Raw genomic sequence first — 71,747 nt, 5'->3', positions numbered from 1 at the left:
TCCTCAAGAATTGAAACATTGAAAGTATCTAGCTCAAGTATTAGTCCTGTTGAACTCCAACCTTTATGGCTTCACTATCTCAGGTTAGTGTTTGCCTTACAAAACTTAAGTCAAGTTTCTTAGGAACAAGAAAATCTTCTATTTAACAAAAAGCAATAAATAGTTTCCTAATACACAAACAATTTGACTTTCTAATACGCACGAGCAAAATATAAGCAAGGGTAAAACCTCATTAAAATAAGGTCCAAGGGTAATAAAGGCGAATTTCGCAATCTCATCAATCTCAAAACTTGGAGAGCCTAGGTCTACTTTTTAGTTAGATATAGCCACCTGGCACTTAAAGCTCATAGGTAGATTTGTTAGAAAGCAAACAAGGCTTTTGATGAAAGCAATACTTAAGAACTTAACCCTAGCCAAGAATCTTAGGCTCGACTGAAATGATCCCCAACTTCCATGATCTAATGCTACAGTCAGACTGCAAATATTGGCAGGATTAATAGACTACCTAACAGTAATGGATTGATCATTCCACTCTAGTCAAAAGCAAGCAGATAGTCCAATTGGTGTAAGCATCAAGATTTTGACAAAAAGGTGTCCTTGTGATTCATATCGTCTATCCTAGAAATTTGGTATGGTTCATTTCTCTTTAATCACAAATTAGATACTCCGTATAACTTACTATAGAAATCCTCAAATTAGTCAAATAACTATGCAACTCCAAGAACATCTTTTGCATATTAAGAACAAGAATTGACATTTAGCAACAAGAATTCCATCAATACAGTCCAAGAGATACTAAATAGTCAACCACGATACCAAAACATACAAATGAGCATTGTCCCTCAAAAAACACTATAAAGTCATTAGCGCCATGAAATTATATACTCTAATTACACATCAAAATCAATTAATACCAAAAACGTTTACCATTTACTAACCAAGTGATCATTCAAGTCAAAGTTAAGAATTGAACATAATGATACTTATATTAAAGAAGAATACCACAATAACAGCCGGCAACAATGGCAAGATTAGTAGCATAAGTAGCTGAAACATTCGCAACGCCGTGAACTTTGCTATACTTTGACATCGCCCCAACTGCTCCACCAACAATCCCTAAAAATGCAAGAGAATTTAAAGTCAGCCATTTTTCCTCTTCGTTAATCTTAAGAATCAAGTTTATCTGACAATAATGAAATAATGCTAGAACTAAGCATCTGTATTGTAGGAAAACAAAAATTCGGAAAAATTAGGGTTTTCATGATTTGAGTTTGGGGGAAGGGGAAGAAAAGAGAGAGAGAGAGATTGACCTCCGAGAAGGGTGGGATAGAAGATCCGTTCCATCCAGCCATCCGATGACGACGGAGTTGAAGGAGTTGCCGCCATATCTGGCATTTTATCGACTGCTGTAGTCGAGGTTGATGTTGGTGATGATGAAGAATTTGCCATTTTGTGTTTCAAAGTATTACTGGAATTTAATTTTGTAGGAGTACTTCGTAGTTGATTAAAATATCAAATCAATCAGACAGGGATAATTCCCGGCGAATGGGGAAAGAAGGTCACAAAACTCACAAATTCACAATGGAGGCACAACTGCACAACATGACACTACTACACTATACCACGAGTAAACGACTAGATCATGGGATCAATTCTCACCCCTATCCTTGGCTCTTTAAACACCAAAAAAAAAAAAAAAAAAAAAAAAAAAAAAAAAAAAAAAACAAACTATACGGCTTGGTTTGCGATATATACTGCAATTAATAAAATGGAAAATATGTCAAAAAAATCTTTTAAAGTAAATATTTTGTTCAAAAAAAACCTTTTAAAAATTTGTTGGTAAAAGAAAACCTAATTGTAAATTTTTTTGTTGAAGATGACTAAAGGCTACTTTCCGACGTTAACTACACTATTTTCGATCATTTTTACTAATCCTACCTCATTTTCTTATTATTTCCCTCTAAATTCCATCTTTAATATTTAACAACTTAGTTAATTTATTATAAATTATAAATCTACCACCAGCTTCCATCCCACCCGCCACCCATAACTCCCCGCCGCCGGTGAGCTACCCTCTACCGTCATCTGACCCACTTTCCACTGCTCACTCCGTACTTTATCTTCACTCTCACCCTTCTTTTTTCTCCCCAAATTTTCAAAACCCATTAATTTCAACACCACCTTAAAAATGAAATTAAATCAAAATCAAGTCATTGTAACCTATTGAGCTTGTCTTTCAATGGCAGCCAAGAAACAGGAAAGAGAATTTGAACCCACATGTGCCCAGTCGCTCGAACTCCCTCTCGCTTTTCACCGTCAGTGCCGTCAAGACTTTCACTGCGACCCTCAGTCGAATTAAGCTTCTTATTATGTCGGTTATTTCTTGTTTTATGTTTGAAAATCTGGGAATTTTGGCAAGGAATAGTACCCAACTTGAGAATTTTGGTTCAATATTTTGGATTTTTGTTTTATAATATAGATTATAATCATATTAAATATCACGGTGGACGTAGCTCGCCCGGGGTGGGGAGATCTAGGTGGAGGGTAAGATGGGGAGGTGGAGGAGGGGTTTGTGTAGTGGTGGTGGTGGTGGTTATGGTTTTTTTAATTATAAATTAATTTAAGTTTATTTTGCAAAAAACCACCATTTAAATCTTGTTTTTTGCAAATAACCACCTTTTAAAAAAAATGTTGCAAAAGACCACCAATTTCAAAAATTTTGCAGCAAATTACCACTTTTTTAGCCAAATTTATCAATTGTTTTACATTGAATTGGTGGTAAGTTGCAACAAATTTTTAAAATTGGTGGTTTTTTGCAACATTTTTTTAAAAGGTGGTTAAATGCAAAAAAATGATTTAAAAGGTGTCTTTTGCAAAATTTCCTTAATTTAATTATTTGATTAAGTGAGTTAGAGGGTAATTAGTAAAAATGGGGTAGGAATAGAAAAAAAAAATAATAATCTGCACATGGTGTAGTCAATGTCAAAAAGTAGCCTTTGGTTGTCTTCAAAAAAAAAAAAAAAAAAAAAAAAAAAAAAAAAAAAAAAGGGAAATTCTCAATGGCGACCCTCAACTTCTGTAACACTGAAATGGTAACCCTCTTATTTTTCAATTATACAAAATGACCTTCTTTAAGAAATTTATCCTAGTTATGACATTAATGAGTCTTATTTGGTTAAAAAACCTAAACCATGGTTAGATTTATTTTTCTTTTGAAAAAAAAAAAAAAAAAAAAACCAAATTAAAAAAATTAAACCACCTTCACCAGCCACCAGCCACCTTCACCATCACTCTCTCCTAGCTGCTGGCACAACCTCCACCTCAGCCGCTGCCGCCACTAGCCCCTCACCCCAACCCGACCCCCTTACCAGACCAAAGACCCTCCATATCTCTCTCCTTCGACCCACAACCCAGGTCACTCGCCGGCACGCCACTCCTCCCTCTCTTTCACCTCCGCCCAGACCGAACCTAAACCATCCGTAGCTTAGGGTTTCGATAAAGTGGTGGTGGTTCGAAACCCTAACCCGAGCCGCAACACCTCTATCGAAACCCTAACCACGGTGGTTTGGGTTCGATCTGGGCGGAGAAGGAAGAGAGGAAAGTTGCGGTGGGGGGAGAAGAGAGAGGGAGCATCGTGGGGCTGGAACAGCGTCGCCGTCGGACAAAGAGGAAGCTTCGGCGCCGGCAGGGAGTATGGGTCGGCGTCGGCAAAGAAGGGGGGAGAGGTGACGGTGGCTGCAGGTTTGGAGGTGGTGGTGTTGGTGCCTCAGCTCGGTGGTTTTGTTTTTTTTTTTTTATAAAAAAAAAACCTAACTATAGTTAATTAAAATTAACCATTTAGTGAAATAAGGTTATGAGTGAAAACAAATTCTTAATTGGGGTCATTTTATGAAATTAAAAAAAAAAAAGGAGGTGGGTCGCCGTTGAGAATTTCCCAAAAAAAAAAAAATATTACAATCAGGTTTCATTTTGCCAAGAATTTTTAAAAGGGTTTTTGAACAAAAAAGTTGCTTTAAGAGGTTTTTTTCTAGCAAGTTTTCCTAATAAAATAGGTAACACACTAACACGTTACTTTGTACGATGTTGGAACTTAATGTGTATCACTTGTGAGTGTCCCACATTGGAGAAAAAAGAGAGGTGGTTCCACTTTATAAGGTAGAGGAGTAACTCCTACTATTGCCAATTAGTTTTAGTATGAAAGCTCCAAAGCCTTGTTTGTGGACCAAACTCTCCTCCTCCTTGTTCGGGTTGCCCAGGCCCATTTCATATTGTTTCGAAATTTAACATGGTATCAGAGCCCAGGTTTGTTGGGCCGTTTATAAGTGGGTATTTGTCAAGCCACTGGTTAAGAGGTCTCTATTGGATGTTCATGAAGGAGTTATGTCTTCGAGGATTTATATTGTACCTTCTGGTGTGCTCTAATTCTAAGAACATTCACAAGTGAGGGGGAGTGTTGGAACTCAATGTGTATCAATTGTGAGTGTCCCACATTGGAGAAAAAGGAGAGGTGGTTCCACTTTATAAGGTAGAGGAGTAACTCCTACTATTGCCGATTGGTTTTAGTATGGAAACTCCAAAGCCTTGTTTGTGGACCAAACTCTCCTCCTCCTTGTTCGGGTTACCCAGGCCCATTTCATATTGTTTCGAAATTTAACATGCGGTGTGGAGTAGAGTGTTTGTGTGGAATTTTGTTATATATACCTGATGCACCATACATCCAACTAATCTAAGGTTAGTTTTTGATTAAATGAAAACGCAATCCTCAAAATGAGAACAAAATATTCATGGGTGTACGATGTACTTAGGTGTATATACAATCTCTCATGTTTGTGTGGCCGTTATATCTATTACACGTAGTAGATGAAATTTTTGTTAATAGGGAAAAAAAATTCAAAAGGGCATGAGATGACATGACACGACACGACACAATATCTACTAATATGGTGAAAGTACTATCATAGTATCTACCACTACACTAGAGGAAAACTGTGATAATCAGCTTTGGTTTGCAGTTTTGTCAGGGGCGATTTTCTATGAAGGTGAATGTGTACACAATGTGCTAAGATGCAACAAGCTTGAAAGAGACATGCCAGTTAGAGATCAAGCACGTGTATAGAGAAGGCAACCGAACAACGGATTGGCTTGCAAATCAAGGAGTAATCCAAAACAACAAAATTGAGTTGATTCAAATCCCCTTAACTCTCGGTTATATTTTGCATGGTAACCACGTTTAGTCCCTCCCTAGTTTTTGTTTTCCCTATTGTATTTTAAAAAAAATCAAGCAAAACTATCTCTTGACTGTTCGAATAAAAGTGAATGTATTTGATCATTCAATATCCCAATTTGCTAGTTAATGTCTTTATAAGTTATAAAAATGCAACGAGACTTTCCAAGTTGGATTATCAATCGATTAAAGTTAATTATTAACCAAGTAAGACCCTGTTTTCTTGAGCTATATCTGCAGTATTTTACACACACTGCTAAAAATTGGGATTATTTTACACACACCGTTAATAGTTACTATTATAAGTTTTTTTTTTTTTTTTTGACACATAGGATTATAAGTTTATAACCAATAAAATGCTATTTTTATAGGCATCGGTCCATTTTACTTGGTCAAATTCAAACCTCTTAAAAAGTTAAAATGCTTATAGCCAAGCGCAGCCCAAACCTATCCAGAGTTCCAGACGTTAGTCGTAACGTAAAGATAGAGGTGAGAAAAGCGCGAACCGAGTCTTAAGCCACCTCTCTCACTCTCTTTCTCTTTCCTCAAAGATTTATTCTCTCACTCGACATTCCAATACTACGCATTACTTAACACTTGCATACAAATTCCTTACTCCTGCAAATTTGTAGAATTAATGTGTTGAATTTCAACTTAAACATCAATTTCAACAGAAATTAGGGAAAAAAAATGAGGTTGATCAAAGTTGCAACATGCAATTTGAATCAATGGGCAATGGATTTCGATTGCAATTTGAAGAATATCAAGGAATCAATTTCTAGGGCTAAACATGCTGGCGCTACAATTCGCTTAGGTCCTGAGCTTGAAATTACTGGTTATGGCTGCGAAGATCACTTCTTAGAGCTTGATACTGTCTCTCATGCGTAAGATTCTTCCTCTTTTTCAATTTGTATTTTTACTGTATACATATTGTTCACTGTAATTTCAATTTTATTACTCTAGTTTTAGGATGACGATTGGGATATAATTTTAATTAGTTTTGGAATTATAAATTGTATATTTTTGTAACTCTTAATTTCAAATTTAACTTGGACAATTTGGCGGATAATTTGGACACTTTGGTAATAATTTTTGATTAATTGAGATGCTGTACCTATAAATGCTATAATGTTACGTGTTTATGCTATCATCCAAATGCATTGTCGCAAATGGAGTAACAAATTTAAGACGGATGTAATTGTAACATGTATACCGTAACATTTACTTGGGTATAAATAAAATTAGTTTGCATGATATAAGTATTGTATTGATTTCATTAACCTGCCTAGCTATATGTAATGATGTTTAGATAATATCTATATACACGGGTGCGAGTTGTGAGCAGAGAGTAGCAGTAACACTTGATGACAAACATGCAGATGGGAATGCCTGAAAGAAATTTTGCTCGAGGATTGGACCGATGATATACTATGTAGCTTTGGGATGCCAGTTATTAATGGATCAGCGCGTTACAATTGTCAAGTTCTTTGTATGAATAGAAAGATCATCATGATTAGGCCAAAGATGTGGCTTGCCAATGATGGTAATTATAGAGAGCTTCGTTGGTTCACTACTTGGAAGCATACAGACCAGATGGTGGACTTTCAACTACCTCCTGATATTGCAGATGCCATATCGCAAACAACGGTGCCCTTTGGTTATGGGTTCATTAAGTTCTTGGACACGTATGTTACATTGTTTTATGTTTTACATTTTTGTTATACTAAATGTTATCGAGCACTCCTTGATGCATATTTTCATATTCTTGAGATATTTTTGCCTTTACAAGCAAAATTTGTTCTTGTTGTATGTTATATCCTCGCCCAGATTGCATTTGACAGTTGCTCAAGCATTTATATCTTTGTCAGAACTGTTGCTGCTGAAATTTGCGAGGAGCTATTTTGTCCAGATCCACCTCATGCCCAGCTTGCATTAAATGGTGTTGAAATTTTTATGAATGCTAGTGGAAGTCACCATCAACTAAGAAAGCTTAAAGTTCGCATGGATGCTTTTATAGGTGCTACACAAGCTCGTGGAGGACTTTACATGTATAGTAATCAGCAGGGTTGTGATGGTGGACGCTTATATTACGGTATTTCTACAGTTGACTTTATACTTACATTCAGTCAACTTGATGAAGTGGATCATATATGTGTTTTAAGTAGTGTTCATATAGTTTACCTATCTAATTTTAACCCTCTTGATTGATGTGGCAGATGGATGCTGTTGTGTTGTTGTTAACGGAGATGTGGTTGCTCAAGGCTCCCAATTCTCTTTGAAGGATGTGGAAGTTGTCGTTGCTCATGTGGATCTTGATGCAGTAAGTTTGAATGTTTGATTATAATAAAATTTCAGTCTTTTTGTTTTGTTATCAGGCTGATTTGCCTCTTGGGTAATAGAAGTTGTATGACCTTCATGCTTGAATAGTTGAATGTTGGTCATGTGAGTATAATGATAGTATTGTCCTTTAATTTTTTTTCCAGCTATGTTACATATTGTGCTTGATTGCTCTTTATTTGATCATAGTATATATTCATCACAGATTGCTAGCCTACGACTCTCCTCAAGTAGCCTTCAGCAGCAGGCGAGCAAAAAAGTAACAGTCCCATTTATTGTAGCTCCTTACAAGCTTTGCCAATCATTCCACTTAAAAGAACCTATTTCATGTCCACTCAAGGTTAGCTCATCATCTATTCAAGTAAAATGTTGGTCAAAAGTAATCACTTTCAAGTACGATTTGGATTTTAAGTTTTAACCTGTGCTTATTGGAGGAAAAGTTTTCTTGATCCTTGAGCTTCAACAGTGGTTTCCCAGTTTTTTTCTTTTTCTTTTTTTTTTTCTTTTTCGGGACATAAATCATTTTATAAATCCAGTCAATCAAACAAAGTTCAATAGAATTGTAGGGCAGAACCTTCTTTGCTCTCTCTTGCTTGGGTACTGCCTACAGTCTTTTAACAGTATGTTGTCAATATTTAAGCTCACTCCTATTGGACCAGTCTTGATTCTAGATATTAAACATGTGTATAGTTATCCAGGCTCTCTCTATTCAACTATGCATAACTATTATGTTCCGTTTAGTAGGTGGCAATTAATGTAATTGCAATGCATTTTTATGTACAGTGCGTTTTTAAGGAAAGTCCTATGTCAATGTCCATGGTAAAACCAATTCACCCTATAGTATCTCTTTTCTTCATTCCATTACCATCCATTGTGAGTTTTGAACGGTGATATTGGTCTGTTTACTCCATTATAAAGCTGAAATCATGAAATAGCGGATAACTGTTTTTGACTTGATTTAGATCTTAAATTCACTTTTGGATATGAGTAGGATGCACCTAGGCTAACTTTGGACTTAGGAGCTAGGTTAACTCCCTGATGAGGAATCAAATAAATCAATCACCCACCACCTAGAATTTCTGGTGATCAAATTACCCCCTCTTGAGGCTGTTCTATTATTGCCATTCAGAATTGCGAGATTTGCGACTGTTCTATTCTTACTTCTGCTACTGCTGATTCTGCCTTCTAAAGTCCTTCCGTTAAACTTTAATTGTATGAAATAAGATGCTTAGTCCTTATATTCTTAAATAATGGTCAATTGTACAAGATCAATGGTTCCTAATAACCAGAACTATTGATTTTTACCAGCTGTTGCTGCTGCTGCTGAGTTCAACTTGTCTCTAGTTATTGACTTTGGCTGCAAAATTGAATGCACAAATTCTATAATCATTGGTTAATAATGTTTAGACCTCTAAATACCACTAGGTTAATCAAAGTATCAAACTGACTTAGCTTTGGAATATTTTATAATCTAATTCTAAGTACACCAAAACCTTGTTTCCAAAAGACAAAAATGACTGCATCAATTTGGTCTTTGGCCTAGCTTTGGAGTATTCCAAAATCTAGGCCTAGCACTATCGAAATGTTTGAAGTCTGAGTTTTCCATGGGAAGAAGCTTTGTTACGTTTAATCGCACAATTTTAAGCTTATCAAATATGGCCTATTTTGGCCGCACCCCAAATGGTCTGTCTTTTTTAAGGGATATGGCCTGTCATGGATAAGCTGTTTTGATGCATTTTCATTGGCCCAATGGATCATCCTTGTCTGATTTTATTGACTTCAGCCATGACATTTGGCATCAAGTCTTGGCCTAGATTGAGGCCTCTACACACTTTTTTAAGGTGCACCCCAACATTTTATCACCTATTCTATTGTTTGCAATTGGGTATTTTCAATAAACTTAACCCAGAAGGTGATTAAATAACTTACTGATTTATTAATTTACAAGTAAAGAACATTTTGTTGAGATATCTGGCAGTCTTCTGTAGCCCAAAAAAAGTGTTTGTTGGAGCCTCTTTCCACATTACTAAACAAATGTGAATTTTCCCTTCAACAACATATTTATCATTTTGTAGTCTCTACATATACATTTGCCTTGAGGAGATGCAGCGGTGACTTGTAGACTAAGTACCGTGAACACAAACCTGAGGAAGAGATAGCTTTGGGGCCTGCTTGCTGGCTATGGGACTATTTAAGAAGAAGTGGAGCTTCTGGTTTCTTGCTTCCACTTTCTGGAGGCGCTGATAGCTCTTCTGTTGCTGCAATTGTTGGCTGCATGTGTCAACTTGTTGTTAAAGGTGAGTTCATGATAAGCCTACCTATCTTTTGTCGCTATTAAGTCTTTCATTGGACCAAAATTTGCAGCTTTCTTACCACAGAGGAATATAGTCATAATTTTAAAGTTAAGGTTCTTTTTTATTTCATATTTCTGAATGATATAATACTAGTAGTTCACAATGACATGTACTTTGAATTCTTAGATGTCATTATGTTGTTATATTTGCTATTGCTCATTGAAACAAAAACTATGCTGTTTGGTATCCAGAAATTCATAATGGGGATGAACGAGTAAAATCTGACGCGATAAGAATTGGCCAGTATCCTGACGGCAAATTTCCAACTGATAGCAAAGACTTTGCAAAGCGCATATTTTACACTGTGTTCATGGGGACTGAAAATAGGTACAACTAAATGCTGCTTTGTAACTCCAAGCAATGTCTTTTCGTTTTGTGCATCATACAATTGCCAAAATGTGTGCTCACTGCTCAAAATGTGTGCTCACAAATATAAGACGATGAGTTCCATTGCTGAAGTGCTGTTTTACGCAAGAGCAAAACTGTTTCTAATTTATACTTCCTCCGTTTCTTTATAGTTGCAACACACACTTTATCACGGTATTTAAGAAAAGTGGACCTCACATGTTATAATACATTTAAAATTGGGTTAAAAGGTTTGTTAGGAGAATAATCAAGTGGGCCATGTGCTTTAATTAAAGGTGATAGTACAATTTTCACCATAAAACCTTCCTTTTATGGTATGTTGCAACTATTGTGACATTTCCATTTTAGGGAAGTGTTGCAACTATAAAGAAACGGAGGATGTAGTACATCTAAAATGTTCTCTGGTGTCAATATATGCAGTAATCATTGGCATTAACATTGTTTTTCTAAGTATGCAATGATAGGAGTCTGAAAATTAATTGAGCATGATGACTTTCCATCTTACATAGATTAGATGGTAATCATTATATGATTGGGCAAAGGTTTTTGTTAAAACCCTGCCCACAATTTTTTTGGGGGAGGTTGTTGCTGCTTAGATTTTGTAATCTGATAATGATTGTCAATATCATCCTTTTGCAGTTCTGAAACTACAAAATCACGTGCTAAAGAGCTTGCGGATGAGATTGGGTCATGGCATCTTGATGTCTGTATAGATGGTGTTATTTCAGCTCTACTAACTTTGTTTCAGAGATTAACAGGAAAACGCCCTCGTTATAAGGTGATCGATCCCTTCTCTGAATGTAAATGAAATAGACTATATTGAGAATAGAAGGGTTTATTTGGATTTCACCATTAATTCAATATTGTAATAATCTATTAATGATTCAGTGCATCACTGTATTTTGCTTTTGTTGATAGCTAATATTACATATTTACAATAATGATAGTGCTATGGTAGATATTTGAAATTATATGACTTGGTTGTTATGCAGGTTGATGGAGGATCCAATACTGAAAACTTAGGGCTACAGAATATTCAAGCTCGTATTAGAATGGTTTTGGCTTTCATGCTGGCATCACTTATGCCTTGGGTTCATAGCAATTCAGGGTTTTATCTTGTGCTTGGTAGCTCCAATGTTGATGAGGCATTGCGTGGTTACTTGACAAAGGTGATCTTTTCTGAACTCATGTCTTCAGTGTATAGTAGAACTACCTCGATTGTCTTCCATCCTCACAGAATTAACTAGATTGCTGGTTGATTCTTGTGGATTTTTAGCTATTGTTCATCCATTGATTGTGTTACTATTACCTCGCGTATGTTTCTTAGTATGATTGTAGCTCAGCCGACATAAATCCTATTGGAAGTATCAGTAAGACCGATCTTCGAGCATTCTTGCGGTGGGCTGCTGTCAATCTTGGCTACTCTTCCTTGGCAGAGGTTGAAGCTGCTCCACCAACTGCTGAACTAGAGCCAATACGCTCAGATTACACACAGGTGACTCTTTGGTAGATGCATCACTGAACATTCTTGTGTCAAATGCGGATACTTGTGGAGTTGTATCTCATTAATTTTTCCGCTTGAAGTAGAAAATTGATTCTTAACTTCTTCATGCAATGTTTTGCTCACAGCTGGATGAAGTGGACATGGGAATGACGTATGAGGACCTCTCAGTTTATGGCCGACTGCGTAAAATTTACCGTCGTGGTCCTGTATCTATGTTCACGGTATGTACTATATTGCTTCATATTGATGAATACATTATTCCGCTAAATCATCTACAAGCAGGCTGAGAAATCCTGTGAACATGAAAATGTGTAAATGCATTGAATAGTTTTGCAATTTGCATAGCTAAAACTAACTGGGTTTTTCTTTAATGATCAGATAATATAGAAATGACAATCATTTACAATGTTTAAAGCACAAACCGTCCAAAAGGATAAGTATGTTATTGTCCTTTTAAGTTGAGATTTTAGAAACTCTAATTGGTTAAAAATTGTTTTTTGAGAGTAAAATTAAAGGCGGCTATGCCAACTACGTGATTCATCAAGTAATAGGTTATTGTCAGAATGTCTGGTGCCAATTACTACTCAAAACAGATTCAAATAATGGGTAAATAGATGGTGCAAGAAGTGAATATTAGGTTGATGAACTAGGATTTTGTTTTTTCATCTTCCTTGGTCAGAACTCAGAAGTACCGATGGTGATGCTTCAACTGAGCTCTTTAAGCAGTGAACAATATATCTGACCTCATTCAAGGACATGAATTTCATATTACAAAATCTGAAATATATAACTTTCATTAGTTAATGTGCTTAGTCCTTACATAGCTTGGGCCTTCTAGAATATACACAGTAATCTACTGCATAAATATCAGCTAGATAGAAAAACCTGCTTTGACTTTAACAAGGAATCCTTGAAACTAATAGGAGCTAGCTTTTGCTATATATCACATTTTCAACTTCTTGCAGGATCTTTGCTTTAGATGGGGTTCAAATTTGACACCATCAGAAATTGCTGAAAAGGTAAAGTACTTCTTTAAGTACTACTCCATCAATCGGCACAAGATGACTGTCCTTACGCCTTCCTACCATGCAGAGGTATTTTTCCTGCCAAACACTGTTTTCCTGGAAATAGGTTATATTGTAAGCTGTAAATCACTAAATCCTTATGTGTTGTTGCTTTTTCTTTCTTGAAGAGCTATTCACCAGAGGACAATAGGTTCGATCTACGTCAGTTCTTGTACAACTCGAGATGGCCATTTCAATTCCGCAAAATTGATCAGCTTGTTAAGGAGATCAACGGTGACAAAGTTCTCCTGGGAAAATCAAATGACAAAGATAAACCAGAACTTGAATCAGGTCATACTGGTGGCATGGGAGTTGCAGCTGCTGGATCTGGAAACCCCAACGTGGGGTTTTAGTTAAAATTGCATCAGCTACGCAAGTTGCTATTGCATTATTAGCTTGGCGGTAATTTTAAGTTTTCACGCTTGACTTGTACATCTTAATATCTTATAGAGTTTCACTTTTAGAGTATCTGCTAATAATTACCTTGTTCCATTTGTTCACCATAATTCTGTTGTTTACGCCTGAAGGATGTCAGGAACTTTATCATAATTCATCCACGTTAGCTGATTTCTTTGTGCTCAAAGGCACTAGAGGTAGAAAATTAATAAGTTAGACCTTAAGTGTATAATGGAGAAAAATGGAAAGTTAAATGATCAATAGATCCATTAGATGTATGTCTTTGATTTAGATGGGAAGTTATCTCAGATGTCAGACACTGACACATTGTTGTTTGTTCAATACATGTACCTGTACAACGACTAACGTGATCTTCAGCTTTTCACAGAAATCTGAAGGTTGAGTGAGGTTAAATTCTTTGCTCTATTTGAAGTCATCTACTCGAAAAGTGCAATTGCTTTTCTTATTTTTTATTTTATTTTATTTTTTTGAATGGGGGATTTATGCACTGAAATCAAGGCAATCTATATCTATCAAACAATACAGTACTTTATAACTTTAACTTTTTGGCCTATATAGTTCATAGTTTAAGGACAGGCTTAACATTTAACCAACCATTGAATTGCTAAGAGCTACTTGCCAATTTGAATCCGAAATTATTCATATCAATAATGAGGAAGTCATTGCTATTGGGAGGGCTAGTAAATTGAGGTGTGACCAAAGATGAGAAAGTTGTTATTCATGAATCATGACTCCTTCGGACCTTTGAAGTATGGTCCGGAGTATGAAGACGAAAACGATGTTACATACTTACTGTAATTTCTTGCATTCTATTAGTTAGTTTATTTGGAGCAACCGAGCAAGTCCATCATCGTTAGAACACCAGAAAATTATTAAAGAAAAGTTGGTGGCAGCATGCTACAATTATAAAGTTAGTACTCCGTATGAATGTATGATATTAAACCACACAATTGTACAGAGTTTAATGGCAACTTTCCACCTTTTTTGGGGATTATTTTAACCAATATTATTTGTTTGGCGTAATTTCATAAACTTTATGCTGATAGCTTTTTCATTTTACTAAGCTGGCCCAAAATCCTATAGTACTTGAGCTTTCTAAGCAAGCCCAAACTCACATGCTTGATGCCCCAACTTCAAGAATACGTATGTATTTGTATTTCTAAATCCTAGATTGGATTTAAATAAAAAAACTACTCTAGTCCGAATAGGTCAATTTTCACCCTGATGAGACCAATTATTTTCGAACACGTACCTAATTTCATGGTTGTTATCTTCAGTTTCTGACTTGTCAGAATTTGATATTCCCTATCCCTCTAATTTTTTTTTATTGTTATTGTTATTATTAATTATTTAATAACAATAATCAACACACGCATAAGAATTAAGAACAAATGATGATTTTGAGAAGCTAAAAAAAAAGACTTGAAAATCAAACAAATCGGTATTAGGTGTGCCTAATTATGTTTTAAGTTCCTTAATCAATATAGAATTTAAAATTATACAGAATTTTTACTAAACACAAGTTAGGGCCTGTTCTGTTCCGTTGAAATTCAGTTCAGTTCAGTTCAGTTCAGTTCAGTTCAGTTCAGCTCAGCTCAGTTCAGCTCAGTTCAGTTCAGTTCAGTTCAGTTCAGTTCAGTTCAGTTCAGCTCAGTTCAGTTCAGTTCAGTTCAGTTCAGTTCAGTTCAGCTCAGTTCAGCTCAGCTCCTAATTTCCTTCTCTTATAAAATATTCATTTCAGTTCAGTTCAGTTCAGTTCAGTTCAGTTCAGTTCAGTTCAGCTGAGTTTAGTTCAGTTCAGTTCAGTTCAGTTCAGTTCAGTTCAGTTGAGTTCAGTTCAGTTCAGTTCAGTTCAGCTGAGTTCAGTCAATCGGAACAGGCCCTTAGTACGGAGTAATCTTCAAGAATTATTACCTCATGACTTTTAAAATGTGTATTCCTTCTATCATTTTCAAACTGTGTTAGTGGGTTTGAAACTTAAACCCCTAATTTGAAATGTGGAAGATACAATCTTTATCGACAAGCCTAAGAACCTGTTCACTTCAGCTTAATTTTAGTTCAGTTCAACTCCAATCAGTTCAGTTTAATTCAGTTCCTAATTTTCTTCTCTCATAAAATATTCATTTCAGCTCAGCTAGCAAATGTGAACAGATCCTAACTCATTCATATCTCGAGCTTCATCATCGAGAGGAAACTAGCCCGGATCACCAACTAAGACCCCTAAATGATTGCTCAGTGATAAAAGACATTTCATATGATATATTCACTTCATATATTTCTTTTCTATGTTGGTTTATTACTTTATTTATAAAAAATTCTTTACAATTTACTGTTGTGTTTCGTTTATTACATTAGCTCTCTTAAGGCCACATTATTTTCACATTTTTATTCACTCTTATTATTATATCCACAATTTAACATTTTTTTGCGAAGAGTAATCACTACTCCCTCCGTCCCTAATTTACATTCCTCTTTCTAGCATTAATTCCTCACATAATAGAGAGAAAGAGGAATGTAATTTAGGGACGGAGGGAGTAATCAGTAAGTGTTAAAAATCTTACTCCATAAGATTAGATTATATGAGAACGGAGGGAATATATTAAAACCGATTTTTAAAAACTTTTATTGAAAGAAAAAAAAAAAAAACAAAAAGAAATTCCCAATACAATTCAGTCCAAAACCCCAAAACCAACAAAAATCCAACGACCAAAAAATAACTTCCCATAATTTCATTCCTTTCCTTTCTTTCTCCTCTCTCTCCTTCATCTTCTCCTGTAACCTTCCTTTGCTTCCATTTCCATCCTTTCTCACCTCACTCACCTTTCACCACCAACAAACACACACAATCATTCCTTCACTTTCTCCTTAATCTCTTCTTCTTCTTCTTCAATCTTCATCTTCTTCCTTCAACTACCCCCCTTTCAATTTCATCCTCACTTTCTCTCTCCTCCATTTCTACTCCCAAAATGCCAGGCTTAGTCTCTGCTAAAACTCCCCCTCCAACACTTTCTCTCTCCTCCACTGAACCCAACTCCCAGATCCGCCCCTCAACTGGGTCCCGCCTCAACTCCCCTTCTCCTGCTCCTAAACGAACTCCCTCTCCTTCACCTTCAACTTCCCGGGCTAAACCCTCCCCTGATCGGAGCTCCGGGAAGAAAAAACCCGACCCGCAAAAAACCCCTCTTAATCTAGACGAATCTTCCCTTGATAACCCGGATCTAGGCCCGTTTCTTTTGAAGCTTGCTAGAGATACTATTGCTTCTGGGGATGGCCCGGTTAAGGCCCTAGATTATGCGATTCGAGCGTCGAAATCGTTTGAGAGATGTGCGGTTGAAGGGGAACCCAGTTTGGATTTGGCGATGAGTCTTCATGTTGTTGCAGCGATTTACTGCAGTTTAGGGAGGTTTGATGAAGCGATTCCAGTTCTAGAAAGAGCGATTCAAGTTCCAGATGTTTCTAAAGGAGCTGATCATGCTTTAGCTGCGTTTTCTGGGTTTATGCAGTTGGGTGATACTCATTCTATGTTGGGTCAGCTTGATAAATCGATTGAGTGTTATAAAGATGGGTTGAAGATCCAGATTCAAACTCTTGGGGATTCTGATCCCAGAGTTGCCGAAACTTGTAGGTCCGTTCTTTTTTAGCTACTTTATTTTATCTGCTTGTTATATTTTATTTCGGGGTCGGGTTATAATCCCGATATTTAAGACTTGTGATCAAATCCCGTCTACTTCTCAGTGATTTACTTGAAAAGGGAAGAGAGATTGTTTAATTTTATATTTTTTGGGGTGGTGATGATCTTTAATGTTGCAGGCGGATTGTGTATGTTTATTAGTCCAATTTAGAATTATTCCAGGTTTATGTTTGTGAAAATTGTTTTTTTTTTTAGTTTTGAACTTTTGATTATGAGGATGTACTAATTTAGCTCTTAGTTTTATAAAAAAAAAAAAAAAATTAAAAGATTTCAGTTTTTGCTCTGATGAATTTACTAATCTAGGAAGTAATATGACTGATTACAGCTTTAGTTTGGTGGATTAATTGCGGTTTGATGCTGAATTAAATGATGCTTAAAACAATGATCAAAAGTGTGAGAAATTTGTCACTTTTGATAAACAAGTTTGAGTTTTAGTGTCAGATATTAGCTAGCATGTCATATTCTAACAATTTACAATCATGCTGTTAGGTAGGGATTTTTTCTTTCTTTGTTTATTCTTTATTTGAATTGTTGGTGGTTGTATCATTATTAGGTACTTGGCTGAAGCTCATGTCCAGACTATGCAATTTGAGGAAGCTGAAAGATTGTGTAAGCAAACCCTAGAAATTCACCGCGTTCATAGTGCTCCTGCGTCTCTTGAGGAGGCAGCTGATCGCCGTTTGATGGCTCTCATATTAGAGGCAAAGGCGGACTATGAGTCAGCCCTTGAGCACCTTGTTCTAGCTAGCATGGCAATGATTGCCAATGGACAAGAAACTGAGGTTGCTGCTATTGATGTTAGCATTGGCAACATATACCAGTGCCTCTGCCGTTTTGATGAGGCTGTTTTTTCCTATCAGAAGGCTTTGACTGTCTTTAAATCATCCAAGGGTGAGAACCACCCTTCTGTTGCATCTGTGTTTGTTCGCCTTGCTGATCTGTACTACAAGACCGGAAAACTTAGGGAGTCGAAATCTTACTGTGAGAACGCATTGAGGATATACAACAAACCTGTTCCTGGAACGTCACAAGAGGAGATTGCCAGTGGATTGAGTGACATTGCAGCTGTTTATGAATCAGTTAATGAGCCTGAGGAGGCATTAAGGCTCTTGGAGAGGGCTATGAAATTGTTGGATGATAAGGCTGGTCAGCAGAACACTATTGCAGGGCTAGAAGCACGCATGGGTGTGATGTATTACTTGATTGGTAGATATGGTGAAGCTTTGGTTGCTTTTGAAAGTGCAGTTACTAAGCTTAGAGGCAGTGGAGAAAGAAAGTCAGCTTTCTTTGGCGTATTGTTGAATCAGATGGGATTGGCGTGCGTGCAGTTGTTTAAGATAGATCAGGCTGCTGAATTATTTGAAGAGGCTAGAGCAGTCTTGGAGCAAGAATGTGGCCCTTGTCACCAAGATACTCTTGGAGTATATAGCAACCTTGCAGCTACTTATGATGCTATGGGAAGGTATCAATTTCTCTTTGACTTGTACTCTTGCTTTCTCGATGATGTTCTGTACTTGTTTGACTATGTGATATTACTGACATTTAAAATCTTTGGCTTTAGCTACATTACCATTATACAAGTATTTAAAAGACTTCGTATATTTTAACAGTTTCAATCTTTCAGATTAAATTTTCCTTAGATGTTGAGAGGAAAGACGAGAATTTTTAGGCACATATATCTTTGGTTTTGAATTTGAGTGGTGATAGTAGTTTTGCTTAGTAAATTAAGTAGTGCTTTAGTTCATACTTTGGCAAAGTAAAGACAGTGTACAATGGTTTTGAGGCCCTTGGGGTAGATATTCTAGTAATGGTTGATTATAGCGAGAGCTATATGTTAATGTGTAAGACAGGCCAGTGCAATTAGTGTATTATTTCCCTCGTACTGTATTGACCCTTGGAGAGGAAAGAACAGGGAAAGTTTTAGTGGATGTGATCAACAACAAAAACTATGGTAAATTTCAACTAAAAATATAGGTACTTCCCAACGCCTTTTGCTGTGAGGGGCTGGGTATAGGATTATCTTGTACAGTGTACCAATTTTTCTTCACTTCTTTTGCAGCCAGTCTGAGGTATCTAAAATTTGCTTTAATTTGAGTTAACCTGCTTTTATTATACTCTTTAATGTATGATTCTTTATTTTATACTCGGTATACGTTGTATAGATGAGGGATGAGTCACATGAGTGTAGCTCTTTGACAGTTATGCGTTTTACTCTTTCCTTATGAACTGGTCTTAAAAGAAAAAAGGGTATTCCACCTTTTGAAACTTCCAACGTTAAGGCTGTTTTCTTTCAGTATGATGCTTTCTTTATACATCCATTATTTTATTGGGTGAGAGAATAGTGCTGGTATTAGTGATATAGACATAGTAGATGCTAGCCTGTTACTGTATGATATTGTCAACTGTTGATGGAGGATAGATAATGATGTATTGGCCATGTTATTACAGAGTAGAAGATTCTATTGAGATCCTGGAGTATGTCGTCAAGTTGAGGGAAGAGAAGCTAGGTACAGCCAATCCTGACTTTGATGATGAGAAGAGCAGGCTTGCCGAGCTATTAAAAGAAGCCGGCAAGAGCAGAAATAGGAAAGCAAAATCCCTGGAAAACCTCATTGATCCAAACACAAAGAGAACAAAGAAAGAGTCTACGAAGAGGTGGGGAGGGTTGGGTTTTAGGATTTGAGGAAGCAGCTCCTCCGAAATTCTAGCTGCTCTCTTGTGTAACATATAGTGTATAGTTTTTAAATATGTAAGCTTGTGTGCCCTTTCCTTTAAAAGGTCTTAGTTTCTTCCCTTGATTTCATTTATTTTTAATTGATTGCTTAAAGCGAATTTTATTCTTCTGTCTTTCGACCTGGAGCTCTCCTATGGGAAGAAATTGATGTCATAGGGTCTGCGTTGCGTATATGGATGAGCTCTCTAAAGTACCCTTTATTTTCTGATTATTATTAGTAGTGTTTGCCACTGTAAGCTGTAACACTGTAAGTTATTGTACTCGGAAAAGAGTATGCATGCCAATGAAAGGAAAGCTGTCTTGGGATAACTCTATGGTTGATTCTTTTGGTCGATGAATTGTGGCCTGTATGATTCTTGATTCAGTTTGCTTGATGTTTGTTGTTAGGTTTCGCACCTGTACTTACATAGTCTATTACGGAGTAATTATTATTGACATGTCCATTGGATGGTGTTTTTCTCAACTTAATAATATTTTTAACATAAAATGGTTCATATTAGTTGAGATTATTGATACAAGCTCTCAGTATAGTTAATCTAATCTTTATATAGATAAGTTAAAGCAAGTCAATTATAAAATGAGTAAATAAATTGAGAAAATCTCAAATCTCCTCTACCTACATTAAAAAAGTTCCATTTCAAGTCTTAGGGTCTGTTCTCATTGACTGAACTGAACTGAACTCAGCTGAACTCAGCTGAACTGAACTGAACTGAACTGAACTGAAATGAACTAAAATGAATATTTTATAAGAGAAGGAAATTAGGAGCTGAACTGAACTGAACTGAACTCAGCTGAACTGAACTGAATTTCAACGTAAGAGAACAGGCCCTTACACCCTCCTTTGCTGAATTCATTTTCTCTTTACACCCCTTTACTCCCTTCTCCAAAATTTCAGAGGTCAACTTCACCGCATTTCATCTCAACTTTTCTTGACCAAAAAGGTAGGCATAATTTTATACCGTCAAAATTAGATTGATATGTCATATACTGATATGCAAAATCTAATGCGGAGTACAAATATATTATTTGTTTGAATTTATTTATAAATTGTGATTTAAAATATCCATTTAGACTATTTCAAATAATAAAAGAGTTTCATGAAAATTTTTATTGTCGATAAAAGACAACTTAACTTATTCTTTTATTTACTTAAATAATACTACGTAGTATATTTTTGTTTTATTTACCGTATAATATAACATTCCTTGGAGTATTTTCAAATAAATAGTACTGGTAGATATTTTTTTTAGCAAACTCGTAGATATTTTTGTTCATCATATATCATTATACAGAGTACATTTTAAAATGAAAAATTTCTGTGGTTATTCTGAAAGCTAAACCCACAAATTAAAAGTTGGCAATCTATTTCGAATGGAGGAAGTGTACATCTTACATTTCCAAGGGGCAAGGGCCTATGCATCAATGCTCACAATAATGTGTCATAAATTCATAATGAACCATGATGGCCCAAGTAACCTTTGTCCCAAAAAAGCAATAATAAAATAAAAAAGGTAAAAGATGGTCCAAAATTCCCAATTGGAGAAGATAGTTCAAAGCCAATCTCATAAACGGTTAAAAATGGTCCAAAATTAAAAGAAAATCTTAAAATTGGGTCCACCAACCTTAACCGATTGCTTATTTTATGGTGCACCGAACGCATTGTAAATAAAGAAAACATTTGACTGCCAAAAACAACCAATAAACGAACTCGAACAACAACCAATAAATGAGTATTTGATTCAAATTCTAAAAAATTCCTTTCTTTTTTATTTAATTTTTTTAAAAAAAATGCATTTTAATATTTGTATCACTGTGACTGTTTGACACTTATTAGTAAAAATTTATAATAAGTTGATTATCGATAATTCAAAATATACATTGTTCTATTGATACATAACAGTATTATTTATAGTATTTCGTACTAACGAATGAAAATTTGCATCTATATACGTAGTAGGTACTTATAAACAAAAATTTACAGAAAAGTATAAATTATACAAAGTTAATAAGATCTTATATATATATAAAATCAATTTTTGTTTTTTATTTTTTTATGTTTTAATTTTTTTTATCACATGTAGTTTACAATAATTAGTCCATCCGTTCTTTTTTTTTTTCTTCATATTTGAAACTTCAAATTATTCATAAGTTGTAAGAACATTCAAAAATCAAAATTATTGTTAATATATACAAGTAATATAAAATATTCATGTTATATTTTACTTGTATTTGATTTGTATTGGATTTTCTGGTGTTTCACCCAATTACCCTACCCTTAAGGCTAATTTGAATTCGAGAATCAGTTCTGAGTGGTTAGGTTCCACTCCTCTCCTAATTGTTGTTGCGGGAGATCAAACATCGAGTCCTCCTAATCTAGTGTAGTCCAAATCACCACTATACCAACTATTGTCAATTAGTTTTGATTTGTATCGGTGGTTAGTAAGAAGTAAGACTAATAACATTTAAAATTAAAAAGAGTACCTAAATAGCGTAAAAATCCGGATAAAGCAACAATAAAAAACGGAGAAAGTGTGATAGGAGACATTAAAATAAAATTTTTGGTCTTCAAAAAAAAAAACAAAAAAAGAGTGTAACGGCTGCCACGGGCCACTAGCTTTGCATGGATGGTGTTGGTGTGGTAAGAGTTTTTACTACTTAGTAGAGTTGCCGCACACACACACCAAAGATCACTCACACAATTACAATTTAAAAAACAAAGAGAGACGTTTTTAGCTTTTGCTCTTCGTCTCTCTTTCTTCCTCCTCCTCCACCGCCATCTCCGCCGCCTCCGCCGCCGCCGTCTTTCTCCTTCACAACCTTTAACATTCTACTTTCTCTCTCCTCCTCTATATCTCGCCGTTCTTTTGCTTTCGCCTAACTCTCTTTCCGGTACATTTCTTACTCATCTTTTTTTTACTCAGTTCAATGTTTTTGATTTGTTGTTGCGTGATTGATTTTTGCAGTTTTGTTTAATTTTTATTTCAATGATTGATTTTTTTTTTCGTCGGTTTGTCTGAATTACGTATGAAATTCTCTGTGAATTTTGATTTGTTTGTTGTGAAATCTGATTAACATTTTAGTTTCATTGATTGAATTTGAATTAACGAACTTGAAGCTCGATTTTTAATTTTTATTATTTTTTTTTTTAATGTGCTGACATTAATTCAGATGTTTTATGTTGATTACGTATGTATTGGTTGTTTTTTGATTAAAAAGATTATTAATGTTAGGTAGTAGTAAAAAATCTTGGTAAAAAATTGTGTTATTGATTTTTGAATAAAATTTGTTTGTTTGCTTGTTTTATAATTTATTTTCCAATTTGTCTGAATTTCTACATATTAAGTTCTCAGTAAAGTTGATTAATTCAAATTAACAATTTGGTGTTAATACTAACAGTCGATTTGAAATCGCAAAGTCGAACTTAAATCGAATACAAGTTCTATTTTTCTTAAAAAAATCAATTTGCTGATCGCTGATGTGCTTCCCATTAAATTAAAACATTAGATGTTGTTTGTTGATATTTAATTAAAGAAATGATCAGTTGTAAATAAATTTAGTCAAAATAAGTCATTGAATGATTAGGTAATTGATTGTTGTACTTAGTACAAAGTTACTTCATTAATTTGTTATAGCGGAATTAGTTTTTTTTAGGTGTGTTTGATATTTATTTAAGATTAAGTATTGTTTATTTGGAGAATTAGCTTTTCTTTATTTCTACGTATAATTTCTTAGTCAATTTCAATTATCAGAGAAAGAAATCTAATTTATAACTTGGTGTATTGTCCTATTGATGATTGGCAAACTCTGATTATTTTAAAAAATAACTCATTGTGCTGCTGGCTGATGTGCTTCCAATTAATTTTGATGTTGTTAGTTGATAAGTATGTATTGGTTGATTTTGAATTAAATAAATGATGATTAATGCTGTGATAAAACTTAGTAAAAAATAAGTCATTGATTGGTTTTTGGTGAATTGATCAGCTTATTTGGTAAAAAGGAGAAATGAGCTTTAGTTTGTGGTGTTCGTCATCTTTGGAGGCGAAAAATTCTCATCCAGAGGGTTTTCGTTCCAACAGAACAAAAGTTCCTTTGCATAAGGCATCTGTGTTGCCGGTTAAAAAGGACGAGTTTCATAATTGTAGTTATGATGCTCAGAGAGCTGTTGTAGCCTCGTCGAGCCATTTGGCTGCTGAAAAATTGCAGGAGGTGTCCAAGACTAAGAAGAAGTGGGGAGAGATGAATGCGAATCGGAATTTGGAGTGTGTTAGGACTTTGTTGATTGATAATTATGATAGCTACACGTACAACATTTATCAAGAGCTGTCTGTCATCAATAAGGGTATGGAATCATCATTGCCCTTTTCTCTATGACTTACATTGCATTTGATTATTGTAGGTATATTGATCTTTGAGCTTGTGTTGTCTCTAACATGTTGACGAAGATTTAAATATTTTCATGGTAAATTATCTTGTTGATTCTCTTCTAGGTCGATATATTAAAATCATGTGCTTTGTCATGAATGTAGTGTATACTTTGTAGGAAAGATGTATTTCAGGACATCTATTACTGTGTGGGAACATGAATTTCCCCTTGGATTTACAACTTCCAAATTTTATTCTCGTGGGATGGAGGAGCTCATTTATGGTGGCTTTGGGGCTTTGCAGTGGGTAAATCTTCGAGTTCTTAGAATGTGTGGTTTTATGTTTAAGCTGTTTGACAATGTAATACTTCACATGAGATACTATTGACTTCATCTTTAAAGATAATGCTAGAATTCCTTGATTGCTTTAAATGCTTAGTAACTTTTGTTAATGTATACATTGAAGATAGTTTTATCACTGTCTGCCACTTGTTCGCTCTTTGGTTGATCTGATGAATTAATATTCTTTTGAGTATTGATCATGCATTTATTGGGTTGTTGTTAATGTTAGCAAATGTTTTTCTCCCTTTATTCATCTGCATCCTTAGATTTACTTTAGATCTTAGAGGCTTAGAGATCAACTATGATTTAATATTCTCCACGTGGAGATGACTGTGCTGACAGCTTTCACTATGTGTTAATTGTTATATCAGTTCCTCCTGTTGTTGTGCGCAATGATGAATGGACATGGGAAGAAGCTTACTATTACTTATACGAGGAAAGAGCCTTTGATAATATCGTCATATCACCTGGCCCTGGTTCTCCCATGTGTGCTGCTGATATAGGTGAGAGTTGTGAGACTATTTTGCTCAACATGCTTTCAATAGAGGTGATGAAAGTCACTTTAATTTTTTAGTTCTTCATGTGTTTGAACTGTGCTTGTTTCCAAGATTATTGAGCCGATTTATACAATTTAGTAATGATATGTCTGCCCAAAATTGATTAATGCTGCAATCTTAAATAGCTGCCAGTTTGGCACTGGTAAACAAAAATACATTTTCAGTATCTGAATGTGATTTGCATTTCCATTTTCAGGGTTATGCCTTCGACTGCTGCTTGAATGTAGTGATATACCTATTTTGGGTGTTTGCCTTGGACATCAGGTAGAGTTTAGTGTATTAATTAACAAAAGAATTGCACATTTTGCCGCTTACTATTTGTAATTTGTCTCAATGCAACATATAAACTCTTTGGTCAGCACCTTAAATTGAAGGTAAAAAAACAAGATGTTATAATTGATAAGCTGCAGACTGACTTAGGTTTGATCTGGTCTAATTGCATCTCTTGATTTGTAAAAACATTGATTGCATACACTAATATGTAAGAAAAACATTTTTCCGGATTGGATTGAGTGTGTAGTGTTGTGAAATTTGATATTTGTATAACGAGGAGCAGATCAGATGTGTATAAGATCTTAGTTCTAGCAGACACTAAGGATTAAGCAATAACATCAGGATTTTTTTTTTTTTTACCTTGAATCTAGTTTGGGGATGGGATAAGCGTATAAGCTGGAAGTTGATTTATAATCAACTCTTATAAATTCTGTTTAGAAAGGAAAAGCAGTTATAACTACCTTGTAACTGTTTCTGTTATGTTTCCTTATTTTTTCTGTTAAGTTGCTTGGGGATTGAAGTTGAGTTGAATTATAAATTTGTAAGGGCATTCAGCGAACATAATATAATTCATTCCTCTCTCTCTCTGTCTACCCTTCTGTTGAGCCCTTATTTGGGAGAATTATTGCAGTAGAGCTTAGCTCATGCAACAGGTTGATACAATGAAGGCCAGCAAATGTGCTGGATTTGAAGAGATCAGAGAAAAGGAGATAACATTGAAAGGGAGGGAGGGAGAAACAGAGATGGTCCTTTACAGTTTGTTTGGATTGAAGGAAATGGAGGGAAAGGAAGGGAAGAGAAATTAAGGGATAGATAATCTCTCATTTGGATAACAAATGAGGAAGGGATAGAATTGGAGGGGAAAGAAATGGAGGGATCAAATTGCGACAAATTGATCTCTCCAACAAGGGAGAGATTTGGAATAAAAACTCTTCATTCTTCCCTCCCCTCCCCTCCTTTTCCTCCCTTCTGATCTATACAAACACACTGTTAATTTGTCCTGTACTCCTATTGGCATTTCCACACTTGGCAAGACAGTGCAAGAGAACACAAATATATAGGATTTACAGTTTGTTTGGATAAAGAAAGGGGATGGAAAAGAAGGGGAGGGAGGAGAAGAGGAGGGGAGGGAAAGGAAGGGGAGGGAAGAATGGTGAGTTTTCCTTCCAAATCTCTCCATTGTTGGAGGGATCAATTTCCTACAATTTAATCATTCCATTTTTCTCCCCTCCAATTCCCTCCCTTCCTCATTTGCTATCAAAATGAAAGATACTCCATCTCTCCATTTCTCTTCCCTTCCCTTCCTTTCCCTCCATTTCCTTAAATCCAAACACACCGTTAGTAACGTGTGCCAAGCTTTTGGGTAAAGTTGTCGGTCTTTTGTGGTTGTTGCTGGTAAGCATTGACTGGATAAAAGGAAAGTATGGAGGGAGAACTGGCCACTAGTAGGATCAAGAAAGCATTTGGAAGAAATAAATTCAGGAAGTTCCTGAGTTTCTTGCTATGCTGTTAAAAATTATCTTTAAGAGCAATCCGATGGTGCATGGTGCCCTATGTTTGCTTCAGTTTGTCACAACTACTACCTCCGTCCTTGAAAGTTCTTTATGCTTTCCATTTTTGTTATTTCCTGAAAGTTTTTTACATTTTTGCTGTATCTTATTTTTAGTAAATCCCACTTTATACCTATGCCCCTTATAATGTTTACACCTTCTCACCCATCACTCTTACTTTTACCACCTTTTTCTTACACCCATTGACCCACCTACCTTTTTAAATTCTCTCTCCCACTATATCCACCTTTTCTCACTCCCTCACACCATCAACACTCTCTCTCCAATTGCCTTAATTTGTGTGCAAATAGTAACAGTGAAGAACTTTTGAAAATAGAGGTAGTAGTAAATTTAGGAAAGCATATGGAAGAAAGAGTATATTTCAGGGAATTTTTTTTGGCTTTCCTCTTTTAGGTTTTAATTTCACCCCTTAGGCTGTTTGATGGTGTGTGTCCGTTGTTTGCTTATATCTTTTTGTGTGAGCCCTTTCTTATTTGAGATAAGTCCTGTATTTTCTAGTGGCTCCAATGGGGTTTGTTGGTTAAAAGGAATAGATAACATATATCATGATATGATTACTGGATTAGAAACGATGGCTGGAATGAGGAAAACTCATGAAATTGCTGTAAAATATTACCAACCATAAAGTCTAAACACTAATCTCCATTCCCCTTCCAAGAGTCCTCGTGTTTCCTTTATGTTCTTTATTGGTGTACACACCAAGATACCATGACACAGGTGAAGTTATGGCGTCTGCTATGCATCAGCTTATCTCTGACATCTCTGGCCGTTGGAACTTCACAGCTGACATAACTGCATTATTACTTGAATGTTGTTAACCACTAGTATATGTAAAATTCTGAGAACTACCTGTCATACACTCTTTTGTTTCTAGGTATACATGAAAATTTAAGGCATCTCTATACCTACAGAGGACAAGTTATGATTGTTATGCATGAAATTTAATCATTGAACCAAAATTTTGGTGGATTTAAAGAGGACCTAAAGAAGGTTTAGGAAATTATTTAAGTGAAAAAGGGGATTTTTGGTTCGTTAGTTTACTTGAAGTAGTTTTCTAAAATAGGCCGAATCAAGGAAGCCACCCTTTGAAGAGGCTTATCCAGGAAGACCATGTTCTGATAGTTTGGATGCTTTAGATAGTGGATCTATTCCTTATAAGTTATAAGTCCTAGCCCATAGAAAGGCTGAGTTTGATCTTAGCACTCTACATTAAGAGCAGATGGCTTTAAACCATTAATATGCATATGGCTAGTATATTTCTCATCCCAAGTGTCAAGCTCTCTGTTTTTAATTGCATTGTGCTCTGGCAGGCCTTAGGATACGTTCACGGTGCTCAGATTGTACATGCAGCTCAACCTATTCATGGACGCTTGAGGTACTTGCTATATCATCTGCTTGTGGTAATTTAGTAAAGATTATTTTTAAGCATAAAAAATGAACTCGAAGTCTTGTTATGAAATGTTTTCTTATATGTATTTTTTCTTCCATTGATTCTACCCTTTGCAGTGAGATTGAACATGATGGTAGTAGACAATTTGACAACATCCCTTCTGGGAGAAATTCTGGTTTCAAGGTTAGTTGATTGGAAGGGAAATGTTTACATTGTTCTGAATCTACTGACAAATTTTCGTTGTGAAATTTCCCCAATTTTTCTTAGCGATGAAATTGACAGCTAAATTTGTGCTTGTCATGAAGTTGGACAAAGATATGGGGAGATTTAATGGTTTATATGAATTAATGGCAAAGCTTATAAATGTATTTGTTGTGTGGGTGTGAGTGTGCGCATGCACAGGTGTGTTTGGGGGGGGGGGGGGGTCAAGCATGCACACACATAGCATCCTTCTTGGATTGCCAATCTGGTCAAGATTTCTCTCTTTTCAGTGCCTTCCTAAGTCAAGTTCTGAATCTGATCTTAAATATTTACATAAAGAGATTGCTACCAAGTTTGCGGAATTAAGTTGTAGCCAGATGAAGAGTATTAACAATAACTCTTTCTTTGTTTTTATTTTTTATTTATTTATTTTTTTTTTTTTCTGTGTGTAGTTTGTTATTCTGAGCAAATTATTATCCTGTCTTGTCAGGCTATGAAACAAACTATAGTCCAGATGTAAGATTTGGTCACTGGGATCTAACCTCCCCCACATACACTTGTATTATTAAAAATTTGAGACGATTGGTTTTAAAATTTTTGTGGATTTCAAATTGGATTTGAGAACTTGTTCCAGGGTTCGATTTTGGTTCAACCTACCTAAGAAAGTTTCTTATCATATAATAACATTTAGGGAATGAGAATTGTAGGGCCATTTAAAAAACTTGTATGTATGTTTTTTCCACTTATGATGTGAAATAATAAGCAAACAATAAACTCGCAATTAATTCTTCAAACTCAATGCTCCAAACTTGCTTGAATTTGTGAAATTGTGTGGGAAAATAAAAGAAAAGCAACAAGGGTATTAATACGATAAACTAACCACCAAGATTGATGTAATCAAGGGTCTCAATCTTGGCCTCTCATAAAACTTTGGCTAAATTGAATATAAATCACTAGATTTGTAAAAATCACCAAGATTATAGAGGAGAGAGAACATTCTCATCCAAAGTTAAAAAGAGGCATAAGTTTCTCTTCTCCTTATATATTTCCCATATGGTGTCTATAAAACCTACTATCTTAAGCTTAAAATTAACATAAAAATGTCCAAAAGTGCAAAATACAAAGACTTAAAAGTAACATGTGACCGCTTAATTGTTCGGGTGAACCGTAGGTAGGTTCAGGAGAACCTGTCTAAATTTTCTGTTGAACCATGTAGAGGTTTGAGCAAACCTTCCTGAAGCTCAACTTCTCATAGATCTGACAAAAAGTTTGAACGAACTCCAAAGTAGGTTTGGGGCTTTGGGCAAACTTAGCCTGAACAACCTAACTTCAAATGCTTGTAACCTATTCGTTCTTGCTCAAATTGGGCTTATGAGCTACTGACGTAACGCTCTTAGACTCTACTTTCATATCCAAAAATATTGCTGAAGTTCAGTAAATCCATTTTTGAACAAGTTATAGCCTTTCATTTTTCACCCTTATTTCTTTGTTTCCATGTCCAACCATCAACTGTAATTTCAAGACACAAGGATCATCATTATTCATTTAATCCACGTCACAAAATAGATTACTCATCCAATTAGTCATTTGGAGCCAAAAAAGCCACCATGACCACCAATCGAGTCATATCAATGTATTCCATAGGTTTCATGGATGCTACTGCATCATCTTAAGTTATTAATGAATTTTGGATTTTGTTAACTTGCATAGTAATCTAGTATATCTTACATGAAGACTGTGTTCTCATTTATTTGATGTTTAGTTTAAAAAAAAAAAATAAATAAAATAAAATAAAAATCTCCCTCTATTATTTCATACATATGTTTGACTTGGACAACCATGTAAAATGGTTTGAAACTAGAATAGTGTCAGTGATGGAACGTAGCAGAAAAATTACACTTGACTTGGCTGCTATAGCTTATCCAAGATGTGTTTCCACCTAAGATGTTGCTCATCATTGATCTCTTTGATGTGGTGCTGCAGGTTGTTCGTTATCATTCTCTTGTTATAGATGAGGACACATTACCTAGAGAACTTGTTCCCACAGCATGGACCTGTTCAAGTAACACACTTTCTTTCCTTGATACTTCTTACTTGATTCCTGATTCCTATACTAACAAGGGAATCCAGCAAATGAGCATAAAGTATTCACCTGCTTATCTTGGAAATGAAAGTTCTTTACCCTTTATTCATGGAGACTGTGTAGATAGTGAAAAAGTTCTCATGGGTATTAGGCATATCAGCAGACCTCATTATGGCTTGCAGGTGCTTAATATGCTAATATGCCTTTCATTTTTATAACTTGATAATGACTTTTTGCCTGATGAGAGCTTATATATACTTCCAGTTTCATCCTGAGAGTGTTGCAACCAATTATGGGAGGCAGATGTTTATGAATTTCAGAGACTTAACTGTGGATTATTGGCAAGGATTGGGGCAATCATCTTCTAATAGAAAGTTAAATGGTATAGTGGCTTTCCTGATATTATATGTAGCTCCCTTGGAACTTTTAAAACTTCCATTCCATCTTAGTGTCTAATGAGATACTATAGTGCTGTAATTGCTTGGTTGTTTAAATTTCATCAGCTACAATGACACTTGAGTGTTGAATTCTTGCACACATTTAGCCATTGCAAACTTCTGATTATGCAAAATTTATTTTATACTCTTTGTAACCTGAGCAGTAAAGTTTATTTAGCATGCATGCAGAAACCTCAGACAGTTCAGCCCCTCAAGTTATTGGCAAGGAGACCATTTATCAATAAGGAGAATCACATTAGCCATCCTAGTATCAGCAATCTTTTAAGTTTTTCGAGAAAGAGTTTGAGAGTTCAACACCTGAAATTGAGGTGGTATAAACTTGATTCTCTTGCTAACAAAGTTGGTGGTTCGAAAAATATATATTCCAAACTATTTGGAAATTGCAACGCTGAAGAAACCTTTTGGCTTGACAGTTCATCAATAGAAAAGGTATGTTGGATTATCTGATCCTATACTTGATCACTTTGTTGATATTATATGCAGTACTTGAGAAGAAATATGTTTTATCATTAGGTTAACAGAGGAGTTTGTTGAAAAAGAATTATAAATTTTAATAATATTTCATTGTAGTTTAAAGTAAACAACTTTTTTGTTCTGTCTTTTTAAGCATCCATGTCAGTTTGTGTGTGCTAGTATGATGCATATGCTGATAAATTAATTGGATTTGCTTTAGGTCTTACTCTTTGTTAATGCAAAATAATTCCTCCCATTATATAAAGCTTGTCAAGTTGCAGAAAATTAAATCAATACAATGTTTCAGCAATGGATGGCCTACTAGATTTCTAAATTATGGTTCCCTGCTCCATATAATAATGAATTTTGATTTAAAATTTGGATCCAATCCTAATCTCATGAAAACATCCATTAGTTCATTTAAAAATTATTAATTGAAAATATAGGACTAACACTAACAAGATTGATTTCATCATTTTTTGTCATTTAGCAACCCAAAATCAGAATGCTACATGATGGTGTTTGCAGATAAAATGTTCAAGAAACAAGGAATATACTCAAATGACAATGAGCAATTTGTCAGTGCACATTCTGAAATATCACACTATCAAAGTCTCCATGAAAATAAATATGTATTATAGATAATTTTTCAAAGGAAATATTTTTAGTGAAGATCCCCTTTTTGCTTTCCATTTTTTTTATCCACATTGTTAGATTGTGGCCCCCATTGGGGGTTCGGAGACAACACCCCTGAAACTGATGGTCTGACGGTTTTTTGTTTAGGCCTATTCGGTTTCTGTTTTGGGTGTACTGTTTAAGCTTCCTAGGTTTTAACACATTATTAGTGAACCATATTGTTGTTCTTTGTAAATCTTTCTTGCACCCCAAACATTTTACCGGCGCTTAAATTTTTTTTATACTTGCTCTCTGATAATGTTTTATCCTCCCTCCCCAGTTCACATCTCTTTATTTACATGACTTCGCTTACTGTTGAATTTCTGTTCATCGTTGTAGTGTATGGTGCTGGGTTTTTGTTTTTGTTTTTAAACATTTTGTTGCATCTATGTCAGGGAAGAGCTCGCTTTTCTTTTATGGGGACAAAAGGTGGATCTCTATGGAAGCAACTTACTTTCAAATTGTCAGATGAAAGGTCTAATCTATGTTTCTTATGTATCTTTTCATGATTATGTTATTTGTACCAAATCTTCTACTTGCCACCATTTGTAGCTTTGTGCTGAAATGAGTCTTGGCTTTGCTATTTGATAAACGTGGTCTATGAAATACTGTTTGAGTACTCTTTGCAATTTTGTTCAGTGACATGAAATTATATTTCTACTTGCCTTTCCTCTTCTGAGATCGCAGCTGATGCATTAAAAGTTTTAAATTGTCCATTATCAGATTAAAGCTTATTGTTTCTTCATTTCTTTTTCCTCTTACTTTCTTGGAGAATCTAAGGTATTCTTTTGTGGTAATTGTATGTTCAGAAATGGAGGTCATCTCTCAATTGCAAATGCTCATGGCAATGTTACAAACATGTATTTGGAAAATGGTTTTCTTGATTTCTTGGAGAAGGTATGTGTGCTAGTCTAGCTTATTGAACAGTCTTTATCTAACTACACAAGATTTCCGTTTGGATATTTAGATATGGAAAATAGGCACAACTGCTTCCAATTACTAGTTGCTGGATTAGTGGAGATAGAGTGATATATACTAAATGCGCATGGTAGAATCATGATATATTTTAGACTAGTAGTGATTCCTGGGGAAAGTGACTCCTTTGGTAGAAAATTCCACTACCAACACCTGCCTCACCACCTTACCCACTCCCCCCACAAAACATTTAAAGAAGAGAAAGAAACGTTTGTATATATTCAGCTGGGAGCAAGTAGACTATTTATTACTTATTGTGCTATTGTCATGAACTTTTTTCTCTTTAAAACACGTAAAAGCAACATAAAGGAGAATTCCCATTGTGATTTTATTTAATTTTTCTAGTTATAATGGTGATTAATATGCAGTATATATATCTAAATTATGGATCAGTATAGGTGAGTTGTTATTTGTAATTTGGACTATCTAGATCAGTATATTTGTTAGTATATTTCCAGTAGTTACGTAATGTAATTCATGAACTGTTGGTACATACATGTTTTTGCTTTCTCTAGGAGTGCCAGCAGGCAGCAGTTGGTGTTAGTTTCTGATCAGCAAATTATAATTTTATGGAGGAAAATGAAAAAGTTAAAGAAAATAGGAGTCTATCAACAGTTGGAGAATAGGAAGTTGAAGATAATATATACAGAACTTCTGTGGGTATATTACATACTTGATTTAGGTGGAAAACTTTTATAAGATAATATATACTAAATGAAAAAATGAGGATAATATGCCTGTGTGCATATAATAAAGATTTTGAGATGAAAACTGTGATACCAATGACTTCATTCTCTGAGATTTGATGGAAATGAAAAGATCTTAATAAAAAACAGTATTTGTCCTGTGTGTGGTTTTTTTTCCTCCTGAATTTATGCTGGAATATGTTCTACTTATTATTCTCTGGGTGTTTAGCTGTTGAGCTACTTTGCTTTAGAAATTAGAAGCTTACTGTAGCTTATATTTTCCAATGTTTGCAATTACATCAAAGAAGTGCGTAACTCATTAATGTATTAGATATTGGCTCCGGAGTCAGTTGACATTGGTATGTCACTGTGTCATATAAGGTTCACTCTATATTTGAACTTGTATATGGAGTACATAATTGTAACTTTTAAGTCCTTGTAGATTGTAATGGGACTGCCTCTTCTGCAATGTTTATTTTGATTGAATTTTGAATACACAATTAATATTTCCATTTCGTAGCAGTATTTAATCTTCTGTATCAGCTGTATATGATATATGGGTTTGGTTTCCAAACTACAGGATCTCTTATCAATTCATTGTGATGATGAAGATTATCAAGGGCTGCCTTTTGACTTTTGCGGTGGATATGTTGGTTACATTGGGTATGTTAGATTAGTCTTGAAAAATGAACGTTACGACATTCTAATCACATTTTGCCTCTATATCTGTTATTCAAGTATCCCAAACTGTTACCAATTTGCAGGTATAATCTTAAAGTTGAGTGTGGTTCTGCATCTAATTCACACAAATCTTCTGCTCCAGATGCCTGCCTTTTCTTTGTAGATAACTTTTTGGCAATAGATCATCACAATGGTGATGTTTATGCTGTGTCATTATGGGACAAAAGTTCAACTGAATCGTCATGGCTAGATGATATACAGCTGAAGCTTCTTAGCTTGGAATTTAGTGTTGCAGATATTAACAAGGAGCAACAAACGTGGCCTCCGATGTTCTCTCCGCTTAAAGCTGGCTTCACCTCCGAAAAATCGAGAGATCAGTACATACAAGATGTTGAGAAGTGCCTTAGGTACATCAAAGATGGCGAAAGTTATGAGTTGTGTCTCACAACTCAGCTGAGGAAAAATGTTGAAGAGGTAGATCCTCTAAATCTATACCTCAGACTCAGAGAACAGAATCCTGCACCGTATTCTGCATGGCTGAACTTCCCAAAAGAGAAATTATGCATCTGCTGTTCTTCTCCAGAAAGATTTCTGCAATTGGATAGAGATGGTATCCTGGAAGCGAAGCCAATTAAAGGTACCGTCGCTCGAGGTTCAACGCCAGAAAGTGATGAACAGCTTAAATTGCAGCTTCAGTACAGGTATATTTGAACCATTACTCTGATTATATGAAATTTAAAATTGGTTTCCCTTTTTACTGTATTTGTGAGTATGTAGTGCTTCCATACGCTTGTATATCTTTGCATTCCTTCAAAAACAATATATTCCTGTGCTTTAACAACTCTGTTGACCTAAATTAAAAAGGAACAATTTAGAAAAGACCCTGATCTTGAGCCAAAAAGTCTATACTGTTCTTCGTATTCCTCTGTTTATAACTCTTTTTCTAACCTATGACAGTGAGAAGGATCAGGCTGAAAATTTGATGATAGTTGATCTGCTCAGAAACGACCTTGGACAGGTTTGTGATCCTGGTTCTGTTCATGTGCCCCATCTCATGGATGTGGAGACTTATGCTACTGTTCATACAATGGTGAGTACAATTAGAGGGAAGAAACATGAAGATGCAAGTCCTATCAATTGTGTCAGATCTGCGTTTCCTGGTGGATCCATGACAGGTGCTCCGAAGTTGAGATCCATGGAGATTCTTGATTCTCTTGAGAGCTGTTCTAGAGGTATTTATTCTGGTTCTATTGGTTATTTCTCAGTTAATGGGACATTCGACTTAAACATTGTGATAAGGACAGTTGTTATCCATGAGGGTGAAGCTTCGATTGGTGCTGGAGGTGCAATCGTTGCTTTGTCAAAACCCGAGGATGAGTATGAAGAAATGATACTTAAAACTCGTGCCACCTCAAGGGCTGTCATAGCATCTGAAATAAACTCTATGTCTAGCGAAATAACCATCCATGAAACTGCAAGCTGACAGGAATTTATACTTATAGTTATACATCAGTGTTCTTTTATAGTGCCCCCTGTTAGAATGAGACCGACAATATAGAAAACATATACATAGGAATAGTTCAATAGGCAGAGTTTAGCAAATAGTAAAGCAACTGATTCTGCATCATTTGTTGGTGTTGTAATGTATCCGACTAATCTCCATATGCAAGACCTTTATAGAAAAAAGGATGTCTTAATTTATTCAATTGGCAGATAATCGTTTGCTGTGGTATTGTTTAGGATTACTCTTGAAAGGCCTGTGTCTCAAGATTAACTGTCGCGTCGCGAGTATCCAGTTGTTCTCCCCCTATCCAACCCTCAGTCTCAGTCCCATCAATGCCTAACTGCAGGGTCTTACAAAGTAAAAAAAAAAAACGTTTATGAGACTGAGGGTTGGATAGTTAGGCTTTATTTGTTTTGAAGGAAAACGTTATTTACGAACATGATTTTTTTCATTTGTATTGTATTCCTTTTAAATGGTGTAATGAAGAGTAGTTCTCCGAAAAGTAGAAAACAATATCCTGTCGAAAGAAAAAAAAAAATGTTATATTTTCCTCTCTACTCCGAAAATTTCTCCTCCCATCCATCTTTTTTCTTACAATTATGTGTTCCCTTGAAAAATGTTTTCCATTGTAATTCATTTTACGAAAAATATAGTCTGGAAAAAAAAACGGTGTCTTAGTTTAAACTAGCTTTTCAATGGTTGTTTCTCCTCTTTTCAGCTAACGTATCATTTATTGAGTTTTATATACAATTTCTTAGTAACTTCCAAGGTCTTTTAATATCTTTTAGTTTAGTGCCATCTTTTGATTTACTTAACTTTTTGACTAATTTTCAATTTAATATATGCTAACTATTTGATTTCATCAACCATTAATGTTAGCTCATTTTCAAGTACAATGTGGATCGAATCTCCTGGCTTCTTCATTTGTGGACTTTGGTAAAGTTTTGTTTTGGTGCTAGTCACTTCTATTTGGGGATCTCTTTAATGTGCAACTAGTGATATTAGATAATATTTTTATGTGGTGAAGTATTCGCAGCAAACAATGGTGAATAAAATGTAAGATTAATCACTCGTAAACAATGATGCTATTATACATTATTTATATGTAGTGAAGTATTCGTTAATATGCAACTAATGATGTTACATATTATTTAAATGCAACTAGTAACATTTGAAATAAATGCTATGGTGTATGCCACGTGTATAATTCGCATGGCATATAATCTATGTGTTGGCGCATGTATGACACGAGTAGGGCTTGCGAGATACACATACAAACCCATGTAACATTATAGATTTATAGTTGTACTAGGAATAGAATAGAATTCAGTGGGCGAAAGAAAAACGAGGGGTAATGTCAATAACATATTAGTTGAATTGTCCTATAACAAGAGAGTATCATGAAACAACAGACACAAAGGATCGAAGAAATTGCTCCAAAGAACATGTTCTTCATTTCAAGGAGAAAAAGAGTTCAAAAGTCGCCTGAGTTCAAAATTAAGTGGACGTATTCCGTATTCGATGCTAAATTGAAGCATATTCATTCATCTTCTAATTTTTTTTTTTTGTTTTGTTTTTAAAGAAATATTCATTTTCTTAATTAACTATACATTATTTATATGAATGATACTGGCCTATTGGGGCGATTAGATTTTAGATACTATGTATACTAAAGGCATCTATTTTTGTAAATGGTAATGGGCCAAAAAGCCCAAAAACGTGACTTTATTTTTATTTTTATTTTTATTTTTTTTATTTTTATTTTTTATGATATATTCTACATTTAAATGATTTAATAAACTTATAAAAGCTAGAATATTCTCTATTCTAATAAATTTTGACTCCAAAAATATTCAACACGCTGTTGTTTAAGTCGGGCAAATATGCTTATGCCAATGTCATAGATTTCCATAATAAGGTACTAGATTTGAAAAATGAGATAAATAAGAATTCCCATGATATTCCAACAAAAACAGTTGCAAACTGTTTTGCTTGATAAATAAGCTGGGCCGCTTTCTACAAAGCTAAAGCCTAAAGGGTTACCGGTGGCTTATCGCTAACCGTGAGGTCAAGCATTCTTTGCCTCCTATATGATTTGTATGGTCCTTTTTTTAATGGTAACACCCCTTACAATTTTCGGGTTCTTGTTTAAGTTCACTTTATTTTTATTTATCTTACAAACATTATGCCTTGATCTCAAACGTGACTACTCTTGGTAGTAACTAGTTAGAGCATTTTTTTGTTGTACTTGAATGTACTCAGTAGTCTAACGGAGTGTTAGATTAGGAGACAACATTTACTTATACTCGAATTATAAAGGAGTCGTATATATGAATTACAATATTTTAAGACGTCTTGTTAGTTAAGACTATAGGTCATAATTCGTAATTTTTTTTTTAAGAAAAAAATAAAATTACGAATTATGACCTATAATCGATAAAGAGAATGAATAAGTCAGTGTTTGGCAAATATATCAATGCAACTAATTTTAACAATTAATAGTTAACCGAGCAATTGCCATTTACAAACATAGCAATGGATTTGAGCTAACGATAAAATAAAATAAAATAAAATAAGGGTTTGAAGACTTTGAACATATGCGAGATTCTATATTGGTCATCTCTTATACTCCATACAAGTAGTGATTAAGTATATTATCTAGCATAATTTCGCCTTTAGTTTAATTAATTGGAAGAAAAAAAATAGTATACAATCTTTTTTTCCTTAGGTTCCTAGGAGCCATAGAAATTAGAATACAAGGTTTGTAGTGGAGAGCATATAAATCTGTACAAGGTGAACCAAAATATATAAATTATAAGATTGATGAAGACTAGGAATTGAAAATGCTATTATACAAGCCTTATATCATGTCTCGGAACAAGTAGTCAATATTATGTGTGGTTGTCTTTATTATACGTAGTATATACTTTTAATATATAGAAATAATCTATGATTTCTATTTATATAACTACGTGTCCACAATGTGTTGGACAAGTATTGATATCCATAAAAGGTCCAACTTATGAAGCTAAAGTATTCTTATACATGCTTTGTGAATTTCTTCCTTTAAAAAGACAATAAGCACCATCAAACTTTAAACAATAATATATACTTGGATCACTTGTATTTATAAATAATCAAGCATCAAAATAATGATATCTTTGCATTGTAACTATTCTGGTTGAAAGTTTGATGTCAGATGACAAATTAAAGTATCTAGTTTTTAACCTTTTCTATGATTGCCAATCTATTCATTTGGCAACTTTAGTTTGTTCTACAAAATTATTGGATGGTTTTATAGTGTAGATAACGACCAAATTTTATATTATTTGATGCTTCGATGTGAGGGGGATTACACTCTACTTGGAATCGAGTAAATACTATTGTACTACATAAGAGTAACACAATATTAATGTAATTATGCTCTTTAAGGTATCGTCTATAAATTAGGTAAAAGAATACAATCTTGTAAAATTTTATCAATCGTCGAGAAAGTTAAGATACAATGATAAACTTTAGAACCAATTTAAAACATTTAATTTGTGTGGTAATATTGTAGTTTGAACTTACAACATCAATGTTTATTGTCAACTCTCTAGAAGTCTTAGAGCCAAAGTAGAAATCATCCTCAACAAAGTTCTAAAAACCATTATCCAAATAACATAAATTTTGAGAAAAAAAATCCCCTATATGTCTCAATCTATTTAACCATCCTAGGGTAAATGAAGAACAGCCCATTGCTTTTTTAATGATAGAATTGGACTAGTTTAGCTCTTTTAACATACATTACTCGTGTTTTGTATTGGTAATGTACCTTATTGCATGGATTGAACTCCCACAAACCAAACTCTAGGTTAAAAGAAAACTCTCTCATTCCCATGACCATTCAATTACAAAGCCTAACTCGGATCAAATGATGTTGTACTACATAGTTTTTATTGATAACAACAAAACAAATGGGTTAATTAGTAGGTTTGATAAATCTCTATCACGTACTTTGCGAAATTTTCACAAGTAAGTAATGTTTTTAAAACTTAAGCATTTTAGGTACATAACTTTTTTCAGGAGATATATATAAAAAGGCTTTATCATCATATATACGTTGCAAAAGTACAAGGATATATATCCCATAAAATTATGCCAATAGAAATAATTGTGTAACCTATAAGACATCTAGTTGGAATAGACGAAACTTGGGAATTGAAGACACTTTATTTTAGAGGTTTGCTTATCTATTGTCTACTAGGATCATTGCTGTAAAGTAAAAGTTCATTCTACAAGATAGCCAATCGTGCAAGACCAATTCTAAAAATGCCATGATCATTTTCTTTATTAGTGGAACTCTCAATAACATTCTACGTCCTCCTCTTTTCTCTATCTCCGTTGACAATCTTTTTTTCATCATCAGGAGATTTTTATGTAGCTACTATTGTTTTCCCTAGCTTTTCTAATCTTTGCCAACTTTACTATATAATTGTTATGATTATCAATAGTGTCACTTTATTCACATAAACCATGCATCATAAAAAATATATATATAGCTTAGCTTAGGTTTGACATATAATACTAGCTTGTATCACGTATTGGCTTACGATAGAATAGTACTATAATAATATTCAACATCGACAAAAATATTATAAAAGTAACAAGTATAAAAATCTTCGATATATATCATTAAGGGCCATAGAATGTAGGAACGGGTGTTGGTTTTGGGACTTGTAGGATTGAGACGGGTAATTGATAAATTTAGAAGGTGTATGTCGGGATTAAATAACAATTTACATAAATGCCCTCATTAACACGATGTTTCTCTTCCTCATCCTTTCTCGTTAATGGCATTTTAGACTTTTCCTTACCCCATCGATCCTAACTCCGTCTTTAATTCGAAATAACCTTATGTAATACAATGGTGAGAAGCTAGCTTAGTGGGAGTAGGATGAATTAGAAGGTTCTTTCACATTCCTTGAATGAAAATAAACATGCGAAATAGTAGAGTTAGGTTAAAATCACCCAATAATACCACCACACCTTCAATTTCCATCAAACAAACAACCCCTTAAAAACCGATAAAAGGAAAAGTTGCATGCATATCATGCATCTTTGTTAAAGTGTTGATAAAATTTTCTAATTGAGTATTAACAAATAACAATTGGGAGAGAATGGAGTACATTGACTTTTTTGACAGTGGTAAACTAGCTGTATCAGGAGAAATAAGATATTTATTATTCTAATTACATTATTGGCATAATTAAATTAACTTAATCAAACATCGAAACAATCACAAGGACCATAAAATGCTAATGGTACGGTGTAACCTTGTAAGGCTTAGACAACATATAAATGTGTGTTTTACTTGATTACGGAAAATAATTTATTTACGAAGTACTCCGTGTCTTACAAACTTCATTCCTTAATTACTGTATGTTTGTTTAGCAAAACTAAACGTAATTAAGTTTAAGCAAAGAGCGAGAATAATCTAAAGTACTATTTGTTGTTATGTAGGTGAAAAACAAGTCATTTAGTTTAGACTTGATATTGATTTTATGTAGTTTTATTCTTGGGACGAATCATCTAATTTATTTTCGGTTCCAGTTAGCTTCATTGAGATGTATCAAACATTATTAAATTATATACAAAACTAATTGACAATAGATTAGTCATAGTCATACGACTCATTAATTAATCCACCGGTGCATTAACGTCAAAGTCTAGCTATATATCTAATATCGAGCATAGTACAAGTTTGAATAATTCGAGTTAGTCTAATTCCAACAGATGGCTCGTCCAAAATGCTCACAATATAGAAAAAGGCAAATTTGCAACATACAATATTATGCAAGTACTTAAGAATCATAACATTTACTCATGTATAATGTGATGTCTTATGTTGTACAATGTACTAAAAAAATCCCATAAATTTATGAAACATATATACTGGCTTAATCACATGGAATGTAATATGCAAAAGTCGAGGCTGAATTGCCTGAACAAAATGTCGCTGTTTTAGTCGTTGATTACAACATTAATACGAGTAGCCACGTTTAATGTTTTTATTGGAATCATGTGAGCAACAGAGATACACAAAATTATCAAGGTACGACTCTTAAATCTTTTCACTTTTTCAGAAACAGAATTAAGCTCAAGGTATCCATTTCAACATACTCCTATTAGAATAGCTCTCTGACCTAGTATGATAAAAATCTTATGGAGAAAGGGATTGATTTTGGTAATAGGTGTGAGGGTGTAAAATTTCTCGGAGAGTATTCCATTAATCAATCATATAAAGTATCTATCTATAAGGGTTACAATGCGCGATAGTTCTAATTGTGTGATACCGAATAGGAAAATGTTCACAAGCAAAATGAATTTTCATCTCTATATGTTATGTGCATTAGTGTTGAATAAAAATTAATGGATGTACAAATAAATGACACTGAAATTATCACAATAAATCATATTGGCCTAATGTAGAGGACAATAATTCACAAGAGATTTAGGAGCTCTGATACAATGTTAGTAAATGCTTAATATTAAGTGTCCATGATTTAGATAAACTAGGTTGACGTTTCATGAACATTAGTAATGCTCGATATTGGGTGGGTTAGATAACGTTGGATGTTCAAACACCCACTCCAATCTCAATGTAATATAGGTAATCAAGCACATAAAGTAGTAGAATTGAAGGATATAAATGTAACTGGTGATCATATTGTCATACTTTTCTTTTACGTCATTATGCCAAACAAGACCTTACACTATTAGTAATTAGAGCAAGGTCTTGTTTGGCCTGCTAAACAAAGTTTGACTAATTTAGAGGGTGAATCTACAATTCAAATTATTTTTATTATTTTTTTTTTTTTTTTTTTTTTTTTGAAAAATATATTTCAATTATTTTAGTTGTTAAGTAAAGAGATGATCAAATAAATCAATTACATTCAAACTCAAATTTCTAAGTAGGGAAAATGGGATTTTTAGGTAAGCTGGTTGTGAAATTATAGCCAAATGACATTTTTATTCTAATCTTGCTAAAAGTTTCATCCTTACCATCCTAAATCATTATCCTATTCTTGAGTACAATACTAATTTGTCGTTTCACATGTTCAAATAACAAAATAACTAAAATTACCGGTTAATTTTATCATATATAACTTTTGTACTACCAGCCAGTCAAACAAGTTTATACAACTAACTCTTATCAACCAGCTAGCTAGCTAGCTATAGTACTTGCTAATTACGTACCAAAAAGGGATTAAATTAAAACTAATCCATCTTTTTGCCTAAAAAAAACAATAATTAAGCAATCGAGGAAGACGCAGACAAGAGTCAGCATGCATATAAGCAAGTAAAAAAAGGGAATTGAAACGCATTTGGTGTTGTTGGCATGCAGATTACAGTGGCTGCAGATACAAAGGAGGTGGTCGCACTTTTTTTACCAAAAATATGAAATCTTGGTAACAGCTAGCTGTCATTCAGTTTTGTTGGAGCATGAGAAGATCCTTCATTTTTGGAAGCAAAGTATCTGAATGAACTTAGCATTTTCCTCGAACCTAGTTAAAGTTCTTGGAACATTATACTCCGTCCATTTTTATGTTTTAATTATACTTTTGTTTTGCTTTTGGTTGATCTGAGCTCCATAAAACATTATTAGGTGCATGCTCTAGGTTTATCACACTAGTCGTTGTCTGTTTTAGACACGCAATCATACGTTACAAGACACTTGTTGATATTATAGGGTTACACAGTTGTGGGGTGGAATTTTCATTTACTATTGAGCTAGAGAATCTGCGATATGAGAACTTTTTATTATTAATCAGGACCACATGTGATATGTGATGGTCATAAACCACACAATCATGTTTTTAATGCACTGTACCCTAATTGATCATTTGAGACAAGGGAGAGTTCACTTTCAACATCAATTACTCCTTAGTTAAAGTGTTTACTTTTATTCACTCTTTGCTTTCTTTTTTCAAGTTTAGTGTTAAGAATAGAAGTTTGTCTCTAAGCTACTAATATAAAGGTGACAAGATAACGATTTTCACTCTATAGAGTGAGATTTACAAGAATTACAACATTATCCTCTTGATCACTTATATATTTTATACACAGCATAATATACGGTGTTATAACAACTATCTAGCTTCAGCATGTGTTACATATATACATACACTATCTAATGTAGTAATGACATTGTTCTTTAAATCACTTTTTAAGAAAAATAATCTAATGCATGCGCGCGCGCGCGCGCGCGCACACACACATATATATATATATATATATATATATATATATATATATATATATATATATATATATATATATATATATATATATATATATATATATATATATATAATATAGTCTTAAACCAATATCGTACATCATGAATAGGATATACTCATATATGCATAACAATTAAGGTTTTGCTTTTAGCCTCATTCGACTAGTCATTCATCTAATGACAAGGGACAAGTTATTAATAAGATACATTTACAAAAGACAAGTAAATTGTATTACACGTCACGTAACACAGTATATATGTCGAACTTAAATGTCTTTTGTAGACACATATACAACTATACAAGTATCATTTACAGTAAATCACACGTTATAAATGTTACCTCTGTCTGTTCAAATGACGGTCATATATCATTAGCTCTAGATTTAATTATACCTCTAACTTTATCGAGTTTGAGATTACATAATATAGCTTATTTTATTTATATAGTATAGATATACACATCAATGTTATTATTGTATAAAATATATATATATAGGGTGCATGGCAACTATTTAATTTATAGACATTGCAAACAGCCTGTCCATAAATGGGTTGGTACCCGCTGACCAAAAAAAGTAAGAAAGTCTCTACCAATATAAGAACATCCAAAAATACAAAAAAAACTAATGTACCAATAATTGATATAGATATATAGTGGCTAATCTAAGCTATAAATTTTACAATATGGTAAAAAGCCTAAAAAGGTTATCCAAGAACATATTTTTTCAAGATTAAACGCGTAAAAGATCGATGAAAGCAAAAAAGGGGACAATCAACAAAGTAAAGATTATCGAAAGGACATTCTATAGTTCATTGTTGGTCCTTTTCAAGTTGCAAACTCAAATTTGTAATCATTAGAACAACGTACTCCAACTTGGTGTTCTTGTTCATCTTATGTTTTTACTTATTTCTTTATTAAATTTTACAACAGTAGGTATTTTTTTTTAAAAAAAAATTTATTGCATGCAATAACAATATCACAAATAATAATAATAATAATAATAATAATAATAATAATAATAATAATAATAATAATAATAATAATAATAATAATAATAATAATAATAATAATAATAATAATAATAATAATAATAACGTATTGTATAATGTATCAATGTATACTTGCTACTACTTGTAGATTTTTTCAATTTGGACACTAGCTAAAAGAAATTTTTGACCAAAGAGAGAAAAGATAAGAGTTGATGATATTTGTCTTTATATAGAAATGTGTTATAATGACCGTCCAATTCTTTTTTTAGTGGCAGAAAGGGTGTATTAATGTGTGGTTTATGCTTCTTGCATTATCACATAGAGTGTTTTGACACTGGATCGTATGGCGTACTCTGCTCTTACGTATTTAATAATGCATTCCTTTTTTTTGGATAAAATAATGCATTCCTTTTTTTTTAATTTATAAAATAATGCATTGCTTTTGAACATACTTTTCATTTTGCAACTTTCTTTCGTTTTTATACATTTGCTTTCATGTAATTGAAGTTTAGAAACTTTGATCATAAAGGGTACAAGTAGTTTAGATATTAAATATAATTTTTTAAAAAAAATTATCTTTTCGGACCTTTTGATTGTTTTGCTTCAATGTAAAGTTTATAGATTTATTTTTTTTTAGCATCCACATAATATTGGATACAATATGTTATATTATTGATAGTCGAAGAAATTAAATGTGTTATTACTCTTATTACAGTACACCATGCAACAACAATAGTGAAAATTAAAACATTATGAAATGAGGGACTAAGGGAGTACTCTGTATATAATAATGCACTCATTAGTCATTACATTTTAGTTGTTAGATGTTAGTTGCTTTAATCTGATCAGCTATTAGATATTAGTTGTTTACATTAGTGGTTTTAACTAGCTTATTATAATTAGTTCTTTTATGTATAAGTGTTTGTTAAATAGCTGCGGCTTTAGTGTATAAAACAATATAAAGCTCTTTCAAAAAGCTCCTTATGTGAGCCTTAATTTTAAAAATGAGCTTTTTGGACCCAAAAAGTTATTTCAAACTAAAATTACACAAACGCATCAAAGAGCTTTTAAAGTAGTAAAAATAAAAATAAAATTAAATAATAATAATAATAATAATAAAATAAAAAAATAAAAAAAAAAAAACTCTTATATCTCCAAAAAGCTCCTAAGAAACACTCCCAAACAGATGAATGCATACAAATCAAACTCGATCCTCATAATCACTCCTAATAAAAACAAAAAGAAAATTAGAAAAATACATGTCTAAAAAAAGGTTCACGTTCATCTTACTTGTATTTATTATCCCATGTTTAGATTGTTTATACTTTATAGTGAAAACGAAAAATAAAACAAATTGAAAGTCAATTTTTTTTTTTTTTTTTTTTTTTTTTTTGGGAAGTATTTTCACTTTTGATGTCAAAAATTATCTTTAAATAATTATTTGCATATTGGATATATCATGTGCAATTACTCCATACTAAAGTAGAAATTTTTTTAAAAAAAAAAAAAAAAAAAACAATTCAAATTTTAATGTCAAGTAGTTCAATTGGTAAATAAGATACGGTACATAATATTTGAATTTTACACTTAGAATTACATACATCGTATTTTGGAGTTTTAAGTAAATTTACTCATACAATCAGGTGATATAATGATAATAAGTTAATGAGAAAATAATAACACAAGGTACGGTGAATTGTTGTACCAGGTATAAGAGTATTCAATTGCATAATTTCCTGGTTTTGGTGCAGTGTTTCATCCTTATATTATTGATTTTAACACATTTTATGAGAAAACATAAATTAATAAATAAATTTGTATTCATATGAAGTACTAACTACACCTACTCCGTACTAGTTAGATTTGAGTTCTATAAAATTCTAAATGCAATGAGGATAAGACAACTAGATATTGAATAGCTATTTAGTGGAAATATCTTCAAAGATTATTTAGACCATCCATCATATATAATTTGGACAAATTAGGCACATAAATAAAATTTATGTAACCCCACCCACCAATCTTCTTCTTTGAGCCATGAACTCCTTCTACATCATCTCTTCGTCTTTCTCATCCCTTATCCAATCCTCATTAATCTTAAAATTATCATATCAATGATATAAACCACTATTGGTGACTAGTGACTCTGTGACTGGTAGTGAAACGCGGACCCATCTATAATAATTGAGAAAATTGTAAATGTTGCCATTATTGTTGATATTGAGTTACTCTATTCATTCAATTTTCGTTCCTTCTAGATCTATAAGTCAATAGTTAAACATTCACATCCAATATATAAGACTCAAAATCATCCACGCTTTAATAGTCACTATTCAGATGACTTTCTATATAGATGAATAGTTGATAATCCGATTCGTATTTGTCTTGATTAAAACTAAAATAATTATATCCCTAGGTATACTTATACATAAGTAACTAACAAAATACCTAGATATATTAACCCTCAAATAAAGAGTAAAAAAAGATAATTATCTAGAGAAAAAAAAAAAAAAAAAGGTGAAAAAGTCTTGTTCACCACTTATTGACAAGATTAAGTGGGGGGCGATGGAATAATTCTTGCTTCTAATTAGTTCATGAATGCCATGTCAGAAGTCAAGGTGGATCTGACGACGCATCAAATCAGATTTTTAGACCATATTCCTCGGCGGCTCTACAGTTAATTTAATTATATTTCTTAATAATTAATTAGTGGAGGTATGTATTCCATTTAAGTTGGTCCATAAAATTTATCATAAAGTCAAACAATTAAGCCAAATATTTATGTTATAAATAGATTTATATAATAAGATAAAAATATTACTAAAAACTTTATATTATAATTGGTTACATGAGCACCCAATATATTATGCTAATGATCAATAAACAGGAAAAATCACTTGCATTGCCACATTAGTGTATACATGTCGCACACTGAACTAATGTATAAAACGTAATCATAGTTTTAATAATTCTGATTAAAATAATTAATCTTAGCACAAATGATTGTCCATCTGATGTCTAATAGAGGTGGAACGCATAATCTTAAATAGTAAGTTGTGGAAGATTTTAGTTGCTGCCAAAAAAATTATTTGTATAATATAATGTTTTTAATTATTGAAAGATAAGTTTAAAAGGTACAAGTTTCCTATAATTATTTTTTTTTTCTAGAATGTTGTGTGCCAATATCTTAGATTGTGCTTAATTAATCAACTTAAAACAATGTAACAAAGTTGGGGCCCCTTAAATTTTTATTGTGATCTATTATTATCAAAGGTAATCCCCCAAACTGAAAGAATTAATTTGTCAAAAGAAGAACACATTAATTTTTTTTAAGTTTTTTGGTAGGGTTAGTTGTTTTAATTGGTGGTTTATGAGTAGATTATAATCCTAGTTTGTTGGTTGGCATGAGCAAGTTTTTCAGGTTTGCTTATGTGTATAGCAGTATACACACACCTAACTACTTAATTATCCTCATCTCAAATTAGTATAACATTGCCTTTTGTGGGTCATTTTTACCAATTTTGACCATATTTTATTATTATCATTGCGTTAAAAGAAAATTTAAGAAATTATCATGTCTAATCTTGTAAGATTAGTTACACTAATGTGTGAATTGAAGACTACGTGAAAGCTAATGTTGCACTACTTGTATAACAACGAATGGAGGATTTGTTTACGATTATGTCCGATGGTGATTGTTTTATTCAATTTCACATTGATGTATCTAGATTGCATTGTGATTGGTCCGTAGGATCAAGACAAATTTGATGAGATGATGAAATCTTTTGATTACAACCTACCTTAAGATATACATAGCTCTTTGACATATATTATGTGGTTCGTGTTCAAATAGATACAAAATTCGACTAATTTAGACTCACACAAGGATAGAATTCCGTATTAGGTATCAATCATCCTATACTACCTTAGACATAAGAACAGTTTATGAACTATCATATCAAAATAATTTTCTTGAAATTTTAGAGATTAATTCTAGCCTTATTTTATGTTCATGCTCGATCTTTTTCATGAAGAAGACTTGCCTTGATGATGATGAAAGATCCATGACTAGCTAGTATACCGTACGACATTATAAGGGAGCAACACTTACTATTCATAACAACAACAACAACAAAATTTCAACATCGCTCCTTAACTTATTCAATCCTACCTGGAAAATAAAATTATTATTATTATTATTTTAAGTTATTGAGAAGAAACAAAAAGTTAATAGAACATTCATACTGAAATTAAAGCAATGAGCAAAACAACTTAATTAGTCAACTTGATATTAATAAACTTCCTTGAATGTTATTGTCGCATTGAGGTCTAGCTAGTATCATTATGTTAAACGCATATATTATATTGTTTAACAAGCAAAGAAACCTTTGTACATACATTATTGTAGGAAAAACTTTTGAACAAACGTGTATTTTTTTTTTTTTTTTTTTTTTGTACATACAGATGTATTTATGTACATAACCTTTTTTACATTCAAAAGCTTTAAAGATTACTTATACTCTCATCTATCTTACGTGGACTAGCTCATCGGGTATATGTGTCAGATACGAGTACGTGTCCAAACATCCAACTTAACTATTTTGTTAGAAAAAATTATGATTTTAAAGTAAAATGAAGTGTCTAAGTACATGTCATATGTACAACTCATACCCATATTCGAGTGTTGAAAATCCAACATGGTAATTGAGGTGAAATGAAGACTCCGGGCCATGTAACATAGGCTCTCATCAATTCAATTTGTTGTTGTTGAAGTGCTTGTAAGAATTTCTTCTATACATTAACCCTATACATTCAAAAGTTGTACATGTATGCTCATCAAATGTGTCTTTTATCTGTGCTTTAAATGTTCCCTACAAAGTTATATCTACATGTTTGAAAAATGTTGCATGGAAACTTTGTTAGCAAAAAATATGTTAGACAGCAGAAAAGAATTGAAAATAGTGTATAAAATGGATGAAAGTAGAGAAAGAGGAATTATTCACCTTGGAAAAACTAGGTAAACTTTAATTTATGTAAACCAAATAAAGAAATACTCATTTTCAATAATATATTCCTCCTAATCAAACACTTTCTTAATAATATTTATTCCTATGGTAAAAAGTTTACCTGTTTGTCGATTAGTAGGCTTAAAAAGTGTGATCGGAAAACTCAAAGCCACAAAATAACTTCTGATAGAAAGGCTGTAATCAAATAAATCTATATGATTGGCGAAAAAAATAAATCATCTCGAAAGGTAAGTAACTAACCTAAAGTATTCTTAGTTTGTGGCGAGACATGAATTAGGAATCGATAATAGAGAGATTCTCTAAAAGATCAAGAACCATATCATAACAATGAAATCAAATTTCATATATTTTGTGGGGATAGATGAACAAATGACTATTGACAGATTCTTAAATATTAATCAAGAACCATGTGTTAAGTATCAATGAGATGAAAAAAAGTTGGTAAACTTGTCAACCAATTAATAAGAAAATGTGAGGGAAGGTAAGTTCTACATCACTGTAACAAAGTAACAACTTTGGTCTCACTACCACATGATACATTATCAAGGTGTTTGTTTCCAGAAGCAGAATAACTTCTCAATTCAAGATCGATCTTGAATATATAAAATTATTCCGCATAGTTAAAACGCCAAAGTTGGGAATAATCGGCCAATTTTTATGCTAATTCATGGATTTATATTTTATGCTTTTTTGCTGATTCTATGCCATAAAGTTAAGCATAATGATGATCTCATGCATTGTGTTGTAATAGATGCAAGAATGTTAACGAAAAACCATCAAGAGCACACGCACTATTTGCATGCTTCTCTAACAACGTATTGGCTACATTCACATAAACATTGTGTTATAAACTTATAACGTATGGATTCATAGAAAAGTTAAAAATAAAAAACAAAAACGGACACATAAACTAATTAATTAATTAGCTAGATTGGATTAGATATTTAACAAAATAGTTTATAATACTCCGTAGTATATTACCCTCAAAACGAAAAAATTAGGCTTATATGTGTGTGTGAGAAATGATCTGAAATTGAATTGATATTTAGAATAAATGAAAGAAATATCATTTTCAAATAAAACTACATAATAGGTTAACGAAAACATATTAATACCAACTCAAAAATGTAAAATTTACATCTTATGTTTCTGTAAGACCTTTTATTTGTATTTTATGCATTCATCAATGCACAACTTTGATCATTTATCATTAGTTTCCTATCAACATAAATTTTGAAAAATACCAATTCCCTTCCATCCACTAGTTAGAATTGACGTACTTTAATTTATTTCACAATTCAACTTTGACTACTATGTATTAGAGTTTTGGGTAATGTATGAAAAATATTTTAAATAGATATCGTTGTAATATTAACTATTTGGAACTCATTATATAAGTGTGCAACAACTAAATTACATTCTTAATTCTTAAAGAAAGAAAACGTGATACATAAACAAGAAATTAAGTGGCATATTATACACGTAATATACGAATCTCAAGTTCACAACACATGCTATCAAGAAATAAATTAAAGGGGACGTGATTGATTCTATTAATTAAATAATTATTGTCTAGGCCATAATTAATCAAATTAGTTTATGATGACAACATGAATTTATTATTCAACGATGTCATAATTATATGATACTAACTTCAGTGTTTAATTAGTACGAGCATCATTTGTGTTAGTTGTTGAAATTTGTTTGAAAGCTTTCAAGTCAAATCCTACATATGTTATTAAAATTTGATAACGACCATGATTAGCATCATCATCATACATCATAATATTCATAGATGGCCAACAACCACCTTGAGTTTCTTGCTCTACCTCAAACAAAGGCTGGTCTTTATTTATATATTTATATTTTTTCCTTTAATTATATAGTGTACGTATAACAAGATTCAGTCTTAATTTTTAAATTCCACCTTCTATTCTAATAATTTAATTAATTAATTAATTAATTTGGCATAGTAATTCTTTTCTAGTAGATGTAAACCTATGCTTGCATAGTAATTCTTCTCTAGTAGATATACAACCTACTATGAATCAAATTAAACCACGATAATTTTTTTTATAAAAATTCAGAAACATGCACCTTATGTATTGATTTGAATTTGAGATGATTGTATATTATAGCTACAATGAAGAAATTTTGAATTTTTTTTTTTTTTTTTTGTACTCCCTACATTAGATTGTATATATGTACGGATGTACGTACGTAGTAATTATTTTTGTGCATTGTATGTCCATTGGACTTATTTCTTGTTGGAATATGTAATTTTTCCAATATCAATCAATTTTACAAAAGAAATGCAATCACAAACATTCGATCCTATGTTCATATTTAATTTTATCACACATATTATTTTGTTCATTATTAAAATTACCATAACGAGGTATTTACTTGTTAATTTTTTTTGGCCTCAAAAAAAAAAAAAAATACTTGTTAATTTTTAAAAAGTTGATGCACATACTTTGTGAATGAATATGCAATAAATCAAAAACAATTACAGTTCACATAAAATACGTACTCCATAAGTATAAAATAATCAGAATAGGGTTCGTCAACTTTACATGGTAAAAAAAGTTAAATTTGAATAACTATCTAAAATATGGACTAAAATCCCTAGCTAGATTGACAAGCTAAGGAAAATGAGATATAAACAAAATATCTTATGTCATAAACTATGAGACTATCTTAAACCCCTTTTATCTTTAGTAAAAACAATCCAAATAATAGACTAAAAAAGGAAAATAATGGAAGAAAAAAAATTAATCTTTTTCACCATGAGATGGCATTGACTAGGCCTTGTATGTACATGCACCATATATGGTTCCAATTGGCTTGCAATAGCACTTTGCAATTTGGGAAATGTTGGCGCCCAAAGTTATTGAATAATAATTCTCAAGTACCATGTTATTACCAAGTACAACCTTACTAATTCTTGTTTATAATAATTATGTTACATTATTTAATCTATATTAATTAATTATATTATAAAGTCATGAGTCATACATTGAGTACTTGTAATAAGCTGTATCCAAACGCGGAAACTTCAGGTGAAAAAAGTTCTTAGGCAATTTTTGAAAAAGCTCTTATTAAAAAGAGAGGATTAAGTTTACTGTTTAGCTACTTGCAAGCAACTAGGGGACAAAAATATCATGAAAACAGCCCAACTTTTATTTTCTACCGATCAATTTTCGTAAAAAAATAAAAATTAAAATTATTTTTCTATATTTTTTTATTTTTCTTTTTTACTTGGTGCGGCTACTACAAATATAATGCTAGGACTAGGTCACTATTACTTGTATTTATAGTATAGTATTATAAAGACTGTATATTTTTCATAGCTTAAGACTTTGTAATAATATTGCATGAAATTATAAATTAATATGACTTGGATCCCATATTATAAGATTACTACCACTACTCCTACTCTCTTGCCGCCCATTTCCAATGCTACTACTACAATATCTCGGTTGATTTTGATTTTTATTTTATTGGATTGTACGGATATGTGTTTATGTTTGCTACTTTTTCACAAAAATTAATAAAAGAGATTGACCTAAAACTCGATTTCCTTCCCAAATATTCACAATTAATTCTAAGTTCTTATTCTATATTCTTGAGTTGATGTAATTCATATATAATCCATGTTAGATGAGAAATATAATAGGACATTCCAACGAAAATGGAATTTTGGAATAAATGATGATGTTATAATATACGCTAGTTTATGGATCAATACGTTGTATATAGATAAGCCATTGTACAATTACTCTTTATGTTATTTTACTTTGCTAATCAACATATTCATTCAAAATTTGATGTGTCGGTAATGTAGAATACAACAGTCTAGATAATAAATCATTGCTTTTGAATTAAAAGAATTATACAATAATAGCTTACAAACCGTCTTTAGACTGTACGTATAACATTAAAAGACTCATATATATGTACATTTAAACAGAAAGATTACATAAGTGAAATTTCTAAAGAAAAAAAAAAAAAAAAAGTTAGCATGCGAGAATATATAGCTTCCCTAAATATGGGCCTAGAATAATTCGACAAACAAAAGGGTTAAATGAAAGGCGGAGATACAAAATTAACAATTTACAAAGGAAAATCAGGCATCTAATCTTATACCCAAGATTTTATTAAAAAACGAATATGGGACAGCACATACAACTATACGTACTTTGAAAGAGCACTAACAATTTGCTAAATGAATATTAATATTATTGACTACTCTTATAATTTTTATTTATTATTTTGTTTTTTTCTTTTTTTATTTTCTGAAATAATATTCAGGGGCCCTTAAACTTTTGTCTATTGGTTATTTCCACCCTAAAGGTGTCCTTGTAGGATCTATATATATTGCTCTCCCCTTCTCACTCATTTTCAAGTAACACCTAACATTAGAACTTCTAAATCCTCTCTCTTTTTTTCCCTTATTCTTTTTTATTTAGCTCATAATATTAACCTTAGCTTAGAACACTAACTTCTTTTTTGTAATCTTCATTACATCCCCTTTCTTCTTTTGTTTAATTTTTAGATAAGCTGATCTTAATAGCAGTCATGGTTTCTCCCGCCGTTGCTCGTTTCGCCGTCGGTATTCTAGGTATTACTATTTTGTAGTACTACTATGCTCAATGAATGAAATGAAGAAATAATTATGTAAATATAATATATAGGAACATGCTAATTAAACATGGTGATTAATCGATCTTAATTACCATGATTATGCATGTTCCTAATATTTTTCACTATGATACATCAATTTTGACGTAAGGTCATTTTACTTTGATTCCAGGGAATATCATCTCTTTCTCCCTCTACTTATCTCCAATGTAAGTTTTTCATTTTTCTTTTATTTTTATTTATTTTTTACACACGTACTTCTCACTCATGCTTCATGCATGTTTACCTTGTGGGACCCTAAGAATTGTACCATACATATTACATACATATTTTTAGTATATGGTTTTTGATCATATTTATACGATTTGTAAACTAATATTGTTTTTTATGGTGTTTCGATTATGATACTTTCAGGCCAACATTTATTCGGATATGCAAGAAGGGATCCGTAGAACAATACTCGGCAACTCCATACTTGCTGACCTTCTTAAACTGCATGTTATGGACTATTTATGGGATGCCATTTATCCAACCTAACAACATTTTGCTATCTACGATTTCGGCGAGCGGGTGCTTGATCGAGTCCATTTATTTGATGCTCTTCATTATCAACACCGAGAACAAGAAGAAGAAGATCACTTTAATCATTCTTGTGCTTGGTGAGATACTCGCCGTCGGTATCGCCTTGGCCTTGGTGCTTACCTTCATGCATACCAGCAAAGATCGGACTCGCATTTTTGGGTTACTTGGTGATGTTAGTGGTGTTCTTATGTACGCCTCTCCATTAGCCGTCATGGTATGTTTTTTTCTTACAAATATTGTTTTATTTTTAAGATGTTCATAACAATATGATTTTTGTATTGTAATTATCATCTTGAATAATGGTAAATAAGTTGGTCGAACATCAAGTAGATGGATGATGTGGTGCTACTACGAGTAGTAGCGCATCAACTAATAATTACAAACATACACAATTTTGCCTTTATCTGACTTGACGTTATTTCGAAAAAATATCACGATCATTTGTGATAAAAATGGAAATTATTAGTTTCTAGTTGATTAGTCATACATACATAATAATTAATATAGTAAATGTCTAAGACAATTAGACTAATGATTTGTTTTGGGTTACAAATGTGCAGAAACAAGTGGTTAAAACAAAAAGTGTGGAATATATGCCGTTGGCCGTCTCGGTGACTTGCTTCGGCAGTGCTGTTATATGGACTCTATATGCCATCCGCCCATTCGATCCATATGTTGTGGTACGAATTCTCTCTCCATTTCTCTCTCTCATGCTCGTATATGTCCACGCATGTTGATTTGTTAGGGGTGTTCAAAAATACCCAACCCGACTGACCTTGGGCATTGGTGATGTATGAGTAACCTTACCCATTCTCATATATTGCTCATGAATCTTGCATGAGCCCCCTATTATTTTTTAGCAATTACAAAGATTGTTAATTTTTTTAAAAAAAAAAATAAAAAATTACCCAGGCTAGAAGGTCCCCGATTATTTGTCCAAAAGAAAATACATTTACCTTAGTTAGTTACCTTGGTAGTGTTGGGTACAAGTGACACCAGATTTTGGTAACATATATTCCATGTAAAAAGTTGTTAGTCGTCAGTAACATTAGATGCATAGACAATCAGTGTTACTTTCTGATTACTTTGTCTTACTTGGAATAAGATTCTCTAGATTTTTACACCATATTTAATTAACGGAATAAATATGCATGATTTAATAAAAGACGGGCTTACTAATTTTTTTCGCAAAACATATTGCCTTACACTAATTTTGTGAGATAGATAATCAAATATTCTCATACGAATTATAAGTTAATATCCATGAAGACAGACTATCAAACCACTACTCTTATATTTCGTGAAGCTATTTACCCATAGATTTTTCCACGTAATTCTTAAACACACTCCGTAGTAATTTTTTTAATATTTCCTTATATAGTAATGGTATAAAAACTTTTGGATAAAAAATTAAGTTTGAAGAGTGACACTTTTGGAATTTAATTGAATAAATAAAAATAAATGTTGAGATCTCATTGGTGCAACCTAGCTAGCAAGTAGCAAGTACTACAATGCTACGGAGTGTGGAAATGTCATTTTCAAACACAAAGACTCAAAGTAGTGGGACTAGTGGTGTATAATATTTCTATATTTTATTTAATTAATTTTCAGAATTCCCACAAGTATGGGATGAGTCTCTATTATTGTACCTAACCTTAAATTTTATTATGGCCCACTTAATGTATGGGATTCTGCCCAAGTGATGACGTGGACCAAAATGACAAGTATATTTTGGACCTACTTCACTCATTGAACAATAAATTAATAAAAAATTATTTTTCAAAAAAAAAAAAAAAGGCTGAAAAGACAAAAGTCAAGTAAAAACTGTTGCTCTTATGTAATGCTCCGCAAATGTATTAATTTGGTGATTATCTTGTTAATAATAATTGGGATTTGAGATTATTATATTAACATTATTTATTATTGTTTTGTGATTCAGGCTCCAAATGCAATCGGGTGTTTTCTTGGGCTGGCCCAATTGATACTTTATGCATTTTATTACAAGTCCACTAAGCAACAAATGGCAGCCAAAGAAGTGGCTGAAATTGAGAAAGTTGAAATGGGCCTTAAAGAAATTATTGTGGTTACTAGGGAGCCCAACAAGGTCAACAATCTGCCAGAAAATGACTATCCTACCCTTCAAGAGAATGACTATCCTACCCTGGCTGAAAATGACTGTCCTACCCTCAAGCAGAAGGAAAATGATTTTGATACTAATATTTAATTTGTATTATTTGCATTAGTTATGCTCTCGACTACTATAAATGCATTACTTCTTCTCTATGTATCTATAAGCCTTGTAATCATTTATTTGGTGGAAGTATTCTTATTGGAAATAAATTTTTCTTTGCCATTTCCTACTATATATATAATTTCTCATTCACTCTTGTGTTGGTTTACAATTTACATATTTACGAGTTATTGACACTTCATCTAAAAGCTCTATATCGATCAATATGTATATTTCCTTCATTTTTATAATATTACTTTGAAATTGTATTAAGTTATGGCTCAACAAAATGTATGGACAAATTAAATGAACAATCACAAAAATGAACAACAAATAATTATTCACTAGACTTGATTCTCAAATTAATTAATTATTGACACTTTATTTGAAAACTTTGATTAACATATTTCCTAATTCATCTTAAATAATTTTGACAAAATAATGTGAACGATCACAAAAATGAGAAAATATATATAATGAAGTTAAGTTTGTATATTAATTAGAAGGTGACTCTTGTGAAAATTTGAGCATTCAACACTTGGTTATAATTTATTAAATTTTAATTTTGCAATTTGATCTATAGTTCCAGCATCCAATCCAATATCAACTATGGTGTACATTTTGGGTTATACATGTACAACTCTTTAGTAAAATTAGTCTCTTATTAAATTATAAATATATAAATGACAAATAATGATGAACAAGCCTACTACTTTAAAAATTAAATCAAAAGGCAGTACAATGTTATTAATCGAAGGATGGCGAAATATTCCTCAACTTTTCTTTTATCTCTAATTAAAGCTCTACCTATTATTTACTTCTGATCGATACCATTGTTTGAGTATTGAGCGGTTTATGACTAATTAGCAAACTTTTTTCGTGAAAAGGGTGAATTTTATATAATTCTCTTTTATTATAGGTATCATTTAGTGTCTATTTTTTAAGCTAGGATGAAAAAGAAGAACAAAACGATAAAAATAGATAATATCTTTCGGGACATAAATGGATTCTTATAGTAACTACACATATAAATCTAGCATCTAAACTAGAATATGTCTGCCTAAAGGGTTAAACTAGAATTTGATTCAAGACACAACAAATGAATACTACTAGTAGTAGTTAGAAAAATTACTGGTAATCCTCTCAACCATTTAAGCATTATTGAAATAAATGGATTTAACATTGAGATATTTGCAAAATTGACACATAAATTAAAATTGACATGACAATATGGAGATTAGAAAATTAAGATAATATCCACTTGTAGAAAATACTTTAAAGTTATAGCATAATTATTCAATTCTCCAAAAAATAAAAACTAAGGGTGTAGAAATTGAAGTAGTCTAAATTTAAGCTTTCCGTCAGAATAATTATAAGCTAAGCTAAGCTAAGGTAAGCTAAACTAGCTTCATAAAAAGAGACAATAAATATCAATCAATTTCATACCATAAAATAAATAAAGAATATGTCCGATTTATATTAGTGATACATATTAGCCACTATTTCATGCTACTCTATCTTGTCTCATGTTATTTCATATTTTCATCAGCTGTCGATCCTTCCTCTGATCCTTCGTGCATATATACTTGTTCTTTAGATAATTTTAATAAGATTTTTCCACAAAATAAATAAATGTTAATAATAATAAATAAAACAAAACAAAACAATAAAAGGATAAGATACGTCTTTGATCCTTTCAAAAAAAAAAAGATAAGTCTTTGACAATTTACAGTTAAATTGTACGTGAGAATGAGATTGTGAATTTGTGATGAGTTTGAGTCTTATAATTTAGGATTTTTTTTTTTTCAATTTTAATTTGCATAAAATAAATTCCATTTCTAATTTTCAAGCAAAGTAGCTAGGTAGCATTTTTGTAGCTTGGAATAGATTTTATTTATTTTGATTTGTTATTGTTCTTAGTTGTGGAATTTTGCATGTGCTCATGTCAAATTCAGATTTGGAAAACCACAATTTAATTTTATAGGTACAAAATTTTCTCAATCTAATATACAAGTAGATAAGCTAGTATATATGCTTATTACATGCTTGGCTATTTTTATCATGAATATTACAAAATAGTATGTCATGCAAATTATTAATTTGTATGTTTACTATTCTAAGCTATTTCGGATAATTAAGCATTCTTAATAACCTAGCTAGCTAGTATGATGATATTGTTGAATTTAGATTGTACGTGTACAAATTATATACCGTATAAAATTACATAAAATGTAACATATTTATAAATTAAGGTGGAAATTGAGTCAAATTGCATGACATTAAAAAATTTGAGTTCCCTCCACAATTGTTATAAAACATTTTGGGTTTACCCCATTTTTTATAGTCTATCTTGGACATTAGTTGTATATATTTGCAATGCAAATTGTCTTGCTGCGATGTTTTGAAAATTAATTAATATGGTAGCTATGGCTTTTGTGTTTTACTCGATTTCCATCTGTTTGTTGATTATCTTTGATAATTAGAAAATATATGTGTAATTTTCTGTAGTCCATATTTAGGATCATTTAAGTGCTTCTCGTGAGCATAAAATAGACATTTGATTAATAATGAGTTTAATACAAATTGAATGAAATAAGAAACACATACTAACTATCAAAAACTAAGTAACAACAATTACGGCGCTGGCGCATAAACAATAAATCAATCGCATAAACAATAAATCAATCGCATAAACTATAAGTCGTACATAAAATATTCAAATTCGCACCAATTAGATAGGTTATAAGTTGTAACCAAGATTCGAAGAGATCGAAATTCACAGTCCCATATTGCATCAACTCCCTTCATTCAAATTAAAATATCTTTAAAGACAAACCACTTTAAAATTTTATCTATCAGAATGTCTACAAAAACATATACTCCAGCAATTATCCACTTTCCAGAAATAACATTATCTTTAGCTTTTAACATAACTTCAATCAATCAATTCTTCTGATTACAATACAACCCCAAAATAAAGAATCACAAACAATAAAACTATATTCATAATTTACATGGAATCTCACATGCAACCTTTTTAGCGTACAATTTGATGGAGTATGATGCGTTGCAGTGTTGAGAAGCAAACATTGGTTAACATTTTTCAAAGTTACATAAATAAGTTGCTGAAAATGTGGTGGAACATAACTAATGCTTCCTCTGCAATTTGCATGCGTATTAGATTCTGTCATAATTTTCTTGACTCATATGAAAAAACTATAGGGCAGTTGATCTTTATATTCATAGCATAGAATCAAAGGGATAATGGTATGTAGTATATAACTTAGATAAATATTTATTTAGAAGTTAAAGCTTTTTTTTTTTTTTTTTTTGAGGAAAACGTTGTAGGTGTCTTATATTGATAGTTTGTCCATCAAAATAAAGGGAGAAACCTCACAAGGGGCATGGTTTTCCCATACTTGTTCTACACCAAGGGGTTAAACGGACTAAATTATGAGCCACAATATTACCGTCCCGTTTAACATGACACCAAACAGCAGAAGTAAAGAAAAAACAAGAAGATAAAATATCATTTAAGATAGCATCAAGATCTGAGAAGAAGATCATTGTTGTAATTATAATACTTATCTAGATCTTATTTACTTAACTTTCTTTGACTTTTAGCATTGTTTGACCATTGTTTTTTGCTAGTGTTAAAGCAAATGTTAGTTCGTACTTCGTATTTAAGAAGTATGTAAGTTGTTTTACTGTTTGATTTATCTTATATATACTACATGTAGCCCTTAATCTACGGCAAAAGAGCTAGAGTCCATTTCACAAGACCGGCTTAAAATCATGATGGCAATAAGAGGAGTATGTACTACATGTAGCCCTTAATCTTATAAAGCAATTTAACTTCCTTAACTTTTAGTAATGTGGGACACTTACATGTGTTATTTAATTACAGATTATAACAATACTTTCTCCGTTTTTTATTACTTGACCCGCTTTGACTTTTACACTATTCACCACCCCTCCTTTGACCGTCTTTTGTGAATAATATGTAAGGAAAAATATATTCATGTATAATGTTTTTGGATTCTTCTCAATAAGTAATATCATTATATATAACTTTTATAATTTTTACTTATGGAGAATTTAAGTTATTGATCGTTAAAGTTTTGCATTGACAAGCGTGATAAAAGAAACAGGTCAACTAAAAAAGAACAGAGGAAGTATAATATACCTTTAATTTAATTATGTCACATGTGATGTTTCATACTTTCACGGGGCAAGAGAGCATTTTTTCATTCCCTTCAGATTGATAATTAAGTACCACTTGTACCATCTAGTTCCATTGCGACTTTTTCGATTTTGTTTTTAAGAAAAATCAATTCAAATAATGTGTGTTGTGTGTATATTGAACTTAAAACCAATGAAAATTATATTAATTATGTTTTAATTAGTAAAAAAATGATGATAAAAGAGTTTTTTTTTACTAATTAAAACATAATTAATATAATTATCATACTAAAAATGATATAATTACTAAAAATGATGATATTAATTAGGAATTTTTTTTTTTTTAATGACTAGCCATCATATACTCGTATATATTTTAGTTTTTAAGAAATTAGAAACCGAAAACAAAAAAATGATAATGAAGAAACGCTTATCATTTAACTTTTTTATATTCGATACTTTTAATCCTCACCATCCGTGTCCATGATAAGTAGATTGTATTCTTTTTTTTTCTTTTTTTTTTTTTTTTTTTTTTTTTTTTGAAAGTAAGTAGATTATATTCTAAAACAATATAATGAATTTTTCTTATGCTGATCCGATCCCTTTCTATTGATAGAAAATTCCAAGTGGCCTTATTAAAAGATTTATACACCATTACGCAAGCAAAGCTTCTACTTTGCTGATTTTCTGAAATATTTTTATTTTTCTAGCAAGTGTTTATATTATTTATTGTGCATGGTCTTAAATTATCATGTGATATTCCAAGATCCAACTATACAAATAAAAGTGATTTATGCTCGACTACATTCATAACTATAGATTAAACTAATACTTGAAGAAGGTCTTAGATAGTTTTATATTGATCAAAGCATGCTTTATAAACTAATCAATTAATTAATTATATAGTTTTAAATTCATTAATCCATGCTTTAAAACTAATCAACTAGTCAATGCTTACAAAAATAAATAAAGAAGTCTCTAGTGGAAGAAAGTCCGAAAGTATAAAGCGTTACATTCATGCAAATGCAACTGTGCAACATTTAATTCACCTGAATATATTCTCTAAGATTTACGTGCATACTGGTCAAACAAATACGAGCAAACACACTAGTCTAAGGGCTAACCTGCGGCTTACAAATTATATAATTATGGTCGACTAGTCAAAGAAATAAAAAATTGGAAAAAGTTAGGGCAAAAGAAATATTTTTTAATTAATAATGTTTATTAATTTGTTGCCTATTAGGAAAAGTTATAATCACAGATAACTCAAATTTAATCAAATTTTAAAAGTGGTATATCTTGAGACCAATTAGGACAGTAAGTGTAATCTACTTCTTATAGAGAACTAATTGTCAAAGTTTAAAAGTACAATTTGACCGATCATCAAGGTAGAAGTGCTAATGACAGACGAGTCAACAAGAAAACAGGTAGAGAAAGATACATTCCCTGGCCTCCAAAACAAATTTATATAACCAATTATTTGTAAATTGTTGTTAACATGATTATATAGATCAGACCTTTGAAATTTTGAATCATTGGTATTTACATGATATATAATGTTGGCTTTATATCATAGAAAAAAAGTGATTAAAGTACGAGTAAAACATACACTTGTCCTCCATGTTTTATACAAGTACAAGTATATAACTTGATATATCAAAATAGAGTTAAAATAAACGGAAATTTCACCAAATGCCACTGACAAATTTAAAAATTCACCAAATGCCATCGGACTTTTCAGAATTCACCAAATGCCACTCAATTTTTAAATAATTCACCGAGTGCCATTAATGACTAACGGAGGCTTAATCATGACACATGGAAATCGATTATTGGTTTAAAAAATATAAATTAAAAAAAAACTCTAAATCCTAACCCAACCCAACCCCACCATCGTAACCACCTGCCCAAGCCAACCGACGGCCCAAAGCCAACCGCCGGAACTCCTTGACCTCCTGCCGGAACCCTCTAACCTTCCGTCGGAACCCGCCGGAACCCATGACGTCCCGCTGTCCCGCTGTAACCCCTTGACCCCATCAAAACCGTCGAATCCTCTTAATCCCCCGAAAAACCACCCCAACCACCGCAACCATCTCACGCAATGCCCAAAAACTCCAGCACCCACACATTGACCCACAAAACTCCGTTTACCCGACGACCTTGCGCTGATGCCCACCCCTACCCCCGCAACCACCTCACGCACCAACACGACGCATCACATAGCCACCACAACCGACCATGGAAACCCAGAAATCCAAAATAGAACCCGACTGTGGAAACCCTTCACCCTCAAATGACCGAAATCAACCATGGAAATCTACAATGGTCGATTTCTATGGCCGATTTCATCGTTTCAAGGGTGGAGGATAGGAGGAGTGGTTTTGCGCAGTGGTTGGAAAACGATGGATGTTTAAATCAAAGCTCATGTTGGTGGCATTTGGGGTCGGGGCAGGTTGTGTAGGTGGTTTTGGGGGTCGGCGGTGGGTCAGGTGGAGTGCTTAAGGGCCGATCGACCGTTTTTTGGTGGTTAAGGGGGTGGCCGGCTGTTTTCCGGTGAGAAAAGGGGAGGGGGCTAGGGTTTGGCGGTGGTGGGAAGGTGGCTGGGAAAATTTAGGGTTTTTTTTTTTTTTTTGCTTTTTTATTTATTTTTTATTTATTTTCTTTTAATTTTTAAGAATTAAAATAAATAGACTAATCATATCATGACATGTGTCATGATTAGACCCTAATGACTAACGGAGTTAACAACCGTTAGTCATTAATGGCACTTGGTGAATTATTTAAAAATTGAGTGGTATTTGGTGAATTCTGAAAAGTCCGATGACATTTGGTGAATTTTTAAATTTGTCAGTGGCATTTGGTGAAATAGCCGTAAAATAAATACTTCTTCCGTTTTAAAAACACAAACAGCAGCTAAATTTACAAATTGTACGATAAAAGTGGAGAATGAATATGTAGTACTCCATAGTGTATTTAGAAAATAAACGTCATAGTTCCTGTGATACAAGAAATGAGATCGGATAAGAAGCAAATGATGATGATGATGATGATGATGATGATATGAGAAGACATGAATATTTCATACAAGTAATAGTTTAGGTTGCTGCTTATGTATGAACAAAGTAGTTCAAAGATAGAGATCAATACAAGAAATTGTGTTGACACGTAATAATAAGACTAGTGTACCGTACTCACGTGAATCCCTCGATAAAAGTCCACTTCCAATGCTCTCTACTCAGTCCATGATGCAGGAACATTTAGGTCGGTCCACGTACCCCTTTGCTGTAGAATCTTATTACATCAATTACCAGTGACTAACCACATCAACAATAGTACTTCTTTGTTATCATAATTCATAAATAGGAATTATTTATTTAATCTTTTACTTGTATTTCAAATGAGTAATTAGAGCATTTAGGCCCTAATTGCTAATTAAGAATTGATGCATTGATTGATTTTACTAGCTGGTTGCATTAGATGTTTTGACAATTTGATTATATTAGCGATTTATACATAAAATTAGGTGAATTTGTAACTATATTGTTAATTGAGAGGTAAAATATACTGTGACTTTGAAAAGGCTCCATTTTTCAGCTATTTTACAAAACAATGTATTCAACTAAGGTTAATTGGCCCATTTACTTACTCTCCTTTCTGAACTTTGAATTTCCAAATTTTGCAACTGATTTTGATCTCTAAAGTGTACGTGGGCCGTACCTAGGTTGCCATGACCCAAAGTTAGTTGGACAAACCAAGGCAAGGGCCCAACACTTCCCTTTACGAGAAATAAAAATACATTTGTGCTCAAGATTAGCCTCACATGAAGCATATAAACATTATTTCCACATGTAAGGAACAACCGAACAAACATACATCAATACATGTAAATCATAAAACGATTACAAGAACTATGTAATATACAACGAATTGAACTAGTGATAAAGAAAAATATACATACTACATATTATGTGAGGAAAAATATACATGCTGCACATCAGCATATCATACTCTAGTTTGCATGAAATATACTAGTAGAATTGTTGTACTATATTTATGAATTGTGTGTATAGTGAAGGGATAATAATGATCGACTTAATCTTTGTTATCCTAATATAAGCTGTTAGCAATCTTAGCATGGTTTAATTTACATTTGTTGTGACTTTTCTTATTATTCCTAATATTTTACCAATACAATGTGCCTAGGTATACGTGGATGTTTTAATGTTGGTTTCATTTACTGACGTATTGGATATATCTTGTAAACTCATTGATGTAATCAAATAGAAGCTTTTCCATCATTCTCGTAACTCATATGATTGTGAGTATAATGTAAATGGTACAGGATGACTAGACGTACAATTTAATGAGACTCGCCTTATTGATTACAATTTTTTTTTTTTTTTTTCCAAATTGGTAAACAAAATAATTTTTTTTTTTTTTTAGATTTATTTTTTCTTCAGTACATTTTTTTATTTTCAATTTTTACATTTTTTTTTATTTTTTGGGAGGGGGGCAATGTTGATAAAAAGTTTTTCTATGTGTGACTTTGGGTGCAAGTGTCGTCATGATGTAACCAAATTGCCAACATGGGCTCTACCTTAATTTCACGTGACCTTGAAAGACTACTTGAAGTTGAACCCCCACTCTTGGAGCTTTTGATATTTGCATGATATGGATCTATTGATGTTATGATAAGGCCCATGATATTTAGCAGGGAAAATCAATCTTATTTATGTTGCTGTCATTCTTCTATTACTCCGTAATAACAAGCAATATTCATTTTAAGAGGAATAACGTTTTGACTTTGAAATTGGCTTTCATTTTAGGTCTTCTAACAAGTAATGTCTTTATATATATAATCGACAATTAGTCCTTTTTACTATTTTTGTTTCTAATTGAAACCTCATTCTTTCCTTAGCTTTTTGTGTTACGCGGTAAGTTAAGGTAAGGTCAAGTTTCTTAGTTTTACTTTAACGCCAGTTAAACAATTTTACCTTCTAACGATTACTTATAAAGCAAGGGGAAAAAATGTTTGTGTGAACGTAACACAAGCAAACAATATCCCATTTTCGTTCCTTTTCCACTACGTCAAAAGAAGCATGAGGTTCCTAGCTAATAAGTATATTGTCTAAGTAGCTAGCTTAGTCAATAAGGTTATTGATGAAATCTCCCTAGCTTTTGCATAATTATTAGCATATATTCTTATAACTAACTAATCTATTATTCGTCGACTCTGCCTTATCTCAAAAATACTTCGTATAAGGTTCTTGATCTCGTTTACGTCATTATCCTATATTAAACTTAAAACGATCTTACCACAAACAAAGGCAAATCCTACATGCAACAAGCAATATGGCATGCATGCAATCAAATTGCCATATGTAAATATAGGTGGCCTGGACATAAAACATTTATGAGGATAAGTTAGAGCTTGTCTCTATATTTTTATGTCTATATATGAATAAAATCGGTATGGCTTGACAAGTATATATTTGTAACATTATTATATATATTTCATGAAAAATAAAATAAGATATGATAATATATAAGTACATACTACCAAATTGCAAATTAATGTCATTAATATTCTAGAAGGCAGTGCCAAATTTTGCAACTTTCTCTCTATAAATTATCACTCCTTAAAATTCAGCAAATTATCACTTGCATGTGCAATTTAGCCCTTCACATTTTCGTGATCTCCCTAGTTTTTGTTTAACATGTCATGCAAGTGAACAACCAGTTTTAGCTTCCATTTTCTTTTCCTTTTTTAACATTTTCCCTTTATTTTGGATTTTGGTACGTGTTCAACTTACATTTAGATACTTGTGATAAGTCAAATTATATATTGGAGAGCCCAAAATTTAAAAAACCTATTTTACATTCAAACTATAGATATATAATAACTAGCTCTTTTCTTTCTTTTAATACCATTATTCCTACACAAATTTATTGATTAATCTCCTTCTTGGTCAAAATTTTTTGTTTATCCAATTTTAATCATGATTTCACCTAGTGCAATTCGTTTTGCGGCCGGAATTATAGGTAATTATAATGATTAATCTACCTAGGCCTTGTTAATTTTACTTCTATAAACTAATTTACATTGTAATCTTTTTTCAGGGAATATAACAGCTTTGTTCTTGTTCTTGTCTCCATTGTAAGTTTCTATCAATGATAGATTTTTTTTTGTATTAATGCAATTGTGCATATAAATCATACACGGAGCATAAACTAAAATGTGCGTGGATAGCCGGGGTAGCAAACATGTTAGTAGCTCAATATCGTAATACTCCATGCTTGTCAGTTTGAAATACCAATGCAATAATAGTTAATTTCTAGGATTATATATGAAGTAGTATTATTATGCAATTGAGGGCTTCATTATCTTTGGTATGAAGAAAGTCATACATAGCAAAAATGTAAATTGGATTTAATTCTTGAGTGTCACGACCTTTAAAATCTTAATCAGCTAATAAACTAAGGTAGCTGACATCCACATACATATAAAAAGTATCGTAAATTGTTATGCTTAAACTTGTAGGAGATTTTCATTTGAAATTGCTTCCCTAATTTCAGGCCAACATTCATCGGAATACACAAGAAGAAGACGGTGGGACAATACTCATCAGTGCCATACTTAGCCACATTTGTGAATTGCATGCTTTGGGTGGTGTATGGTCTACCATTTATTCACCCAAATAGCATTTTGGTGGTGACAATTAATGGGGCTGGCTTTTTTATTGAGCTAATCTACTTGATACTCTTTGTGATTTACTCTGACAAGAAAAATAAGCTTAAGATTGTGTTAATTGCAATTGTTGAGATTATAATTGTGGGAATTATGACTGCCTTGGTCCTCGGTTTAACTCATACTACCAAGCGTAGGTCTTCAATTGTTGGTATGATTGCCATCGTTTGCAACATCATGATGTATGCTTCTCCTTTGTCGGTTATGGTAATTATTACTCCTTAATTAATACTCCGTAACTAAAGTATATATTAGTATAACTTGTACTCCGTACAAAATACACCTGTTTTATACAAGTTTTTAGTGCGATCTATAGAAATTGGTTAAGTCTCATTTTGATACGTGTTAGCGATTTTCTAATTTATGTTTATTTGTACAGAAATTGGTGATAACGACGAAAAGTGTGGAGTACATGCCATTTTCTCTATCAATTGCTTCATTTACTAATGGCATTGCATGGACCGTCTATGCTTTGTTTCCCTTGGACCCTTACATTGCCGTAAGTACCTTCTCTCTATATATATCTCGCATGCATCAACGCATGGAAAATTTAATTACGAGGAGTAGATATAATTAAGAGCAATTACTTGGTATAACGCCTAATTTAGGCTAGTGAAATATTCTGTGATAAAATCAAGCATGAAAACTTTGCCATAAGAGTTCATGAATACAATGCGATTATGTCTCTTTTTAAACCCCTAATGTTATGAGATACCCCATTAACTTGTTAAGGGTTGCTTGGTACTTATCTCGTACTCCGTATATGTGTTATATTGTACTCGTATAGTATATGTACTTTTTTTTTTTTTTTTTTTTTTTTTTTTTTTTTGAGGAAACGTACTAATTTATAATAGTATAAAAAGTGAACTTTCATTTTTAAACATGTAAGAGAGAATTTTATCAATTAATATGTTTGGCTTTCAATTTTGTTTTAAAGCTACGTGTACATAATTTTCCCCAAAAAAAATAAAATAGAGACAAAACAAAAATCAATCAAAAATTTGTTGCTTGAAACCATTTTTATACTATACATCAATACATGTACATCACAGAACACTCTGCCAGTCTGCAATATAATTGTCCGCCATGAATACAACAACATTGATCTTAACACTGTAAAGATTACACGATATGCTAAGCATTTAATTTTTTATTATTATTATTATTATTTAAACGAGCATTTAATTAGGCCCTGTTCTCTTCACCTTAAAAAAATAATATTTAGTAAAAATAATTTCAGTTCAGTAAAAATAAGTTCAATTCAGTAAAAATAATTTCAGTTCAGTAAAAATAAGTTCAGTTCAGTAAAATTCAGTTTTCTTAAAAAAGAATTATAATAGAAAATCAGTAAAAATAATTTCAGTAAAAATAATTTAAGTTCAGTAAAAATAATTTCAGTTCAGTAAAATTAAGTTCAATTCAGTAAAATTAAGTTCAGTTCAGTAAAAATAATTTCAGTTCAGCAAAATTAAGGTGAATCAAACAGGGCCTTAGTCTATGCTGACAATAACAACCGCAAGTTTGCAGAAACATTCATATAGAGTTTAACAACTGTCCAATATATAAACCAATATATAGTTTTTTTTTTTTTTTTTTTTTTTTTTCCCTACTACGAGTATAAAATTAACAAATAAAACCAATTATGAAGGCAAAGATACTAACCATCGGCTTAAATTTTATTGATAAGGTCTTATACATTATTACAATGTCTACATAATTATTGTAATCATTGTAAAATTATCGGGAAAAAAATTAGTATTACAGATATACTCCGTATTATTTAATTTTTAGTACGAGTATTAGTTTTGAATTTTTAATAAAGGGTCATTGCTTCCCAACACAGGCACCAAATGGACTGGGTACAATATTTGCATTGGTTCAACTGATATTGTATGCAACATACTACAAGTCCACGAAAGAGCAGATAGCAGCAAGGAAACTCAAAAGTACAGTGGGCTTAACTGAAGTTATATACAATGAAGACTCTGCAAAGGCGGCCCAATTACCCCATAATGGTCGGGCCCAAAAACCATAAAAGCCCAATCCCATTGTGGGTTAATGGAGCTAGGATGGTACACGAGATGGACCACCTGATCAACCATAAATTTCTAAGTATGAAAAATCATGCAATTTTTTGCCAGTAATTGGACCCATCTTAATAATTAAGTATGGGACTTTTTTTTCCTTTGAATAATATAGTAGCCATGTATGTTGTGTTGCATCCATATAATAAAATGTCTTATTCAAATTTTATTGTCAATGTTATATGACTTCAGTCAATAATTTAATTTAGTTCAAGAATTATGAATCTTATTTTTTAAAATTTTAAAAATATATAAAATAAATTTTTAAAAAAAAAACACTACCATTTGATTGGGATGATACCTTATAATTAGTTGAGCTAAGATAATATATAATGTAAATCTAGTTACTCAAGTGATATGAAATGAAGGTCAAGGGATAATCAATTCAAATAAGATGATACAAGATCAGATGAGTGAAATGTGGATAAGACAATACTCCCTTATTTTTCTTGAACTAATAATCTTATTTAAATTTAAGAAGGGAAAAAAAACCACTAATATGTGAACTTATTTAACAAAATCAATTTAGATATTATTAGTAATGGAGTTTATTTATCCATAAATTGAACTTGGTCTATGTCTACCCTTATTAATCCCTCATAACTTATTTTTCTCAAATAAGCTTATCATTGAATGAACTTATATATCTCAAAAATAATTAAAAAACAAAGTGAGCATAATAATTTGACCATCTATGAACTTATCTAAACCTATTTAGAGAATTAGAGTGTAATCTATTCACCTGATAATTACTTATCTTAACTACTTTAATCCAAGTTTTCTTTTCCTAGCTAAAAGAAGTGAAAAATTATATTAAAATCAATTTATAAAAATAAAAAAAGCGAAGGCTAATGAGTTTGCTCAAGTTCAACTTACGAATAAAAGAAGTTTAAATAATTTCAGGTTTAAGGTTATATAAGTGGAAATGTGAAATTCACGTGAATTTAATGCACTTTTAGTTTTAACAACTTTAAAGTCCAATGGTGCATAAAAAGGACTTGCTTGTGGTTGGGTGTAGCCCAAATTGTAATAGTCCAGGCCATTATTTTGATGGATTATTTGTTCATGTTCTAGAAGC

The 71,747-nt window shown here is 32.4% G+C and overlaps 6 protein-coding genes across 7 annotated transcripts in view; 5 read left to right on the top strand and 1 right to left on the bottom strand.

Annotated features, from left to right (window-relative positions):
* LOC145579262 (uncharacterized) overlaps positions 1-1,467 on the bottom strand; it is a 4,037-nt gene extending 2,570 nt beyond the window's left edge. The window contains exons 1-2 of the mRNA XM_081636511.1: positions 1,311-1,467; positions 1,003-1,116 (exon numbers count right to left, since the gene is read on the bottom strand). Of these exons, the coding sequence (XP_081492637.1) occupies positions 1,003-1,116; positions 1,311-1,449 (253 nt within the window). The 5' untranslated portion in view covers positions 1,450-1,467. The remainder of the gene's footprint in view (positions 1-1,002; positions 1,117-1,310) is intronic.
* A 4,235-nt stretch (positions 1,468-5,702) lies between these two features.
* LOC145579253 (glutamine-dependent NAD(+) synthetase-like) lies at positions 5,703-13,884 on the top strand. Its single transcript, XM_081636501.1, has 13 exons — positions 5,703-6,108; positions 6,604-6,909; positions 7,093-7,316; positions 7,441-7,544; positions 7,767-7,901; positions 9,684-9,858; positions 10,107-10,242; positions 10,921-11,059; positions 11,274-11,450; positions 11,609-11,776; positions 11,911-12,006; positions 12,751-12,879; positions 12,978-13,884. The coding sequence occupies exons 1-13, from the start codon at positions 5,915-5,917 to the stop codon at positions 13,200-13,202; spliced, it is 2,208 nt and encodes a 735-aa protein (XP_081492627.1). The 5' UTR covers positions 5,703-5,914; the 3' UTR covers positions 13,203-13,884.
* A 2,100-nt stretch (positions 13,885-15,984) lies between these two features.
* LOC145592655 (protein KINESIN LIGHT CHAIN-RELATED 1-like) lies at positions 15,985-20,000 on the top strand. The gene is made up of 3 exons (XM_081649167.1): positions 15,985-16,891; positions 17,511-18,419; positions 19,406-20,000. The coding sequence occupies exons 1-3, from the start codon at positions 16,233-16,235 to the stop codon at positions 19,638-19,640; spliced, it is 1,803 nt and encodes a 600-aa protein (XP_081505293.1). The 5' UTR covers positions 15,985-16,232; the 3' UTR covers positions 19,641-20,000.
* Positions 20,001-22,443: 2,443 nt separating this feature from the next.
* LOC145592640 (aminodeoxychorismate synthase, chloroplastic-like) lies at positions 22,444-36,229 on the top strand. 2 transcript variants are annotated; one of them, XM_081649150.1, is made up of 14 exons: positions 22,444-22,580; positions 23,673-24,030; positions 24,766-24,897; positions 25,148-25,215; positions 28,106-28,170; positions 28,302-28,368; positions 30,370-30,651; positions 30,734-30,851; positions 31,085-31,356; positions 32,451-32,530; positions 32,865-32,952; positions 34,297-34,379; positions 34,481-35,098; positions 35,355-36,229. In XM_081649150.1, exons 2-14 carry the CDS (start codon positions 23,694-23,696, stop codon positions 35,878-35,880), a joined length of 2,736 nt encoding a protein of 911 aa, XP_081505276.1. In that variant the 5' UTR covers positions 22,444-22,580; positions 23,673-23,693; the 3' UTR covers positions 35,881-36,229. The 2 variants fall into 2 exon arrangements, with proteins under 2 accessions (XP_081505276.1, XP_081505283.1); XM_081649157.1 differs by lacking the exon at positions 22,444-22,580 and adding an exon at positions 24,232-24,359 and having other exon boundaries at positions 23,893-24,030; positions 35,355-36,228.
* A 17,984-nt stretch (positions 36,230-54,213) lies between these two features.
* Positions 54,214-57,790, top strand: LOC145579242 (bidirectional sugar transporter SWEET7-like). Its single transcript, XM_081636491.1, has 5 exons — positions 54,214-54,823; positions 55,016-55,052; positions 55,258-55,639; positions 55,986-56,105; positions 57,365-57,790. Exons 1-5 carry the CDS (start codon positions 54,781-54,783, stop codon positions 57,647-57,649), a joined length of 867 nt encoding a protein of 288 aa, XP_081492617.1. The 5' UTR covers positions 54,214-54,780; the 3' UTR covers positions 57,650-57,790.
* Positions 57,791-67,767: 9,977 nt separating this feature from the next.
* LOC145579232 (bidirectional sugar transporter SWEET4-like) lies at positions 67,768-70,845 on the top strand. The gene is made up of 5 exons (XM_081636481.1): positions 67,768-67,879; positions 67,958-67,994; positions 68,414-68,792; positions 68,965-69,084; positions 70,429-70,845. The coding sequence occupies exons 1-5, from the start codon at positions 67,837-67,839 to the stop codon at positions 70,618-70,620; spliced, it is 771 nt and encodes a 256-aa protein (XP_081492607.1). The 5' UTR covers positions 67,768-67,836; the 3' UTR covers positions 70,621-70,845.
* Positions 70,846-71,747: the final 902 nt, after the last annotated feature.

Source organism: Chenopodium album, chromosome 2, assembly GCF_948465745.1.
Source record: "Chenopodium album chromosome 2, dcCheAlbu1.1, whole genome shotgun sequence".
Classification (NCBI taxonomy): domain Eukaryota; kingdom Viridiplantae; phylum Streptophyta; class Magnoliopsida; order Caryophyllales; family Amaranthaceae; genus Chenopodium; species Chenopodium album.
This window is presented reverse-complemented; position numbering and strand designations above follow the sequence as displayed.

What these genes read in the sequence shown, in the direction of transcription:
- LOC145579253 (XM_081636501.1), top strand. Translation starts at nt 5,915, where the DNA reads ATGAGGTTGATCAAAGTTGCAACATGCAATTTGAATCAATGGGCAATG. An exon ending in CTCATGTGGATCTTGATGCA is followed by an intron (nt 7,545 to 7,766) that starts GTAAGTTTGAAT and finishes TATTCATCACAG; the next exon opens with ATTGCTAGCCTACGACTCTC. An exon ending in CTATTTCATGTCCACTCAAG is followed by an intron (nt 7,902 to 9,683) that starts GTTAGCTCATCA and finishes GGTGACTTGTAG; the next exon opens with ACTAAGTACCGTGAACACAA.
- LOC145592655 (XM_081649167.1), top strand. Translation starts at nt 16,233, where the DNA reads ATGCCAGGCTTAGTCTCTGCTAAAACTCCCCCTCCAACACTTTCTCTC. An exon ending in AGAGTTGCCGAAACTTGTAG is followed by an intron (nt 16,892 to 17,510) that starts GTCCGTTCTTTT and finishes TATCATTATTAG; the next exon opens with GTACTTGGCTGAAGCTCATG. An exon ending in ACTTATGATGCTATGGGAAG is followed by an intron (nt 18,420 to 19,405) that starts GTATCAATTTCT and finishes ATGTTATTACAG; the next exon opens with AGTAGAAGATTCTATTGAGA.
- LOC145592640 (XM_081649150.1), top strand. Translation starts at nt 23,694, where the DNA reads ATGAGCTTTAGTTTGTGGTGTTCGTCATCTTTGGAGGCGAAAAATTCT. An exon ending in GCTGTCTGTCATCAATAAGG is followed by an intron (nt 24,031 to 24,765) that starts GTATGGAATCAT and finishes TTGTTATATCAG; the next exon opens with TTCCTCCTGTTGTTGTGCGC. An exon ending in TTCTTGATTTCTTGGAGAAG is followed by an intron (nt 32,953 to 34,296) that starts GTATGTGTGCTA and finishes TCCAAACTACAG; the next exon opens with GATCTCTTATCAATTCATTG.
- LOC145579242 (XM_081636491.1), top strand. Translation starts at nt 54,781, where the DNA reads ATGGTTTCTCCCGCCGTTGCTCGTTTCGCCGTCGGTATTCTAG. An exon ending in CCTCTCCATTAGCCGTCATG is followed by an intron (nt 55,640 to 55,985) that starts GTATGTTTTTTT and finishes ACAAATGTGCAG; the next exon opens with AAACAAGTGGTTAAAACAAA. An exon ending in CATTCGATCCATATGTTGTG is followed by an intron (nt 56,106 to 57,364) that starts GTACGAATTCTC and finishes TTTGTGATTCAG; the next exon opens with GCTCCAAATGCAATCGGGTG.
- LOC145579232 (XM_081636481.1), top strand. Translation starts at nt 67,837, where the DNA reads ATGATTTCACCTAGTGCAATTCGTTTTGCGGCCGGAATTATAG. An exon ending in TTTTGCGGCCGGAATTATAG is followed by an intron (nt 67,880 to 67,957) that starts GTAATTATAATG and finishes ATCTTTTTTCAG; the next exon opens with GGAATATAACAGCTTTGTTC. An exon ending in TTCTTGTTCTTGTCTCCATT is followed by an intron (nt 67,995 to 68,413) that starts GTAAGTTTCTAT and finishes CCCTAATTTCAG; the next exon opens with GCCAACATTCATCGGAATAC.